This window comes from Arachis hypogaea, chromosome 4, assembly GCF_003086295.3.
Source record: "Arachis hypogaea cultivar Tifrunner chromosome 4, arahy.Tifrunner.gnm2.J5K5, whole genome shotgun sequence".
In the NCBI taxonomy this organism is placed as follows: domain Eukaryota; kingdom Viridiplantae; phylum Streptophyta; class Magnoliopsida; order Fabales; family Fabaceae; genus Arachis; species Arachis hypogaea.
In genome coordinates this window covers 114,887,502-114,959,590 of record NC_092039.1, presented here as the reverse complement: position 1 = coordinate 114,959,590, position 72,089 = coordinate 114,887,502, and the positions used below count along the sequence as shown (strand labels likewise).

At 31.7% G+C, this 72,089-nt stretch overlaps 5 protein-coding genes across 6 annotated transcripts in view; 2 read left to right on the top strand and 3 right to left on the bottom strand.

Moving 5' to 3' along the window:
* LOC112797412 (uncharacterized) overlaps positions 1-1,954 on the top strand; it is a 3,631-nt gene extending 1,677 nt beyond the window's left edge. Inside the window, exon 2 of the mRNA XM_025840325.3 lies at positions 1,243-1,954. Coding sequence (XP_025696110.1) covers positions 1,243-1,466 — 224 coding nt within the window. The 3' untranslated portion in view covers positions 1,467-1,954. The remainder of the gene's footprint in view (positions 1-1,242) is intronic.
* Positions 1,955-14,580: 12,626 nt separating this feature from the next.
* Positions 14,581-17,258, top strand: LOC112797411 (bifunctional protein FolD 4, chloroplastic). The gene is made up of 5 exons (XM_025840324.3): positions 14,581-14,944; positions 15,527-15,852; positions 16,056-16,292; positions 16,443-16,610; positions 16,743-17,258. The coding sequence occupies exons 1-5, from the start codon at positions 14,719-14,721 to the stop codon at positions 16,911-16,913; spliced, it is 1,128 nt and encodes a 375-aa protein (XP_025696109.1). The 5' UTR covers positions 14,581-14,718; the 3' UTR covers positions 16,914-17,258.
* Positions 17,259-17,632: 374 nt separating this feature from the next.
* On the bottom strand, positions 17,633-22,293 carry LOC112797409 (phosphomannomutase). Of its 2 annotated transcripts, XM_072236012.1 has the most exons (13): positions 22,160-22,293; positions 21,759-21,877; positions 21,333-21,426; positions 20,114-20,158; positions 19,928-19,994; positions 19,544-19,620; positions 19,293-19,328; positions 19,142-19,197; positions 18,956-19,055; positions 18,760-18,855; positions 18,583-18,672; positions 18,149-18,200; positions 17,633-17,987 (listed from the first exon to the last, which is right to left on the bottom strand). In XM_072236012.1, the coding sequence occupies exons 3-13, from the start codon at positions 21,399-21,401 to the stop codon at positions 17,932-17,934; spliced, it is 744 nt and encodes a 247-aa protein (XP_072092113.1). In that variant the 5' UTR covers positions 21,402-21,426; positions 21,759-21,877; positions 22,160-22,293; the 3' UTR covers positions 17,633-17,931. The 2 variants fall into 2 exon arrangements, with proteins under 2 accessions (XP_072092113.1, XP_025696107.1); XM_025840322.3 differs by lacking the exon at positions 22,160-22,293 and having other exon boundaries at positions 21,759-22,037.
* A 391-nt stretch (positions 22,294-22,684) lies between these two features.
* Positions 22,685-25,058, bottom strand: LOC112797406 ((+)-neomenthol dehydrogenase). Its single transcript, XM_025840320.3, has 5 exons — positions 24,710-25,058; positions 24,227-24,473; positions 23,755-23,823; positions 23,425-23,604; positions 22,685-23,293 (listed from the first exon to the last, which is right to left on the bottom strand). The coding sequence occupies exons 1-5, from the start codon at positions 24,730-24,732 to the stop codon at positions 22,916-22,918; spliced, it is 897 nt and encodes a 298-aa protein (XP_025696105.1). The 5' UTR covers positions 24,733-25,058; the 3' UTR covers positions 22,685-22,915.
* An 11,189-nt stretch (positions 25,059-36,247) lies between these two features.
* On the bottom strand, positions 36,248-66,505 carry LOC112797405 ((+)-neomenthol dehydrogenase). Its single transcript, XM_025840319.2, has 5 exons — positions 66,304-66,505; positions 65,961-66,207; positions 64,555-64,623; positions 63,968-64,147; positions 36,248-37,122 (listed from the first exon to the last, which is right to left on the bottom strand). The coding sequence occupies exons 1-5, from the start codon at positions 66,333-66,335 to the stop codon at positions 36,742-36,744; spliced, it is 909 nt and encodes a 302-aa protein (XP_025696104.1). The 5' UTR covers positions 66,336-66,505; the 3' UTR covers positions 36,248-36,741.
* Between the last annotated feature and the right edge of the window lie 5,584 nt (positions 66,506-72,089).

Here is a 72,089-nt window from a genome sequence, read left to right as displayed (position 1 = left end):
CATAAAATGATTAACACAATCTTGAGGATAAATTGAAATGAAGCAAGACTTATTTTTGTAACAATTTCTGTTGGCCAAGCTTTGATTTGTATTCTATGGTTTTAATAGGACTTGTGTCAAAGACGACATTGTAATTCTTTTAGCAAATTATTGGCAAGGATTTTTTTTTAATATATACTATTGTCGCATAAAGTGTGTTTACTAACGGAGAAAGCAATGGGGTTCTATGGAGCCAGGCACCCCACTTCCGTCCCTCTTCTCTGTTAAGGAAAATGCTTTATTCCCTCTTTATTTCCGTTGTGAATCCTCATTTATTTGTTCTCTTGAGAAAGGCGAATATCTGGGTATATTAGTAGAAACATTTTAAAAAGAAAAATCTAAGAAAAAATAATAAAAAAAAAGGGCAACCCGGTGCACAAGCGTCCCGCATTTAACGCAGGGTCCGGGAAAGGGCCGCAACCAAGGTTGTAATGTACGCAGCCTAACCTGATAATTATATCAGTGGCTGTTTCCACGGCTTGAACCCGTGACCTTGAGGTCACGTGGAGACAACTCATCCGCTGCTCCGAGGCTCCCCTTCTGTTTAATACAATATAATAAACATAATAAAATTTAATTTAAACATAATCTACTACCTAGGATTTTTGTTTGGGACTTGTTTACTTCTGGAATTACTGGATTTGATGTTGAGGCCAAAAAGTTGAGAACATAGTTCAAATTTCAAGCTTTGTAGGTTATCCAAAGTATTATTGTGAATAATATTTTGGATTTGTGTCAGCATTAGTAAGCATGTCCAATCTAATTGCTAATATCAAATTTTACAATAACTTTGCTACAAAAGTTTGAGGGATGAGATATACCAAAAAACGTGAGCCTTCAGGCATCATTGGCTACCATGTTCTTGATTGAAACTTGTTGAATTCCAATGAGTTTTGAATATTGTCATGCAGTAGGCCAAAGTGCATTTTGAATGGTGTCATGTAGGATGAAGTTAGTGATATTGTGTTTTCTATATTGGTTAATGATATTTTGTAAAATCATATCATATAAAGCATCTTTTGTATTATATGGATGGTTATTGCCATTTAAGTCTTTCCTCTTACCTTTATGTTCTGGAGCTAACTGCTTAAGACAGGTAGTAGTATCACTACTGAGTCTGAGTTCTAGAATTGATTCTTTGCTGATGGCTGAGATTTATTCTATTCTGTGGTATGACAAGTTGAGCTGAACTATATTGTACAGGTGCATTGGACCATAACATTTATCAGAGCGAAGGTTCACCTGCACCAGAAGATCCAGAGACAGCCAAGAAAGTAAAATTGCTGAATGAGAAAATCACACAGAATTGTTCCACCATGCCAGTCATCCTGAAACGGATGAAAGATTGCATTGCAAGAATTGAGAAGTTAGATTCATACAATGCTGCGGTTATACATCCAGCCTTCAAGGCAAAGAAGACTGGTTAAGCATACTGGGTATACATATTTATTTTCCTGAACATTTGAGATTGAAGGTAATCCAGCATTAACCATTTTGGTATTTTGCGCAATGAAGCTGCACACACGCATTCACATGTTCATATTTTGAGAGTATGAAGCAAAGCTTGGTTTAAGATGTTTGGCATTGTTTGGCCATTTGTGACTCTTTCAAGTTGCATCATCCCCTGCCTACAGGAAAAAGAGGGATTGTTAGTGTAATATGGTGAAGACTGAAGAGAAAGATTGGATATTTAATAATCCTTATTCTGCCTTCTAGTGTTTGTTTGGTTGATGATTAATTGTATGTAAGCATCTTTTTTTTCTTTATTGTATGATCATTTTTGTTTGTTTGGTTGATTGCTTGATCATTACTTGTATGTAAGCCATTTTATGTATTGAACTTGATCTTTCCCCTCTAATTCAGGATATTTAACCACACCTTTAACTCCCATGCTAGGGAGATTATTACAAAGTAATCACGATTTATTAGTTGCATTTTAATAATTGGTGACTATTTGATCTTCTTGTGTTCCATTAAATGACTAAATGTTACAACCTCAATTCCCTTCTATCCAGATACAATGATTAGATTAAGGATGTAATGAGAAGTGATAGTAGATAAAAAGCAGGAGCGTAGTGAATAATATAAAAAGGAAGGAATCTGTTAATGACATTGGTGACACCCATTTGTGCTAACACAAAAGAAATGCTCATCGATTCCTAACAAGGTACAACTGTTCTATTGTAGAAGCTTATGAACAAATTGTTGCACAAAAAAAGGTTATAAAGAGGGTGGGGCAATTGGTTCTGTTGAGTTGCAGGTTCTGTTGAACACCCGAAGGTTAAGAGGAACCATGCCTAAAATGATAACTTCAAACTGACCTTAATCATAGGCTTTCCTAGTTGAAAGACATATAAGATGTTTCTTTAAAGTCAATTTTTTTTTCCATGACATAAACTTCGTTGGTAGATAATCTATATACGATAGTAGTTGTCCATGAGTTGAGTAAATTTTGATTTGGCAAGATAAAATTTACGGTTTATACCATCAATTTGGTTTCTTTTGCTTTAGTTGTCAAAAAGAGTTTAATCTTAGTATTAAGTTTTGATATTGAGAATAAACACAAAATAAGTTTATGAATTAATGAAAATTTTTTTTTTTGAGAAAATTACTTAAAGAATCTTTAGGCAAAGTCGATTTTAGCTTTAAAAAAAATCATTTATATAAGATTTAAAGGGTATGACCAAATCTTTTGTACAGACTAATATATTAGATTATTGTTTTTTCATTTATTTTTTTCTTTTAAATGTTTTCTTTTTAATTGACTACTATTACTATATTCAAACATTTACTTATACTGTTATATGATGACAAGTCATTATATACCCATTTTTCAATCTAATTTCACTTGTTTTACTAGTCTTGATGCACTTTCTTGCATCCTAAGTAAGTGATTTAGAATGAAAATGCATAACTTCTTTAAATCAAGCAACTACCATTAAATTGATGCTAACTCATGGGGTTTAAGCTAATTTTAATTGATTTTTAATTGATTTATAAGCCTTGTGAATTTAGTGATACTTTGAGTGGTTGTTTTGGTTTATTGTAGGTGAAGAAAAAAAAGAAAAGAGGAAGCGTGGCTTAAGAAAGCGTGGCCCAAGAGAGAAGAAGTGTGGCACATAAAAGGAGGAAGCAAGCATTGCCCTCCACAAGGGCACACTGCCCTCTAGGAGGGCAACATAAGGAAACAAGCCTTGAGAGGCAACACTGCCCTGCCCACAACAAGGGCAGAGCACAAATTGGTGCCATGGATCAAGGAGAGCAAAAACACTGCCCTGCCCTCCTCAAGGGCAGTATCGGGCTCACCAAAGGAAGAAATTCAAAGAAAAAGCTCATCAATGCTTGCCACAAGAATCGAACACGGCACCATGAGGAAACAAGAAACTAAGCCTTACTTTGGTGCCAAGAAAACCAAGGAAAAGTGTAGCGTGTGCATTGCCTGAGTTTCGAACACGGGGCTTCAACTTTGGAAACATTGCCCTGCCCTCCGCAAGGGCAGGGCAGCATCTTGTGGTGCACGGCCAGCGCACCAGATTGGCGCACCAAGGGAAGTCTCGGCAGCAACAGCAGCACGCACGGGCATCATTCTGGCGCACCAAAAATTTCTGCCCTGCCCTCCACAAGGGCAGGGCAGCATCCTGCAGCAACAACTCGCACACACCAAGGCACCAACGGCCGCACGCATCATTTTCTGCCCTGCCCTCCACAAGGGCAGGGCAGCCTCCTGGAAGCAAATTGTTTTGGGCTAAAAATTGAATTAAAAATCCAATTTAATTCATTTCTTCACCAAATCAAAAGCCCATCCAAATCCCAAGATCCAAGAATAGAAAGTGTATAAATAGGAAATAGTTTGATGTAATTAGGAGACCCTTTTACCTTTTCCTTTACTTTTGAACTTTGAACCTTTCTTTTTGAGCTTTGAATCTTTTCTTTTATTTTGACTTTTGAACCTTCTCTTGGAGACTGGACTGAGAGCTAGGAACTGAGATTTCAGAGAATTGGGGAGGAGAATTGATCTCTCTTCTTCCTCGTTCTTGTGTGGGCATTTTTACTTTTCTTGTTTGAATCTTGGGTGTGAAGAATTGAGGAATTTCTGTCTCAATCTCCATTCAAGATCTCTTTACTTTCTCTTCTGCATAATTGAGTTCAATTACAATTCCTTCACTGCTTCTTCTTCAATTTCTTGTTAATTGCTTTGTGAATTTGGATCTGGGAAGGCAATTGAGATCTAGACTTTGCTATCTAGTCTCTTGAGTCCTGAGATCCCATTTTTCCTTTTGGTTCTTCTGTGAACCTCTGCTACAAGTTAATTCCCATTTCTGTTGGAGAGCTAGTCTATTTCAATTCATCTCTTGTTTAGTTAATTGTTGCACTTTAATTTCCTTTGTTTAAATTCTGAAATCCCAATCCTCAAATCCCTTTTTCATTTAAGCAATTTACATTTCTTGCACTTTAAGTTACTGCAATTTACATTTCTTGCATTTTAAGATTCAGTCATTTAATTTCTTGTTCTTTAAGATTCAGCATCTTTTACCTTCCTGCTCTTTAATTTACTGCAATTCTCCCCTCTCCCTTTACATTCCAAGCAATTTAGCTTCTGTTAAAGATAAACCACTCAACCAATACTTGATTCGCTTGACTAAATCAACCACTAAACTAAAATTGCTCAATCCTTCAATCCCTGTGGGATCGACCTCACTCCCGTGAGTTTTATTACTTGATGCGACCCGTTACACTTGCCGGTGAGTTTTGTGTTGGATCGTTTTCCACACATCAAGTTTTTGGCGCCGTTGCCGAGGATTGAAATAGATTGACAATGATTAAGTGAAGTGGAGATCTAGATCAAGCACTTTTTCTTTTCTGTTTCTTTAATTTTGACTAACACACTAACTGTTTGAATTTTGGCTTAAACTAACTAAAACTTCATTCTAGCAATAGATTGAAGTTTCATTGGTTTTTTGGATCTGTGTGTTTATTGTTGTGTGTTTGTATGTCAGGTACAGGAAGATCTTCCCCTATCCTCTCTGAAATTGACCAAAGAACTCTTCGAAGAATAAGAAGAGCTGAAAGAGGGAAGAACGTTATTGGAGAGGAGGAATCTGAGGAGGAATTCCAAGAAATGGAAGGAGATCCATCAAATCTCAATCAACCAGGAGGAGGGGCCAACAATAACCCACAACAAAGAAGAGTCCTGGCTTCCTACACATTTGCAAATGCTAGACACTGTGGGAGTAGCATTCTTACTCCTAATGTCAATGCAAACAACTTTGAACTAAAGCCACAACTCATCACTTTGGTCCAAAACAACTGCTCTTTTGGAGGAGGGCCATTGGAGGACCCAAATCAACACTTATCTACCTTCTTGAGGATCTGTGACACTGTCAAAACCAATGGTGTGCCTCCTGACAGCTACAAGTTATTGCTCTTTCCATTTTCTCTCAGAGACAAAGCCACTCAATGGCTAGAGACATTTCCAAAGGAGAGCATCAACACTTGGGATGACTTGGTGAGCAAGTTTCTTGCCAAATTTTATCCCCCTCAAAGGATCATAAGATTGAAGACTGAGGTGCAGACATTCACTCAAATGGAGGCTGAAAATTTATATGAAGCATGGGAAAGATATAAAGCACTATTGAGGAAATGTCCACCAGAGATGTTCACTGAGTGGGACAAGCTGCAGAACTTCTATGAGGGACTTACTCTGAAGGCTCAAGAAGCACTTGATCATTCGGCTGGAAGCTCATTACAACTCATGAAAACTCCAGAGGAAGCTCAAAATCTCATTGATATGGTGGCTAACAACTAATATTTCTTTGCTCACCAAAGGCAACACCAACGATCACAAAGGAGAGGAGTAATGGAGTTGGAAGGAGTGGATTCAATCTTAGCTCAAAACAAAATGATGCAGCAGCAAATTCAGCAACAATTTGAGCAAATGGCCAAAAGGATTGATGGCCTGCAAGTTGCATCAGTGAGTGCCACAAGCCAACCATCAACTCCTTGGGGGCAAAATGAAGAAATTCAAGAGGAGCAACAGCAAGAGCAAGTCCAATACATGCACAACCAAAATCCTGGAACTAATGAAGTCTTTGGAGATACTTACAATCCTTCTTGGAAGAACCATCCCAACCTCAGATGGGGAGACAATCACAATCAAATTCAGCAGCCATGGCAAAGGAACTTAACTCAAAACAATTGGAAAAACACAAACCACAACAACTAGCCAACCACTAACCAAAACACATACAGAAAACCACAAAATACATATCCCAACTCTAACCATTATCCACCCAATAACCACCCAACTAATCAAAACACCTATCATCATCCATCAACACCCCAAAACCAACCAATCTCACAAGACTCTCAGAGGATCACTAATCTAGAGATGCTCATGGAAAAGATGATGAAGAACCAAGAATTGACAACAAAGAACCAAGAAGCGTCCATGAAGAACCTAGAGAGGGAGATTGGGAAAATCTCCAAGCAAATTTCTGTTGAAAAACCATCAAGCTCACTACCAAGTGACACCATTCCTAATCCAAAAGAGGAATGCAAGGCAATACAGTTGAGGAGTGGAAAAATCCTGCTGAAAGATGAAGAAGCCACTAAGAAACCCAAGGAAAGTGATAAGAAACAAGTTGAAAAAGAGGCAGCCAATGATGAAGATGCAACAGCAAGCAATCACCCTCAAAATCAACCTCAAGAAAAAGAAGATAAACCACAAAATCTGAAGAAGGGAAAGCAGATCATGGAAGAACCACATTCAAGACAACACCAAGTGGAGCAAAACTTGACACCTCAATTGCCTTATCCCCAAAGATTCCACAAAGAGACAAAGGATCAACATTTCCACAAATTCCTTGAGACTTTCAAGAAGCTGGAAATCAACATACCTTTGGCTGAAGCATTGGAGCAAATGCCTCTGTATGCCAAGTTCTTAAAGGAACTCATCAACAAGAAAAGAGACTGGAATGAAAAGGAGACGGTAATGCTCAGTGAAGAATGTAGCGCTGTGTTACAAAAAGGAATCCCACCAAAGCTTAAAGATCCAGGGAGTTTTGTAGTATCATGCACCATAAGCAATTTAACTTTGGACAAAGCTCTCTGTGATCTTGGAGCTAGCATCAACTTAATGCCCCTGTCCATGATGAGGAAGCTTGCTATAGAAGAACTCAAACCCACCAGGATGTCACTAGTCATGGCCGATAGATCAATCAAGACACCCAATGGAATTGTGGAAAATCTGTTAGTAAAGGTTGGGAAGTTTATCTTTCCTGCGGATTTTGTAATCTTGGACACCGACGAGGAAGGAAACAATTCAATCATCTTGGGAAGATCGTTTCTAGCAACTGCAAGAGCCATTATAGATGTGGAAAAAGGAGAAATGATCTTCAGAGTACACAATGAGCAAATGATCATAAATGTTTTCAAGTCAATGCAACACCTTCCTGAGCAAGAAGATTACTTGAGGGTGGATATGATAGAAAGCCTGGTGGAAGAAATATTAGACATTAATCAGCATGAGCAAGAAGGAGAAATTAATCAAGAGACAGTAGAGGAACACGCAGCTGAGATCTCTATTGACAAGGAGGAGAACCCAAGCAAGAAGAAAGAGGTGCATAAATAAGAACTGAAGCCATTACCTACTCATCTCAAATATGCATTCCTAGGCACATCAGAAAGTTTTCCAGTGATCATCAATTCATCCCTGACAAAAAAGGAAGAAGGAGAGCTTCTTGATGTACTCAGAGCTCACAAGGACGCTTTAGGATGGACCATCGATGATCTGAAAGGCATTAGCCCAACAGTATGTATGCATAAAATTCTCTTGGAGGACAATTTCAAAGCAGTAGTTCAACCTCAGAGAAGGTTAAATCCTGCAATGAAGGAAGTTGTCCAGAAAGACGTAATGAAATTGTGGAATGCAGGGATAATATATCCTATCTCTGGTAGTCCATGGATAAGCCCAGTCCAAGTGGTACCAAAGAAGGGAGGAATGACAGTCATTGTTAATGAGAAGAATGAATTCATTCCAACAAGAACTGTGACAGGATGGAGAATGTGTATTGATTATAGGAGGTTGAATGATGCCACACGCAAAGATCATTTTCCACTTCCTTTCATTGATCAGATGCTTGAAAGATTAGCCGGCCATGCATATTATTGCTTCCTGGATGGCTATTCTGGGTATAATCAGATAGTGGTAGATCCAAAGGACCAAGAAAAGACTTCATTCACTTGTCCATTTGGAGTTTTTGCTTATAGAAGAATGCCATTTGGACTATGCAATGCTCCAGCCACTTTTCAAAGGTGTATGCTCTCCATTTTTTCAGATATGGTCGAAAAGTTTTTAGAGGTTTTCATGGACGACTTTTCTGTTTTTGGTGACAATTTCAACACTTGCCTGAAACATTTAACTCTTGTTTTGAAACGGTGCCAAGAAACTAATTTGGTTTTAAACTGGGAAAAGTGCCATTTCATGGTGCCTGAGGGGATTGTTCTTGGTCACAAAGTTTCAAGAAAAGGGATAGAGGTCGATAAGGCAAATGTAGAGATTATAGAGAAGCTTCCCCCACCAACTAATGTGAAATCTGTTAGACGTTTTTTGGGACATGCAGGATTTTATAGAAGGTTTATCAAGGATTTTTCTAAAATAGCTAAACCTTTGAGTAATCTATTAATGATTGATAATCCTTTTGTTTTTGATGAAAACTGCCGGCATGCTTTTGAAACTTTAAAACATAAACTCACAACAGCACCAATTATCACACCCCCGGATTGGGAATTACCTTTTGAACTCATGTGTGATGCGAGTGATATTGCAATTGGTGCTGTGCTTGGACAAAAAAAGGGAAACTTGCATCATGTCATATATTATGCAAGTAAGGTGTTGAATGAGACTCAAAAAAATTACACCACAACAGAGAAGGAATTGTTAGCTGTAGTTTATGCGTTTGATAAGTTTAGATCATACTTGATAGGATCTAAAATTGTGGTTTATACTGACCATCCTGCCCTCAAGTATTTGATGTCAAAGCAGGATGCTAAACCAAGACTTATCAGGTGGATACTACTTCTACAGGAGTTTGACATTTAGATAAGGGACAAGAAAGGTACTGAGAACCGAGTTACTGACCATTTGTCAAGGTTGCCACAAGAAACAATTCAAGAAGCTTCACAACCTGTGAATGAAAGCTTCCCAGATGAACATCTTCTGCTGATCCAACAAACACCGTGGTTCGCTGATATAGCAAACTACAAAGTGGGGAGGAAGATACCTCGAGAATTCACTAAGCAACAAGTGAAGAAGCTAATCAATGAGGCGAGAAAGTTTTTGTGGGATGAACCTTATCTGTTCAAAAGATGTTCTGATGGGATAATTAGGAGATGTGTCCCTGAGAGTGAAATAAGAGATATATTGTGGCATTGTCATGGCTCAGCTTATGGTGGACATTTTGGTCCAGAAAGAACAGCTGCAAAGATATTGCAAAGTGGTTTCTATTGGCCAACTATCTTCAAAGATGCCAGAGAATTTGTCCACCAATGTAATGAATGCCAGAGAGCAGGAGGATTAACAAGAAGGAATGAGATGCCCCAGAATTTCATTTTGGAATTAGAATTATTTGATCTATGGGGCATTGATTTCATGGGACCCTTCCCCCCTTCCTACTCTTTCAGATATATCTTGGTAGCAGTGGAGTATGTTTCAAAGTGGGTGGAAGCCATAGCCACAACTACCTGTGATGCACAAATTGTCCTTCAATTCCTCAAGAAACACATTTTCACTAAATATGGAGTACCCAAGGGTCTTATCAGTGATGGTAGTGGTCATTTTTGTAACAAACAAATGGAGAAACTTCTTCATAAATATGGAGTTATTCATAAAGTAGCCACGCCATATCACCCTCAGACTAATGGGCAGGCTGAATTAGCAAACAGAGAATTGAAGAAAATCCTAGAAAAAACAGTAGGTAGCACAAGAAAGGATTGGACTAGGAAGTTGGAAGATGCACTCTGGGCGTACAGGACAGCTTTCAAAACTCCCATTGGGAAGTCCCCCTTTCAGCTATTATATGGCAAATCTTGTCATCTCCCTGTAGAGCTTGAACATAAAGCCTTTTGGGCTACTAAACTTCTAAACCTTGATTCTGAAGCAGCAGGGGAGAAAAGGTTGTTGCAGCTAAATGAGCTGGATGAATTTAGGCTAGAAGCCTATGAAAATACCAAAATATACAAGGAAAAAGGCAAGAGGTGGCATGACAGGAAGATTTTGAAGAAAGAATTCAAACCTGGACAACAAGTACTCTTGTACAACTCATGACTCAAGATATTCCCTGGCAAGCTTAAGTCTAAGTGGACTGGTCCATATTTGATAACTAATGTCTTTCCTTATGGGAGTATTGAATTTCTAGATGAAGCAACAAAGAGTCGATTCACAGCAAATGGTCACAGAGCAAAGCCATACCTAGGAGGACAATGGAACAAGGAAAAAGAAGTTCAGAACCTAAATCCTTCTTGAAGTAAAAACAGAAGATGTCAAGCTAGTGACAATAAAAGAGCGCTTTTTGGGAGGCAACCCAACCTGAGGTAGTTTTCTTTTCATAGCTTTTTCAATAAAAATGTTGAATAATTGGTATGGAATGCAAGGAGCTAAGTTTGGTGTTGCACACCAAAACAATTTAAGGGAGAATGAAAGATTCTAAGTTTGGTGTTCCACCAAAAATCTCATTTAAAAACACATTCTCACCTCTTGCATAATGCTAGCTCCAAGCAACCAAACAAATTATTCAACTATTTAACTTCTTTCTAGCTTTAATTCCATAACCTTTAGCAAGGACACAAGGTTTCACATATGGTTAACTTGTTGCATAAGAGGCAGTGGCAAGCAATTAAGTTTGGTGTCCCCAACACCTAAATAAATCCAAGAGCCACACTCAATTTATGCATACTAACCATGTAATTAAGGGCTTGAGAAGCAAGCAACTTTGAGAATTATGCAGGACATGAGTCAACAATTGAAGATATTGTGCATCTTAACTCAAAGAAAACACAACAGAAGGAAGAATCAAAGGGCTGCAACTTCAAAGGTTGTATCTAAACTTAATCCTTGCTGATGTGAATTGTTTTGAACATGGAAACCATTATATATCCTGCTAAAGTGTTTATCTAGTTGCAAGTGAAGTTGTTTGATTAAGTATGCTAAATCTGCATATTGCTTGTCATCCATCACTTAGCTAAATTTTGTTTTGTTTTCCCATAAGCTTGAATAAAAGAGAATTATTTGAATTGAAAAGTAAATATCCAATGTTGCATAAGTTAGAATGGAAGTTAATGGTGGTATATGTGTTTGATTAAATGCATAACTCATGAAATAATTGCTACATAATATCATTTTCATTAAAGTGTGAGATAGCTTGCTGTTATAAAGTTTCTTATCAATAAAGAAAAAGCCCTTGAGAACAAAAATAAAGAAAAGGAAGAAGAAAAAGCCAATGTGGCAAGAAAAACAAAGAATAAAGGTTGGACACCAATAGCTTGGACCCTAGGACATATGCCTGTGGTATTTTTGTACTAAGATATGCTTGGATAAGTAAATTCTAAGGGGTATTTTAAAACCCGGTCACTTAGATCAACTGATTTGGGATGGTCAATTGAAAATCCACAATAAAGAGCAACTTAGATACAGAACATTTAGTTATCTAAAGAGATGCTGTGCATCAATGATCCTAGGAAGAAATAGTGAGCCATGTGTCTGTGGTGGAAAGATGTTGGGAAAAAAATAAAGCCAAAGGCTACTACTGCAACATTAGACACCAAACCTCCAAAAGAATAATAAGCTTGTTAAGCATTATAAGAAAAGAAAAGTTAGCAAGGGAGTAATTAAAAAGTAAGTCTTATAACAGCAAGTTTAGCAAGCCTTTGAGGAAAGATGTATATTATGTAACAGCAACAATAATTGAGTTATCATTGTCTGCATAAAGACTCCATAAATCAAGTTCTGCTATATGCCTAATAAGGATATGTGTTCTTTTCTTGTTCATTTCATTTTCTCTTAGTTTTGATGCTTGCTTGGGGACAAGCAAGATTTAAGTTTGGTGTTGTGATGACAAGTCATCATATACCCATTTTTCAAGCTAATTTCACTTGTTTTACTAGTCTTTATGCACTTTCTTGCATCCTAAGTAAGTGATTTGGAATGAAAATGCATAACTTCTTTAAATCAAGCAACTACCATTAAATTGATGCTAACTCATGGGGTTTAAGCTAATTTTAATTGATTTTTAATTGATTTATAAGCCTTGTGAATTTAGTGATACTTTGAGTGGTTGTTTTGGTTTATTGTACGTGAAGAAAAAAAGAAAAGAGGAAGCGTGGCTTAAGAAAGCGTGGCCCAAGAGAGAAGAAGTGTGGCGCATAAAAGGAAGAAGCAAGCATTGCCCTCCACAAGGGCACACTGCCCTCTAGGAGGGCAACATAAGGAAACAAGCCTTGAGAGGCAACACTACCCTGCCCACAACAAGGGCAGAGCACAAATTGGTGCCATGGATCAAGGAGAGCAAAAACACTGCCCTGCCCTCCTCAAGGGCAATATCGGGCTCACCAAAGGAAGAAATTCAAAGAAAAAGCTCATCAATGCTTGCCACAAGAATCGAACACGGCACCATGAGAAAACAAGAAACTAAGCCTTACTTTGGTGCCAAGAAAACCAAGGAAAAGTGTAGCGTGTGCATTGCCCGAGTTTCGAACACGGGGCTTCAACTTTGGAAACATTGCCCTGCCCTCCGCAAGGGCAGGGCAGCATCTTGTGGTGCACGGCCAGCACACCAGATTGGCGCACCAAGGGAAGTCTCGGCAGCAACAGCAGCACACACGGGCATCATTCTGGCACACCAAAAATTTCTGCCCTGCCCTCCACAAGGGCAGGGCAGCATCCTGCAGCAACAACTCGCACACACCAAGGCACCAACGGCCGCACGCATCATTTTCTGCCCTGCCCTCCACAAGGGCAGGGCAGCCTCCTGGAAGCAAATTGTTTTGGGCTAAAAATTGAATTAAAAATCCAATTTAATTCATTTCTTCACCAAATCAAAAGCCCATCCAAATCCCAAGATCCAAGAATAGAAAGTGTATAAATAGGAAATAGTTTGATGTAATTAGGAGACCCTTTTACCTTTTCCCTTACTTTTGAACTTTGAACCTTTCTTTTTGAGCTTTGAATCTTTTCTTTTATTTTGACTTTTGAACCTTCTCTTGGAGACTGGACTGAGAGCTAGGAACTGAGATTTCAGAGAATTGGGGAGGAGAATTGATCTCTCTTCTTCCTCGTTCTTGTGTGGGCATTTTTACTTTTCTTGTTTGAATCTTGGGTGTGAAGAATTGAGGAATTTCTGTCTCAATCTCCATTCAAGATCTCTTTACTTTCTCTTCTGCATAATTGAGTTCAATTACAATTCCTTCACTGCTTCTTCTTCAATTTCTTGTTAATTGCTTTGTGAATTTGGATCTGGGAAGGCAATTGAGATCTAGACTTTGCTATCTAGTCTCTTGAGTCCTGAGATCCCATTTTTCCTTTTGGTTCTTCTGTGAACCTCTGCTACAAGTTAATTCCCATTTCTGTTGGAGAGCTAGTCTATTTCAATTCATCTCTTGTTTAGTTAATGTTGCACTTTAATTTCCCTTGTTTAAATTCTGAAATCCCAATCCTCAAATCCCTTTTTCATTTAAGCAATTTACATTTCTTGCACTTTAAGTTACTGCAATTTACATTTCTTGCATTTTAAGATTCAGTCATTTAATTTCTTGTTCTTTAAGATTCAGCATCTTTTACCTTCCTGCTCTTTAATTTACTGCAATTCTTCCCTCTCCCTTTACATTCCAAGCAATTTAGCTTCTGTTAAAGATAAACCACTCAACCAATACTTGATTCGCTTGATTAAATCAACCACTAAACTAAAATTGCTCAATCCTTCAATCCCTGTGGGATCGACCTCACTCCCGTGAGTTTTATTACTTGATGCGACCTGATACACTTGCCGGTGAGTTTTGTGTTGGATCGTTTTTCACACATCATTATACACCTTCATTTATAGCAAAAAGAATTGTTATTGCAAGCTATAAATTCATTTATGACCTTCCATATAATAAAATGTCAGCTGATTTATCTTTTTAGTGTTGTCATGTTAATCTTTTGAGATTTTTGCTTATACATTGTTTCGGTTATGCATTTTGGTTATCCTTCAAAGTTCAAACACACTACAAAAAAAAAAAAAAGAGAAAATTGTAATCTAAAGTATATTTATCTGTTCCAAAAAAAAATAAAACTTCTCTTAAATATTATATTTCTTAAGAATTTTAGTACAAAAGATTTTTTAAATAATTAATTTTCTTAATGGTTTTCTAGAATAACTTTTCCAAACATTTTGTTGTATAAAAAAGTTAAAATACTTGACATTTATTTTCAAGAAATAGTTAAATTTTCCTATTAGTAATGAAAATAATACTTTATAAGAAATAAATATATAAACGTAAAACGGAAAGTTAAACAGAATAAAAAAAGATGGAGAATCTTCCTCTAAGAAGTGAGGAAAAAAAAACACACACACACGCACACAAACATTTGAATATTTTGATTACTAAACCTGTGTTGTGTTGTGTTTGAGGAATCAACTAATACGAATGGCTTCTGCTGCTGCTTCTTCATGTTCTTCCATTTCCATGATGTTCCTAACTCATTCTTGTGGTGCTACTTCTTCCACCGCCCACCGCCTTCTCCCACCGGGATGCCTCCGCCACCGCCTCCACTGCCACCCCTTACAGATGGGCCCCACCTATCTCCGATGCCTCACTTTTCACTCTTCCGCAGCAGAACCTCCTTCCCCGCCCCATGTTGTTCTTCCCCATGGTACAAACAAAGCACTCAACTTTTCTGCTGCTTTTTGTCTATTTGAAACCTCTGTTCAGTTTTTAGCTTAATGGGTCAACTGGGGTACCCTTCTTTTGTTATTTTTTAGCTATCTAGTGTAGTTATGGCATTAAAGAAGAAAAAAAAGCAGTCTTTTTTACATTCAACTTGAAATGGTGCTAGTGACTTTCTTTACATCCAATAAGGTTTAGGGTTTAGTTTTTTTTTTTTTTTATTTGGTGGGGGTGGGAGGATTCGAGTTGCTGTTTGGTTGAGATTGCCAGTATTTGTGTCTGCCTGTGTTGATTCAACATAGCCTGCTAGTGACTTTGTTGAATTAGATGCATAAACTTTGGTATTTAGCATGAATTTTACCTCAGTTACCTGCTGATCAGGTTCTAGATGATAATTTGTACAATGAAGAATTTAAAGTCTTATGTCTGATCAAGATATTAGACTTGGATTGTGCATCTGTTTCTCTTACATGCGCGTGACAATGAATCCTTTCTATTGCTATTGTATTAGGAAGGTTTCGCCAAGTTATGTTCATATATATTTTTTTTCATATGATTATGTGTGCAGCTTCCCTGACTACTGAGGCTAATACTAAGGTGATTGATGGAAAAGCGGTAGCAAAGCAGATCAGAGATGAGATAACGGTTGAAGTCTCCAGGATGAAAGAAGCTATTGGTGTGATTCCAGGGTTAGCCGTAATCCTTGTTGGAGATAGAAAGGATTCGGCTACTTACGTGCGTAACAAGAAGAAAGCTTGTGAATCTGTTGGAATCAGTTCTTTGGAAGTACATTTAGCGGAGGATTCCACAGAAGAGGAAGTTTTGAAGCATATTTCAGGCTACAATGATGATCCTTCTGTTCATGGCATTCTTGTTCAGTTACCTTTACCTTCTGTATGCTTCTACATCTCTAACTTTATTTTATATTATGGGAAAAGTTTGCTAAATCATACTAAATTTCCTATATTTTCTTGGAAATACGTCAAGAATTTCATACACAAAAGTTCAATAACTCATAGATGAGTTTGCTGCTCGCTATTGTATAAGTGTGACTCAATCATTGGAAGCTTTATTAATTTTTCTTGGCCTTATGACAGCATATGAATGAGCAAAATGTCCTGAATGCTGTTAGAATTGAGAAAGATGTAGATGGTTTTCATCCATTAAATATTGGTCGTCTTGCCATGCGTGGTAGAGAACCGCTATTTGTTCCCTGTACACCAAAAGGGTGCATAGAGCTACTTCACAGACACGGCATTTCCATTAAAGGAAAGAGGGCCGTTGTAATTGGTCGGAGCAATATCGTAGGAATGCCAGCTGCTCTCCTGCTGCAGGTAAACATCTCATCAGTCAAAAGTTTAAAAATTATAAACAGTTCAAAACTTGTTTTATTTAACTATAATTGTGGATTTGTGGCTCCTTTCTTTTTTACATAAAAAATGTATATTTATACTTGTATATATATTTTTATTTAATTTTCCTAGAGAGAAGATGCTACTGTTACTGTTGTCCATTCAAGAACCAATAATCCTGAAGAGATCACAAAGCAGGCAGATATTATCATTTCTGCTGTTGGGCAACCAAACATGGTTAAGGGAAGCTGGATAAAACCTGGTGCAGTAATTATCGATGTTGGAATCAACCCAGTAGAGGTTCGTAGATTTAATTTAAGTCCTTTATCTTGGTTGTGTTTTTATGAATAATAAAATAAAAAACAATTAAATGGTTAAATTTAGAATCAAGGTTATTTAACCAATTCATGTGTATTTGGGTGTTTGAGACAGGATCCGAGTAGCCCTCGAGGTTATAGACTGGTTGGAGATGTTTGTTATGAAGAAGCCATAGAAGTTGCCTCGGCTATTACTCCTGTTCCTGGAGGAGTTGGTCCAATGACCATAGCAATGCTTCTCCAGAATACACTCATCTCTGCAAAGAGGATGCATAATTTTGAATAAACAAGTGAAAGCATGTAATATCATTTATTCTATCAAGTTTTTGTTTAGGAGATTTTGGATTTTGTCTTACCTTTATGGTTTAGTTGTACATTGAAAAAAAAAAAAGGGGGGGGGGGGGGGAATTAAAGTGTTTCTTAGGATGGTAGCATAAAGCATAATGTGAAGAAAGGGAAATCACCCAGCAATCAATTCATTACTCTCAAGAAACTTGGTTGAAATGTCAAATCTAGTAGTATAGGATACAAGCAGGTGAAAAGAAAGCTCTTGTTTTCATTATGAGTCTTTAACTTCATGAATAAATTATAACTCAGATGAGAATAATTGATCAAGTTTCTTGATTTGGTCCTTCTTCTGCATTTTGGTTATGCATGTGTAGCTTCCTTATCAGTATTTAGATATCGAAATTTTGGATTAAAGAATGAGTACTGATGTTCAGCCAAAATATGAATTGGAAGTACATTTCGTTTGAGAAAAATAATTTCAATTTTTATTTTAATTTTAAAACTAATTGCAATGTTCATTTGTTTTTCTTTTTTCCCCTGAAATTGAGATGTGTTTGGTAATGATATTACCCTTTTTATTTTTGATAATCTTATTTCATACCTTTTTTTTTTTTGCATTATATATTTACATGATTTTGTCAAAAAAAGTTGACATTATCAAAATAATAATAATAATTTCTATTTTCTAAAAAATAAGAAGTAAAAACAAGAAACAAGTTTTAAAAGCAGAGATCTTTAGTTGTTTTGAATATAAAATAAGTTACTCTAGTGGCAGCATCATTGCCATGTTATGAACTCATTGAGTTAGCAGCATCACTCTCACAGATTAATTTAAGACAAAATTTAACTGAATGACATGCTTATTTATCAAATCCAATATATAAAAATGGCAACAAAATTACAACATGGGGGAACCAAAATTACAGTGATTATGTCTGCATCTTCTGATCATATGTAAACGTGTATTTTATACTTCCTCAATGGCGGTTCTCAATGGAAACATTGCTTCAGCAAATTCAATTTTTAAGGAAGAGAGCTGTGCACTGCTTCATGGTATCTTCAGGGCTTGTAACTGAAAAAGGAATGAATACAAATTATAAGCACTGCAGCAACAATTATTTACCTTGGATAATTCGGTCTTAATTTAAAATGGAATTGTTTCAGCATGCCATTGTAACCAAAACTGAGTCATTTTTTTCACATATTATGATTTAAAGTTAGGAAGCAACTAACCTGTGTGACCAATAGTCCTTTCTGATTCATAGATTTCATGGTCATTTCCACCCTGCTCAAAGAAAATTACAAAATAAAGTTATTGTAGGAAATTAATCAATCTTCATCCTTTGATAACACCTAAAGTAGGCATATAGCTTCAATTTTGGGACTGATATACTGTTGCAACATATCATTTCTAAAAGCATGATCATTTTGGTGAATATTTGAAACAAGTTTCAAAATGGAGAAAAAAGGTTCATGCAGTCTCCATAAAACAGACAATTATTTGCTTGTTACAGAAATTGTTTGCCCCAACTCACTTTAAGGATTTTTCATAAAAATGTGTCACATTGATAAATCAAAAGGATCCGGTAGCAACTGGCGTTATAGAATTCAAAAATCTATAATGGTACAGAGTTACAGATATTTGTTTGATACTCTAAAGGACTAACCTTGTAAGTTTTGTCACCAAAGAAGTGAATTTCATTAAAATCTTCGAGGTATCTAAGGCAGTATGTTTTATCCCAACCTTGGGGGAAAACCTGAAGAGAAGATTCAAATTAAGACATGCTCACTTATAACTTGGCCATCAAGAAATTCGCCACATCGGGATGAAGATCATCACTTACATCAAAGCTTATCTGCCCTCCAATGGAAAATGTCAGATTAAAATGAGCAAACTTTTCACGAAGCACCTCAACCATTTTTGGACGAATGTTGTGAATCTGAGAACATGTGTTGCAAACTTTTAAAAGAAATATAGGACCTATCAAATTATAGAGACAGAAAATTCTAATTAATATTCACATGACCAAGATGTCTCACCTTGTCATACTTCTCAAATTCATCTCTTTCTTCTTGGCTACAGTTTCGCCCAATTGGCGACACATTCAGCATTCCACTACGGAACTCTATGAATGTTCCCCTGAAAAGATTATGTCAAAAACAGGATTTATAAGTTTTCTGCAATAAAAATGAACAGTATATGATTAACCTCTGAATATGGCTGACCTCTTAATAGGGATATCCAAGTCAGCAATGTAATGAAGTGTGAAATTAATAAATTCCTACAACAAAATTATCTCTAAATGCAGTTAGGAGGTAATCAGCATGGTTGCCTCAGTCTCAAACAATATGGCTCGAATGGAAATTCGGGGCTTACCTTGAGCTTTTCATCACCAAGGAATGATTTCAAGCTCTGTAAACAGGGAAATTACAACTTGTCATGGTGTATTAGATCAAAATTTTACATTGCTACATTAACAGAAGGCCCGCCGGGAGGTGTTTTACAAGCGACACCATGATGGTACTAGTTTTGTTCTTTCGATAACAAAAGGATCATCACAACTTTTTCAACTTACATCTGATCGTTGTAATTTGATTCTATCAAGGATTGAGGTTTATGAGGTGTACCTGGGTTCCAATGAGGTTTCCTTCCTTATGAGCCACAAGACCATTCTCAGAAAATACATAATCATAGTCATTGGTAACTGCAACAAATAAGGGGTATATTCAAAAAGATAGATCCTTTTGATTTCATTCTAATAGCTTATCAAAGATGCATGATTTGACAAAAGTAGAGAAAAGTAAAAATTGAATTCTCAGCTTATATCAGCAAACATAATTCCCAACTTCAGCCAATAGCAAAGAAGAAACAAAACAAACATGAAAAAGAAACCACATAATAGAATTAATTAGCATTAAGCAATGAGACGGAACACTACAATCAATTTTCTCCAAGTGGTTTCACATAACGAAATTATAGCATCAGAAATCAGAGAGATGCTTGTAGCTAACCTGTGCTGCCAAGTTGCTCAGATATCTTTACAAGGTCAGAACCGCCCACAACTCCAACTGTTACAACCTGTACCAGGAAAAAGGAAAGGACTTTTAAAGCAGGTTCTATGAATTGTCAGGTATGGATTAAGAAAACAAATGCATGTAAACTTTTTTTTTTCCAAAAATAAAATCTGGCTCATTTACCTTCCTTAGATCTTGCATGAACGCCAACATCTCTGGAGTCACCACCTTGAATTCGAGTACGAAACAATAAATAAAGGTGATGCAAGACTAAACAATCATAATAAATCAAAATTTTCTAGTTTTCTTCAGCATTATGGTGTTATAGCATGCTATAATTAGTAGGCTTTGGATTCAGTAGCCTTCTCCAAAGAGAGGCTATTGGTAGCCTCTTCATACTTAATTATAAAATAACCCAATGCATACTTTTTCTCATATTTAAAAAGTACTCATGCTTTGTTTTTTTATTTCTTTTCAGCTATTCACTGTTCAAATAAGAGGAAAAGAAAGTACTGCCACATCTCATTGCTGCCTTATCCTTTCTAAGAACTGCAACACCATTAATAAATTTTGATCCACCTCCATCATGTCCAATATAAACATTGACAATGGTGGTGATTGATGGATGATCTTGGTGAACAATCTGTGGAGTGTTGATTGAGCAACATGGGCTCACTTCTTCCTCTTCCTCTTGTTTCTCTTTTGTCATTATTATTCCTTCTCGTTGCTCTTTAATTATTGAAATATATGATAATTATTGGTGTCTTTATTCATATGAGTATGCTCTTCACATTTTGAATAACCCAGGTTATTCAATCAACTCATTAATTTGTTAAAGATTATCTAGTTTCATAAAGATTGCCACAGTCAAATTCAACATTGATGACCCAATTCCACAGCACATTCAGCTCATTTTAATTAGTTTATGCAGCATTTGTGGCTGTTGGAAGTGAGAATGTTTTTCTTTTTCTTGGTTGAGAGTGGGCACAGTTGGAATATAGAACTTACTTTTATGGACTTCTCATGGAGCTAAAAATTATTCACACAATTCCAAGCCAAACAAATGAAACTACTGAAGAATGTTCATGGAAGTTGCAATAGTGAAGGCAGAAATGAAGCTGCGTTGTATCTCAAGTTTGGGATAATGCGTGTTAAAAAAGAAATAAAATAAAAATAAAGAAGGAATACTTTCAAATATTAAAAGATATGCATGGGGTATATTTTATAATTGAATTTGAAGAGGCTACTAGTAGCTTTCTTTGGAGAGGCTACCGAATCCAAACCCTAATTAGTAACCTTAAACTACCTGTAGACAATAAATCTGACTCAGAACACATCAAATTGCTCCATTAATATATTATTTTGTTATAGTAATGCCATTGGCTCAAGAAGAAAGAAGTACCTTCCTTGGGGCTGTAAGAGTCCCATCAACATCAAACAATGCAATCAAACCAGGTTTCCGGGCAGCCATTTATTCTTATTATTAGCACCAAACCCTGCATAGTGTTGAACCTCTTCATCAAGTTTTAAGCAAATATATTATCCAAAACTTCATTATACCCTTCCGTAGATACATAATTGAACTTGTTTGGTAAACGCTTCTTCATCAATAGTGCAAGATAATTTCTAACCGAAGCTGATAAAGTTCAGAATTTTAAACGGGATTCTAAAACACTCTAGGCCAATACACAATCTTACAAGTTTTGCAAATGCTTCTTCATCAAGTAAAGAATTTCGGAAGAAAAAGAGAAACAGCCAGCTCAGAAATTCAGAATTTCCATGAAATTTTTAAAATAAATAATAAAAGAAAAGAAATTAAAAACGCTACCTTGCACGCAACGCAGCAGCAGGAGTGGAGGTCTGGAGGAGAACGCAGATCGCCGGAGAGAAGCTGGGAGCGTGATACAATGGTGGAAGCAAAGGGGTTGATATAAAACGATTTGAGATCTGTGATTGAGAGGGAATTGGACACAGGAAACTGCTTTCAGTGGGGCCTACCATCAACCAAGGCGCGCATAAAAACTGAAAAACATGTGCATAGTAGTATACTACCGTACAATCTAGTTATACATGAAAACTGGATCTCCCAAAATATAGCACATATTTTGAGTATCTTTTGATTTGTATTTTTTATATTTTAAAATAAAATATTGTATTAAGTGAATTATTATTCTTCACATTATTTTATTGAGACTGCGAGTTAGACGAATCGGATAGGTTCGGTTAAACCTGATCCTATCTGCTGCAGGTCGGGTTGCCAATTTATTCCAATTGAATGGAAGCGAGTTGGATACCTAAATTTAGTAGATGCAAAATTGGTGGAGTAATTCCAAAGCATGAGAGTGATGAGAAGTTACATTTGCACCTTAGCAAGCAATATAATCATTACTTAAAATCCTGGAAGGAAACTACTTAGCATCCTTCGTTGCACTTTCTTGCTTCACACTACATGTCTCTTTAAATTTTGTCCTATTTCCATTACAACAATGAATAACTTTCAACTTTCCTTACTAGAAGCCAAAATGAAAAGGGGGTGAAATTTTTCTGAATTGCTAATCACTTTGAACCAAAATGGTAAGAGGAAAGCATTGTTAAAACTTAAAATGCACTAACAAATCTTTAAAAGGGTCTGGACCCTAATCTCTATTGGATCTAAGAGCTAGGAGTGTGAGAATATAATTTATTTGGTAAGTAAAGAAAAAATTCTACCACTTACAAAATCTCATTCAACACTTGTTTCCAAAGAACAATAAATTTACTTGGCACAACACTCTATCCTAATCATCTTTATAAATTGTTAAAAGCAATTGAAATCTCATGTTACATGCTGAAAGTAAGGTTTCTCATGAATAGGTTCTTCATTTAACATGGTTCCTTTCAACCATAACAAATTTCCCTTTTATGAACCTGGCTTATTATCAACTCTCTTGAATTATGTAAAACAGAACAAATGAACAACAACAAAGACTAATTGGTATCTTCTGATCAAAATGGCGAAACTTCACTTCGGATGAAGAAGAGACCGGACTGACCCCCATTAGATAGCAGAGCCAGCCTTACAGCGCTCTCGGCACCTTCGTCAACACTAAGGTTACCAGTGTTGAAGTTTATATCCGTTTTGACAAAACCAGGACAAACAGAATTGATACAGAAAGATGGATACTTCTTTGCAAGAATTCTTGTGTATGCATTCAAAGCAGCTTTTGAAACTATGTATGCAGAAAAAGCAGAAGGCCATCCTTTGGTTTCAAATGAACCCTCTTTGAAATCACTTAGAAATTGATTCAAAACCTCATCAATCTTTTCTTCTGTTAAGCTTTCATCATCACTTAGAATTCCTTTAGCCCATTCATTTGGTAGGTTCTGTATCAGCATAAGAAACCATATAGCAGCAAATAAATTAGTAGTATTCAAAAGAAAATAAAAACTACATGATTTAGAGAAAATAAAACATGATAATATCTGTATTAAAATAGAAACAAATTATCAAAAACCTTCAACTGTCCCATGGAGGAGGAAACATTGACAATCTTTGGTGAGTCTGACAATTGTAGAAGGGGAATAAGTGCTTCACACATTCCTTTGACACCATAATAGTTAGTTCTAACTCCTGCTTCTGCAGATTCATAATCTTGACATACAATTTTTCTCCAATCAATAGCATCAGCCCTTTCCTACATTCAAAGATTCAAGAATCAATGCTCTAGAATAATCTTTAGAACAAAAGCCAATGTTCTTTATAAATAACCAAAGAAATGTTTATGTAATCATTACCCAAAATGAGTGAAATTATCTAATATGGATTGGTATTGAAAAAGCCATACCCCAGAAGCAAGTAAAGCTTTGAATGCATCGCCATCAACGACTGTCCCAGGGACTCCTGCATTATTCACCTAAACAGAATACAAACATTTCTCAGCAGTGAAGAACAATGAAATTAGATTATGAAAAAAGAACATGCAAAGAGAAGCAAAGTAAAAATCCAAAGGCATTCCCCCCTTAACAAGAAGAATTTAAGACATTTCTCATGGTTTTGTACTTTTGTTATTGATGGAGAGGCGAAAACCAATTAACCAATCAAAAATGATTCCATAAGTAAGAAATATTCACACTCTTATAAGACATGTTTCGTTTCCCTTTTCAAGTGACATGAGACTTTACATAAGCAATACATAGAAACATAATAAATTAGTAAATTAAAGCATAAAGTTCACAAATCAATATACAGTACCTAACTTAACATTACACCACAAAATAAAATGCTATATTTCAAGAACCTAAAGTTTTTAAGCATACCAAGATATCAAGTTTTCCAAATTGGGTTTTGATGAAATTTGCAAGGGCTGCTATGCTGTTAGCATCAGTGACGTCAAGCTGATGATAAACAACATGGCCAGATAGACCTAAATCTTTGAGATTCTGAAGAGCTTCATGACCCCTTTTCTCATCTCTTGCTGTTAAGATCACTGTGATCCCATTAGAAGCCAATTGCTTACATATTCCAAATCCTATCCCTTTGTTTGCTCCTGTCACTACTGCATACCTATAACATGAAAACCAATTATCAAGAATTCGGGATTTGAACTTTTTACAACTACTAGTTTCTATTTTCTTATTCAGTGTTTTCTGTTTTCATGATTTTGTAAAGAAAAAAACAATTGAAAACTGGGGAAAAAAATTATGAAACTAATCAGGCTTCAGTTTTTGTTGCCAATTAAAATTTCTTACAGATGGAGAGAATCATAAGTACATGATGATAATTGAAGAAACTGGTGTTACCTCTTTGAACTTTCTTCTGCCATTGTATCTATCAATAGGTAAATTTTCAGACACACGTTTAAGATAATGAGTTTACTAGATTTTCTTTGCTGTTACATAGTGTTATATAACAAGTTTATCTAGGAACTTCCGATAGAAAATGTGTCTTGACGTTGACATAGTTGTTTACAATGTAACTGAATCCTTAATTATATGATATTAACTAAACGAAGTTAACGATAATTTCTTCCTACATAGAGATCTGCGTTGAGCATGTTACTCTCAAACTATTCGGTTGCTTCCTATTTCCTACCCAGATTTTTTTGTGTTTTTCACTTTTTCTTTGCTATTGGTTAGTCCACTCACAATTCACAAATATAAATAAAGGGGGTAAAATGATATTTTGGGATCACAAGGGTATAATGGTCAATGTCTCAAAAATTCAGGGGCATAACGTTAATTTGGAATGTCAAAGAAAAAAAATAGGAATTAGAAATTTTAAATAAATTCAAATCATTTATTTTTAATTATTCCAAAACAAGAAAAACTATCAAATTTACAATTATATTACATATATATCAAGATCGGTCATTAAAATCAACCACTAGTATATATATTAATGATGGAGCTGACGTGACATGTTTTTGAGAGTGTTTCTCCATTTATTTCTTTTAAATTACTAAATACAAGTTATTATGATAAACTAACTATATCAACTAATTGATTTGATTAAATATTTAAATATCATATAATTTATTATAATTTATATCAATTTGATTTAGTAGTATTTCCTAATTTATTTATTTTAATATTCTATTAGTATTTTTTAATTTATTTCTTTTAATTTATTAAATCAAATTTATTGTGTGTACTAATTAATTAATTTGATTAATTTATTAGTCATTAAAATAATAAATCTATGAATAAAATAGACAATTGAGATATTTCAATTAATAATTAAATCAAATCAAATCAAATCATATATATTGAGCTAAATTCAAATCATGTGCATTAATAACTAAATTAAAATAAAATAATTTCTTACTTATTCAAGTTGAGTGAATAAATACAAATTAATTTTGTTAGATAATCATAGTTGTCTGGTCTACTATATATAGATGGCCACACAAAATTATAAGAATCATGATTTTTATCGCTCTTGCTATTTCAACTTTTTTTTTTATCTTAATGTATAATTTCTTTTATGTATAAATGTACCCAAAATGAAAAAATACAAATGAGTATTTTATTGATTGTTTGTTTGATAAATATATCTCAATTTAGGTCTTCTACTACTGTGGATGAAAGTTGACCTGTAACAATTCAAAGTGGCCAATGTATTTTTTTATAGTATTATATAAAAGAATATTTGTTAAAATGAATATACTCATTGTAATGATTTTTTTTAAATTGTTATATTTTTATGTCAGTTCTGTAAATTTTTTGAAGGCACAAAATAATAAAATAGGTTGACTTTAATATCATTAGAAGCAAAATTTAATAGTTCAAATAAGCACCACTAATTATGCTAAAAAAGTAATTTTGTAATAATAATGTGATTTACATATTAATTTTTTCGAATAAATTCATTTCAAAATGTAGAAATTAGACTCAATTACGTTAAAATTTTAAAGGTAAATATAGAATTTGACAACAAAATTAACATTCATTAAAAAATTAAATTTATTTATGGCTATTTTCTAATTATAAATAATAACAAGACTTATAAAAAATATTAATTTCATCATTCTTATTAATTAAATCATAATATTAGGTAGTTGATAGTTTTTAGGGTAAATTATTAGGTAATTATGTAAAAATTAGCAACGGATAACCAATAAGAATTAAAAAAAATCTATTATATAATACCAATTTCATAATTAAAATATATCACATATCAAATTCTCATATATTCTATTTATTATCTATTCTATTATATAAAAATCAGTTTTCTACACTTAATGATAGAGTTGACATGACATACATATGAGAGTGTTTAGCGAATTATTTTCTTTAACTCATTAAATATAATTTATTATGATAAATTAACTATATCAACTAATTGATTTAATTAGATATTTAAATATCATATAATTTATTATAATTTATATCAATTTAATTTGGTAGTATTTTTTAATTTAAAAATAAATTATTAGAAATTGTTGCAACTCATTAGAAATTTTTAGTTTCACATGTAAAAAACAAAACACTATGATTATTAATAACCAACTTGGGTTGGTCAAGTGGTCAACTCACTCGTCCGCTTAAGTAAGTGTTGGTGGTTCTAATCCCGCCTTGTGCAGAGCTCCGCGATGGATTAATCCTTGACTTGTTTGTAATGTATGATAGGTGTTCTATAATTTTTTGGATTTGATTGTTTCTTTATTATTATATGTTGTTCTGTTTAATTTATGTAAAAAGACTTATGATCATCATCTTATCGTGGTAGTGTAAAAGTTGTCGGTATTATATTTATTTTGTAAGCTCTTAAATCTCATGTCCTTGATCGATATTTGTGACTAAGTAATTATTAAAAGAAATTGGTTTAATATCTATTTTATATTCTATTTAAATTATAATATTGAGTAAATATTTTTTTTCAAAATAAATAATGCGATTTTTTCATAAAAATAACGTTTAAATAATTGTGAAATTAGATTATACCATAAATGATAATAAATATCTTAACATTAGATCTACTATAAAATAAATTTTTAGGAATATTATGTTGTATTATATAATTTAGTTATATTTTTCTTATATTCTATCTATATTATTTAGATTGGCATATTTCTAAAAAGGATTATTTAATTTTTGTTAAAATTATTAAATCAAATTAGTTACAAACTAATTAATTAGGTTGATTAAATATCTAAATATCTTATAATTCAATATAATTTAATTTATATAGATACATGATTTTTACAGTTTATTATTTATCGTAATAAATTTTAGAGATAATTTTTTTAAGTTATAATTTAATTTTTTATTTTCATATTCAATTTTTAAGAACAATTTTTTTTTAATTTTGTATTTATAAATAAATTATTTTCTACTTTAATATATGAAATTTTTTATGAATTTTTTTATTACGCAATTCACTTTAATAAAAATAAATTAATTTATGAAAATTTAAACTTGAGTTCTTGCTATGGTTAAACTTAAACTTTAATTTATTTTGTCATATTATTATATAAATATTAAATTCTTTGATTAAACACTTATTTGATTACAAAATGATATTATATGTTATTTTCATATTGGCAATTAAATTTCAGTTACTACACAAATATTATATTTTAGATAATTGTATATTTTTTTGTTATTTTAAAAATTATTATATAATTTTAAGATCATTTAATTATGTTTATATTTTTAAAAGTCTTTATTTTATTTCAATTTATTCAATACATGTTTATCTTAAATTTTATTTCTTTATTAATTAGTAATTTTTTATACATTTAATTGTCATTAATTTATATAAATTAAAATGTATAACTTAAAAAAATAGATACGTGTCTAAAAATAAAAAAAATATTTTTTTGTTAGTAAAAAATTTGTCACTTTAACTTTTCTGTTAGCATCATATCTTACATTTTTACTATAATTAAAAGTTAGAAATAAATTATTAAATATAAATTTGTAAAGAAAATATAATACTTAATGAATTATCATAATCACATTTAAAGGTATTTAAGTAATTTTCATATAATAAAGTGATATGCTTCAAAAAATATTTGTATATAATTTACTAATAAATATATGAGATATTTATCATAATTTTATTTTTAATAAAAATATCATTATATTAAAGTGACGCCTTTTAAAGATGTATAAATGATATTTCATTAAAAAAAATTATAAGATAGAAAATGTAATTTTATTTTAATTTTATCCTTAACATTTAGTTTAATTTTAATTTTAGAGTTTTAATATTTTCAATTATATCATTAGGGTGAACAACATTAATTATAATTAATCAATTATATTATTTGATTTGACTAAAATTAAATAAATATTAAATTATTTAATAAATAATAAATAAAAAATAAAATAAATAAATTTAATTTAAATTATTCTCTTATTATTTTCTATATCTAAGAATTATAATGTATTTTTATGTATTTTGATTAATAGTTTTTAAAGAAGTTACTATTTTATTTACTAACAATTTAAATTTTTTATAATATTTTCATAAAACTTGATTAATAGGTTCTTTTTCACAATATTTCTTTTGAATTTTTTAACAAAAATATATCTTAATTTTTGTCTTTTATCTTTTATATTCAATAATTATACTAATTTTTTTACAATGTATTTTTATCAATTACATGCATTATTTTTCTGTCTTTTTTTCTTTTCCTTTTAATTATTTTATTATCTTATTTTTAATTATTTATTTTACTTTTACTCATGTGTTTATTGTATTTCACTTCTTGTTAGTTTTAATTTCATAGTTAACTTTCAATTATATAAAATTCAATAGTTTCTTTAAAATATGCTTAAATATATTATCTATTATGTACAATCATTAGGATGAACAAAAACTATAAATTGAATATATAATTTAATTTTAATTTAAACTAAAAACTAAATGAATTGTCAAAAAAATAGCAACTAATTTTGTTTTTGATTTCTCTATAATTTATTTAAAGGTAAAATCTCTCTTTAACCACTAATATCGCCAATAATAAAATTATAAGTCTCTACAAAAATATATATATAAAATAAATAAAATATATATAATTTTAAAGTTGTTCATCATAAACTATGGACAAATTTTTTTTAAAAAAAATCATATGGATCAACATGTAATTTTTTAATATTTTTATTATTATTTTTTAAAATTTTTTAGACTTATCAACATTTAAGTTGTCTATCCATCACTTCTCATAATATTATAATTTCACAAATTATAATATGTGGGATAAATCATCTTTATAAACCATTTGCATACTAATTTTACGTATATCCCTCAAAGTAAAAAAGGCTACATGCATGTCTCAATTTACATATCTATGTAATCAAATTTATTTCGTAGTAAATCGAATCTATAAGATTCGAATTACTTGAATGCTATCTATGCTACTAAATCGAATGAAGGAGATTTGATTTACAATTAGCTGGATTGCTACTAAGTGAGTATAAATCAAACCTTATTGCTTCGATTTAGCATAGACCATATAAATCAAAATTTATAGATTCGATTTAGTAGGGGATGGCATAATTCGAATTCTTTGAATTCAATTTACTTTCGAATCATAATGTCAAGTGATTTAAATTCATTAAATTCGATTTATATAGAAATGTAAATAGAGACAACTAGGTAACGATTTTGGATTTGGGGGATTCAGATAATTTTGGGGTGGCTTTGGTTTATCAATGTAAATTAACCTAATATGTGATATTAGTTATTGTTATATATATGAAAAATGTGACTTATTTATGCATTGTTTGGACTAGAAGAATTGTAGGAAAATAAAATGTTGGAGAAGAAAATAGATGAAAAAATTAATTTTTCATTATTTGGATCAACAAAGAAATTGAATGGAAAACATAAAAATGTATGTGAAGTTCATGTAAATGTTTTCTCTTCAAAGTTGCGAAAAAAACCGATGCAGAAGTGCAAACATAGGTAAAAATACAGAGTTATCATTTGAATTATAATTTATATATAATATATAAAAACAATAATTACTCTATTATAATTTTTTCTCTTCTTACTTTTTCTTCCGTCCAAATAAAAGAAAATTTTTTCTCTAATTTCTTTCCATTCATTTTTTCTTCATCTAAACAACACACACAAAAAATACTTCATTTTCTTTCTATTTTCTTTCCTCTAATTTTCTTTCTTTTCATTTTCTTTCCTCTTATTTTCTATCTTATATCCAAACCATAGCTTAGTATTTATCAATTTATCTACATTTAATGATGGAGCTAACGTGACATGCTTCTGAGAGTGTTTCCCGATTTATTTCTTTTAAATCATTAAATATAAGTTATTACGATAAACTAACTATATCAACTAATTGATTTGATTAAATATTTAAATATCATATAATTTATTATAATTTATATCAATTTGATTTAGTAGTATTTTCTAATTTATTTATTTAATATTCTATTAGTATTTTTTAATTTATTTCTTTTAATTTATTAAACCAAATTTATTGTGTGTACTAATTAATTAATTTGATTAATTTATTAGTCATTAAAATAATAAATCTATGAATAAAATAGGCAACTGAGATATTTGAACTAATAATCAAATCAAATCAAATCAAATCATATATATTGAGCTAAATTCAAATCATGTGCATTAAGGACTAAATTAAAATAATATAATTTCTTACTTATTCAAGTTGAGTGAATAAATACAAATTAATTTTGTTAGATAATCATAGTTATCTGGTCTACTATATATAGATGGCCACACAAAATTATAAGAATCGTGATTTTTATCGCTCTTGTTATTTCAACTCTTCTTTTCTTTTCTTTTTTTTGTCTTTATGTATAATTTCTTTTATGTATAAATGTACCCAAAATAAAAAAGTACAGATGAGTGTTTTATTGACTGTTTATTTGATAAATATATCTCAATTTAGGCCTTCTACTATTATGGATGGAAATTGACCTATAACAATTCAAAGTGGCCAATGTATTTTTTTATAGTATTAAATAGAATAATATTTGTTAAAATGAATATACCCATTGTAATAATTTTTTTAAAATTGTTTTATTTTTATGTCAGTCGTGTAAATTTTTTGAAGGCATAAAATAATAAAATAGGTTGACTTTAATATCATTAGAAGTTAAATTTAATGGTTTAAATAAGCACCAAAAAAGTAATTTTGTAATAATAATGTGATTTATATATTAATTTTTTCGAATAAATTCATTCCAAAATATAGAAATTAGACTCAATTATGCTAAAATTTTAAAGGTAATATAGAATTTGACGACAAAATTAACATTCATTAAGGAAATAAATTTATTTATGACTATTTCCTAATTATAAATAATAACAAAACTTGTAAAAAAATATTAATGTCATCATTTTTATTAATTAAATCATAATTATAAAGACTTTAATATGTGTGAATTTAAAAATTATAATTTTTTATGTTTTTAAAAATTATAAATTTATTGAAAATTTTGTGAAATTATATATATTGTTTAATATTTAATAGTTTATAAAAAAAGGAGGGCCCGCCAACCTGCCAACCTACCATTAGGCGGAGCGAGGGAGAAATTCATGACCGTCTTGACGGGTGGAAAAATGTCAGTTAAGAATTTTTTTAATAAAAACAACGTTGCAAGTACAGTTCTTAACTGATGAAAATTCCACTATTAATTTAAAAGTGTGTCACAATTAAAATTCAATTACTGGGGGTAGAATTCCCAGGTCGTTTCCCAAAGAGTTGACACAAAGTGCAATTTATTGGTCAGGAATTTTCTGAGAATAATTGAGAAGTTTGAAAATGGAAAAATAAATAACTAGCAGATAAGCAAGGAGCAATTAACAAGAGAGGTTGTGTATTTTGAAATAAAAAGCCTTGGTTAGGAGAAGATTAATTGAAGTTTCTATCCTTGTTGGTTTTTCCAAGTATAATAGTAAAGGTTGTTGCTCCCACTTAATTATCCTCTTACAGATGCAAAGGAAGGTTAAGTGAGTAGTACTAACTCTGATTCACAAGTCTTAATCACTTCACAGGGAAGGATTAGAGTTAGTGAAAAGTGAGTTAGCCAGCAATTTTCAATTACAGATTAATACTTGAGTTTTTCAACTCAAGAGTTTCCAATTAATCAACTCCAAAGCCAAGTTGGGAGCTCTACTCTATTAACATGAATGCCATTTTCACAAACATGTAAAGGGAGTAGATAGGAGACATGGTATACTTGAGTTTTCCAACTCAAGGATTTTCAATTAATTAACTCTAAAGCCAAGTTGAAAACTCTACTCTATTAATATGAATGTCATTTTCACAAACATGTAAAGGAAGTAGATAGGAGACATGGTAATTAAAATTAAATTAACAAAAGTAAAATTGGGACTAATAATTAATTAAAAGAAATTAACAAGTAATGGAATTAAATATAAAAAATAGTTCACTGTATTAATAATTTCAACTTAACAAAATTCAAACATGAATTGGAACAACTAAATGGAAAATAAAAGAGTAGAATGATAGAAAGGCAAACTATAACGATGAAGACTTCAATCGAAGGTAGTAGCAACTCTCTCAGGATCCAATCCAAAAACAAAACTAAGAAAAATGCTAGAACCCTAGGAGAAATAGTATTTTTCTCCCTAAAATTCAAAACTAAAACTAAAAAAATCAAGTGAAAAGTAAAAAGAAAGATTGTCCTCAGTCTCAGCTAACCCCTGCCTCTAGTCTGCATTTTTGGGCTTGAAACTGGGTCCAAATCATCTCAGAAATCGTCCCCAGCGAGTTCTGATAGTGCAGCATGACGCTTTATCAAGCGTACGTGTCGTCTGCACGTACGTGTCGCTGGTCGTTTGCGCTTGTCACACATACGCGTCAGTCACCCGTATGCATCGCTGTGAAATGCGCCAATGCGTGCGCACGCGTCAGCCATGCGTGCGCACGCGTCAGCCATGCGTGCGCACGCGTCAGCCATGCGTGCGCGTCGCTGCTCGCTTCCAATCTCCTTAGTTTCTTGTGTTCCTTCCATTATGACATGCCTCCTCTTCATCCTTTAAGCCATTCATGCCCTGTAAACCTAAAAACACTTCACAAACACATCTTGGCATCGAATGGTGATAAAGAAGAATTAAAAATTAACAATTTAAACCCTTAGGAAGCAAGTTTTCAATCATGGAACAAAATTAGGAAGGATTTGTAAAGCCATGCAATTTATATGAATAAGTGTATGAATAATTGATAAAATTCACTCAATTTTGTACAAGATAAACCATAAAATAGTGGTTTATCACGCCTCACTAGGCGGGGCAGGGCGGACCAGCCCACCAGATGGCGGGCTTTTGGCGAGACAAGGCGGACTTTCTCGTTTGCCACCCTAATGAGGACATGGACATAAGTACCTGCCCCATGGAACCTATTAAATATACGCGAATATAAAATTATTAATTTATTCTATTTTATATATACATAAATTCATTTGTTGAATTTAGTAACCCTAATTTCTGCATCCAATTTGAATTCTTCTTTTTTCTTCCAGATTCATTCTCAGCCTTAATCCTCTTTCTAGCTCACTTTCTCTATCTCTCAAGTTCGTCACTACGTTGCTTAGTATCGTCCTAAAAAATTATGTTATGTTATTATGTTGGAATATATTTTTATGTTTTCTCTTTTTAAAATATTATTTTTCATAACGAATATATTGTGTTGAATTATATTGAATTGATTATTTTATGATTATTATATTATGTCAAAAGTTTTCAAAGAATATTCATAGATACTCGAGAAAATCTTTATTCCCTAAGGGGGTAATTAAACATGAACTTGCAATAATGGAAAAGGAATATGGACTTTTTTTTTATAGGAGTCAGGGATAGGATAAGGAAGGGGTTTTTCACGCTCTCCTGAGTACTCATTACCATATCCAACGAGTAACGGAGATCCAATCTGAACCGATTTAATAAGAGGGGACGCGTGGACTTCATCTATATTGGGCCTTTAAGGTAATGAACTGCTAAGTCTGATTTGGAACCTTAACAATGAATTTTAGTTGATCTTTCTTGCATTGAGCCATTGAAGTCTTACTAAGCCTAAATATATCTTAGATTAATATTTTGAGTCATTGTTATAGCAAATACTATACTATTTAATATTATAACACTTAGTATATGTAAAAGTTAGATATATTTACAAGATAATTTTTACTCAAATTAAAAAATTAATTATCTCTTTTTTGTTTTAAATATTATTTTTTAATGTAACGAAAAAGTAAAAATAACAATAATCACTCACATAATTAAAATAGATAATCTTGATATATACATGACACTATATATATCAAGGATTATTATATATGATATATAATTTTTTTTGTAATGACTATTTATATAATTTATTGAACAATTTTTTTATCTTAATATTTAATAAATTTAACATACAAAATATTATTTAACATACAAAATAAGTAACTTAAGTCATCATCTAAGACAATAAATATAATAATACAAATACTTATTTATTTATTATTAATAAAAAAAATATAAATAGTATAAATTGATATTTTTTAGTATAAAAATAATAATAAAGGTTATTGATTAAGTTAATTACATAATTAAAAAATTATGAAGAATTTCTTAAATAATAATAAAAATAAGATCACTATTTTCACATATTACAAAGTTTATAAAAAATATTGGACAATAAATCAATCCTCGATATAGATTATACATTAATTATGTCAAAAATAAATGATCAATACACTGGATATTATTATTTACGTACTAATATAAAATATATTATCGATTATTAAATTTATAATTAATTTTTAACCCATTTTTTTGTAATTAAAATTTAAATGATTGAAATTATTAAATGCTGAATATTTTGCATCTAATTTATTTATTCTATTGAAATTAAAAAAAGGACGAGTTGTTAATCAATTTTAAATTTAAATTTAAATTTGAGTAAGAAAATAAAAAAATATTTTAGATTTTATCTCACTAACCATAACTAATTTTAAGATAAGAAATTACTTTGTACATTATATATATTATAGGATAGTATGGTTATTTGCTATTTTTTAATAGTAAATATTGTCAAATAAAACGAAATAAAATGGTGTAGGAAATTAGAAGAAAATATATTTACAAGTTTAGAAAATATTAATTTATTTTTCAATAGAATAAATTATATATTGAATAACAAAAGTTGTTATTGGTTTCTCTTCACACTAACTAATACTCAACAATGGTGTTTTGGTACACCATGTTATCAAGAAATATTAATCGATCTAATAACTTTTGTAATGATATAAGTTTATGAATTTGAAAATTTAAAAATCATTTCATAAAATGTGAAGTTTTAACAAGTAAACAATGTTGATCATATTATTTTGACTTCAAGAATGAATATGATACTAACAAATAAAATTGTCCCAAGTAAATTTCAACAAAAGACAAAAGTTCATAAGTATTGCTATTAATGAAAAGTTAATCTATTTTAATGACAAATACAATTTGTTTCTATGGATTTCCTAACTCGGCAAATTGAGGACTAATCCACCACATATTGATACTCTATTTATTAAGAGCCTGTCGCTAACTAATGAATTGTTATACACACAATGTGAGATTCAAACTCTAAATACTTGTTTAAGCGGACAAATGAGATGACCATTCAATCAATCCAAATTGATTAAAACAAATATTAATTATTTTTAATATTTTTAAATTATAAAATATTTATAATAATGATTACTATAGATATTTTTTATTTAAATTTTAATAAAAAAATTTATATAATTTTATGTATTACCCCATGTAGAGCACAGGAACATATATTAGTAATAATAATAATTTGAAAAATAAAGTTCTAATATTGTCTAAAAGACAAAATATAGGACTTAACATAAAGTATCCATACATTTATTACATTTCTCCATAAATTACTATCATGGAATGTAAATTTCTGATCCAACTAATTAAATTTATACAAATATTGAGTTGATCAAAATGACGCTTTTTATTTTTATTATGGAGAAGGAATTGGAGTAGGACATGTATATAGAGAGCGTGTGAGCTTTACAACGATGTGGGATTAGGTAAGGACAAATTGGACGGTCCAAAATTTTCATTACAAATCGGACGGTCCGCATTGAAAAAAAAAAACAGAACGGACAGTCCGATTTGCTACATTCAAAATTCGAATTTTTTTCTATACAAATCGGACCATCCGATTTGTCCCTATTATTTTCCTTCTCATGCAATTCGTATGGTCCGTTTTGTGAGTTTAGCATGTTAGAAAATTCTGCCCCACATTGATGTTAAGCACCACCATAGTAACATAACTCAGCACAATACATTCATTACTCCAATATGAAAAAAATGAGCCTCAAAATGGATCAACTTCACTTCTAAAGAGGAAAAGACCAGAAGGACCCCCATTGGGTAGGAGAGCCAACCTAACAGCACTTTGAGCACCTTCATCAACACTAAGGCGACCAGTATTGTTGTTGATATCAGTTTTGACATAGCCAGGACAAACAGCATTGATGCAAAAACATGGATGCTTCTTTGCAAGAATCCTTGTGTATGCATTCACACCAGCTTTTGAGACTATGTATGCAGAATGTGCAAGAGGCCAACATCCTTTGCTTTCTAATAAACCCTCTTCAAAATCCTTTAGATATTCATTCATAACTTCATCTACTTTTTCTTCTGTTAAGCTTTCAGCATCACTTAGAATTTCTTTAGCCCATCCATTTGGTAGGTTCTGTCTTAGTATAAGGCATACACAGAAATGTGCCAAAATAAATTAAGAGAAGTGCTAGGAGGCAGCAACTTTTGTGATTTGTAGTAATCAAATAGTCATCAATGATGATTTCAATGGTGTGAGATTGGTGTGAGATTTCATCCAATGACTCACTTTTTTTTGCTGGTTACATGCTGGACAGAATTTAATAAATTTTTTGGCCTCTAAACTTTTTCATATATTAATAAAAAATAATCAGAATTTATTAATTATTATAATAATTAATAAATATTAAATAAAATAAATTTTAACTATTTTTTTATCTTTTTAATATTACCAAGGCATAAATAAATAATGATAGCAAATAAATTAACATGATTATTGAGTCAAAAAATAAAAGTTTAAGTATTATCTGTAAGTATAAAAATATGTATTTAGTATTTTATAAAAAATTATTATATTATTATAAATAAATTTAATTATTTGTTTATTAAATTTGATTATTTTAGTAATTTGATTATGTAAGCAGAAAATATGTAAATTAATATATATAAATATACGCAAATACATATGCATAATTTAATGCCTGTTTTTGATATATATAATCTAATAATAGTTTAGTATAATTGCAAATTGAGTTTGACAAAAAATGGTCAAATTTTAGAATTTAAGCTTCGTTTGGAAAATTTTAAAAGTTTTTCTTTTTTACTTACAAAAAGTATTTGAAGAAGTTATTAAAATGTTTATGAAAAAATTTAAAAAAATGACTTTTTTTATAATAAATTTTTTTTATCACATTTCTTTTAAAATAAGTATTTTTAAAATTAAAAAACCAAACACAAATTAATTTGTTTAAACCATAAGGTTCAATGAAAAAGATCTATTTTTATTTTTCAATGTGTTTGGCAAATTTCTAACAGTAAAAGTAAAAGTATTAGAAAAACTAAAAAAAAAATTTTGAGAAATTATAATTTATATTTTTCTAGAAGATCTTTTTTCCTTAAAAAATATATTTTTCACATAATAAATAAACAAAAAAATATTTTTATCTTATTTTACTCAAACATATAATTAATAGATAAAAAAAATCAATTTTACATGAGATATCCCAAATATAAAATCACTTTTATTTTTGTAAATTTTTTTTTAAAAAAAAATCATTAATTTTTTTTTAAAATAGCGTCCAAACAAGCTTGGTGTACATGTAGCATAGTAAAAAAAATATACATCTAAAGTGAATGATATTGTTATTTTATTTTTAATAATATTATTTTATACATAATTATATAAATTTATACAAAAAAAAGAAATAATATTTTATCAGAATAATATTTAGGTAGGTCTTTGGTGGCTAAGGTTATAGTGATTAAAAATGGCTAAGTTTTGACTTACCAATGAACACATGACATATGGAGAGTTGGATGAAAGTTGTTAGTTAGAGTGATATGTTTTATTGTTAATGAGTAGTAGGACAAAAGAGTAAATAAACTAACAAAAATGATGTGTATATTATGTGGGCCTTTGTTTTGAAGGAAAAAAATCTGTTAGTATTTTTTGAGTGGATAATTCTAAAATTTTAATGGTTGGGCTTTAGTGTGAAAATTTATTATAATGCTAGATCAATAAAAGGTCATGAACTATTAATAATGAGAGAAATAAAAAAAAAACAAAAATTAAATCATGTAATATTTATGCGAGCTCTTACTATTAATATATTTGTGGCATGAATTATATGAGACTATAAATTTATAAAGTGTTAAAATTTTATAAGAAAATATTTTTATTTTGAATAAAAATAACTATTAAATAGTATTGTTGTAGCAACCCTCAATTTTAAAAATATAAATATAAATAAGTTACAATTTATTTTATAAAATTAGAGTTCCCTATTTTAGAAAATTATTTTTATTATCAATAATTAAACTAATTTTATAATAATTTAAATTTAATTAAATTTATATTATTATTATTATTATTATTATTATTATTATTATTATTATTATTATTATATATACTTACCGTAAGTATTAAATTGCATTATAAGTTGATATATATTATATTCATTGTATTACTATTATTATTACTATTATTACATTTATTGTTATTATTAAATTACCATCATTACTATTGTTAGTATTATTATTACTATTATTAATTATAAATCATAGAAAACAAAAGGTGGTTTATATTTTACATTAGGTTACATATATATTATTATTATTATCATTATGCATTAGGTTACGTGTGTGTATATATATATCATAGAGAAACCCAAGGCGGTTTAGACATAATAATAAAGAAAGTCAAGGCGGTCATATATATATATGTACGTGAATAACGTAAGAGAGAGGGAAGAGCATAACGAAGAGAGAAAGGGAGAAAACGTAAATTTTTCTGAACTTCGGGCTTCGATTTTTTTGAAATTCGTAATTCCAATCAAAAATCTAATCCGGTAAGAGTATTCGTAACCTCCTCCTCTACACGTTAACACTATTTTTGATTAGTGGAAGTTGACAATGACGTAGTTCCTCTTTTCTTTGGATTTGGCCAACGAGAGTTTTAGGAGGTAAAGACGATTCTGGACATTTTCTTCTTCGATAGCTCAGTCAGATAGCTTCTCCGGAGTTTTGAATATTTTGATTTCGTACGAAGGTATGGTTTTGGTTTCTCATAGTTAATGTTTTATGTCACGTGAAAACTTAGGCTAGATGACCTTAAGATAGGAATGAAATGAATGAATATTTGATGGATTGTGTATATGGTATAAAATGTGAGGTTTAGCTGTTGTCAATAATTTGCTGTTGAAGTTGGTCGGTTTGAAAAAAGATTTAATATTGGTATTTGTTTGATTATGAAATAATTTGTTACTGGAAATGATTTGAGTGACTGAGAGGTGTTTGGTTTGATAGTTGGGACCCTTGAAGGGTGGCAGAAATTTGAGTCTTAGAGGAGATATTGCCAAAATTTCTTTAAGAATTGGAGTTTTGATTTGAGGTAATATTTTAAAAGGGAAAGAGATTATTATGTGGCTTGTGTATTTGAGACTATTTGTTGACCCTCTGTCGCAAGATGTGACCGGGCACTTTAACTCCCCGGATTCCCCCATGGGCATGCATATATATATAAATATTGAATATTATATTGAGCTTGGAGTTCGTCTCCATGGAATACTATATTATTGAGCTTGGAGTTTAACTCCATGGAATACTATACTATTGAGCTTGGAGTGTGACTCCATGGAACATTATATTTGAGTTTGGAGTTTGACTCCATGGAATATTATTGAGCTTGGGGATGCGCGCACAGAGGGACTGTCCAATGGTTAACTACCAGGACTTGTCGGGTTGGCTGTATAACCGACAGATGAGACTCATCAGCCATAGGACAGGCATACATCATATGCATTTGTTTGTTTGCTTGAGTGTGCATTGTTTTGGTTTGCTTAACTGTTTAATTCTGCTTATCCGCTACTTGTTCTACTTGCTGTAAATGCTTCTCTACCTGTGCTTTTCTTGCTTGAACTATATGTGTATGTTTTCTGAGAAATCCTTCTTGGCGAAGGTGTGAGGAGAGAGGATTGTTCCACCAATGATTCGGAGGAGTAGAGGAGACAGAACGTGAATTATTAGGTTAAAGTTAGATTCCGAATTAGAATACCTTAGACAACTTACCAAATTTCTGGTTTAGTTGAATTGTTAAGCGGAAATCTGAGTGTCGAAGTTCTAGGAATGCCTCTGGCTTTCCCGAGACCTTTTATATTAACTATGCGGGCACCTTTACCATACTGAGAACCTCCGGTTCTCATCCCATACTATGTTGTTGTTTTTCAGATGCAGGTCGAGAGACACCTCGTTGAGCATTTGGGTATCCTCCTTACGAGCGAAGAACTGTCTTTTGGACTGTCATATTTTGTTTTAGGCTATGTATATATGTTTATAGAATCTCCGTATGTATATTTTGTGTTTTGTCCCTCCTAGAGGTCGACTTGGAGATACAGGGGTTTATTTTGTGGTTTGAGTTTTATTTTGGGTTGTATATAAACATAATTATATACTCTGGTCGGCCTTAGCTTCGCAGGTCGAGTCTGGAGCTTGCTATCTGAGTTTTGGAACTCTGATATGTATATATATGTGTTCAGTTATCTTTCGATTTTACCTGTCCGTTTTACGAATATCCATGCGAGTGTGTCACGATTTTCTGTTTATCAATTTGTTTAGCTTGTTCTTCAAGGCTCCTAGATATGATTTCACCCAACTATATCTATGTAGATATCATTTTCTTTTAGAGGTCGTAATACCTTTCCACCTCTGCTTTACGACTTAAGCGTAAGGCCCTGTGTGGTAGGGTGTTACATTATGGTATCAGAGCAATTCGTTCCTATAGAGCCTGAGGGATGGACTGATTATGCTTCTGGGCATACTCTGGGTGTGTGTATGTGCTATTAGGATATCTGATTGATATATGTGGCATAAACGTTCATGAGCATGCATTTGGAACTTGAAGCATTAGACTTGCGATATTGAGACTGATCAACTTAATATCACTTGTTTGGTGTGTGAAGGACCAGATGTCGACTCACGGACGCGGTCGCGGCCGAGGTAGAGGTAGGATAGGCACTTTTACTCCTGGCCTGGCAGGGAATGATCCAGTAGACTTCATGGCTGCCCTGGGAAATATGGCTGCGGCTATGCAGGCGACAGCCGAGGCACTGGGTAATCAGATAAACCAGGGTAATCATGGAAACAATAATGATGAGGATGGTCCCATGACACTTGCTACATTTCTGAAAGTTCACCCTCCGACCTTTAGGGGAACCTCAAATCCCACAGATGCAGATAATTGGATTCAAGCTATGGAACGGGCACTGCAGGCTCAGCAGGTTCCTGAAGAGCAATGGGTTGAGTTTGGAACTTATCAGCTGCAGGGTGAGGCTCAGCATTGGTGGCAGGGGACACGACGTATCCTGCAGCCAGATGGCGCTGTGATTCCTTGGGAGGTTTTTCGAACAGAGTTCTATAAGAAATACTTTCCTAATTCAGCCAGAAATGCCAAAGAACTTGAATTGATGCAGTTAAAGCAGGGACAGATGACTGTTGCGGAGTATACTAGCAGGTTTGAGGAGTTATGTCGCTTTTCTCGTATTTGTCAAGGTGCGCCTGATGATTTTGCTGAGTGGAAATGTATTAAGTATGAGGGAGGTCTTCGAAGTGATATTCTGAGCTTCGTTGCACCAATGGAGATCAGAGTGTTTTCAGAACTGGTAAATAAAAGTAGAGTTGCTGAGGATTGTCTGAGAAAGGTGACATCAGATAAGAGTGATCAGCGAATTTTTGTTAGGAGAGATCAGGGAAGGAACTTCGCCCCTAGAGGACAAGATTTTAAGCGAGGCGGTTACACCCCACAACCACATTTGGGTCAGAATAACTTCCAGAGATTCAGTAATAATAACAGTCAGGGAAGAGGCAAAGGAAAGCAAGCTCAGACCCCACCGAATGATTTAACTTGTAGGAGGTGTGGAAAGTACCACCCGAATACTCCGTGCAGGGCTGGTTTAGGTGTATGCTATTACTGTGGTGAAGCTGGGCATTTGTCTTGGAATTGTCCAGAAAAGAAAAAGAATCAAGAAGCTGGAAAGGCACAACATCAGGGACGCGTGTTCACTATGACAGCGGATGGTGCTGGAACCGCAGATACTCCGATTAGAGGTAATCACGCACTGATAATCGAAATTTTCGACTGCCTTGCGTAGTAAATAGCACGTAGCATTCATTGTAGTACATTACTGAGTTGTGAGCCTTGTGATTTTCAATTGAGCGATCGACTAAAAACCTCCGAATGGTGAGACAGAACGATAGTTGGTCAGCTTAGAAAAGTGACTAAATTCTTGGAGAATAATAATAAGAGTGGCACAGCAGTAGTGGGTTGAATTATTTTGAGTATACAACTTAAGTTATACATAAAGAACCGGAAATGTTGAGAGTTATGCGGGACAGTTACCTGAAACCCGGAGATGGTAAGTTATGAGGAAGAGACATGACATAGGTTGAACCCGTAATTGATAATCGGTTATGTGTCAAGAGAAAGAGTAAGTTGTGATAGATTTAGTGTCAGAGGCTGAACCAGTTTCGATTGAATTACGAAAGGTGACACCATTAGAATCAGCAGAACCTGGGAGCTAGATGAAGCGAGTATTAGAAGCGATAAACTCGTCGTTCCAATACCAACCTGCCTTATAACCTTTCTGCATCAAGTTTATCTTGTATATTCCACCTTGCGTAGACTTTTAAGCCATAAGAATATCCTGAATTTGCAAACTAAACATGTCAAATCTTTCTATTTTTCTTTGACATGTTTAAGAAGGGAAGTTACTTAGTACGAGTCTCTTCCATTTTATATCAATTTTCGAGGGCGAAAATTTTTATAAGGTGGATAGGATGTAGCAACCCTCAATTTTAAAAATATAAATATAAATAAGTTACAATTTATTTTATAAAATTAGAGTTCCTTATTTTTAGAAAATTATTTTTATTATCAATAATTAAACTAATTTTATAATAATTTAAATTTAATTAAATTTATATTATTATTATTATTATTCTATATACTTACCGTAAGTATTAAATTGCATTATAAGTTGATATATATTATATTCATTGTATTACTATTATTATTACTATTATTACATTTATTGTTATTATTAAATTACCATCATTACTATTGTTAGTATTATTATTACTATTATTAATTATAAATCATAGAAAACAAAAGGTGGTTTATATTTTACATTAGGTTACATATATATTATTATTATTATCATTATGCATTAGGTTACGTGTGTGTATATATATATCATAGAGAAATCCAAGGCGGTTTAGACATAATAATAAAGAAAGTCAAGGCGGTCATATATATATATGTACGTGAATAACGTAAGAGAGAGGGAAGAGCATAACGAAAAGAGAAAGGGAAAAACGTAAATTTTTCTGAACTTCGGGCTTCGATTTTTTTGAAATCCGTAATTCCAATCAAAAATCTAATCCGGTAAGAGTATTCGTAACCTCCTCCTCTGCACGTTAACACTATTTTTGATTAGTGGAAGTTGACAATGACGTAGTTCCTCTTTTCTTTGGATTTGGCCAACGAGAGTTTTAGGAGGTAAAGACGATTCTGGACATTTTCTTCTTCGATAGCTCAGTCAGATAGCTTCTCCGGAGTTTTGAATATTTTGATTTCGTACGAAGGTATGGTTTTGGTTTCTCGTAGTTAATGTTTTATGTCACGTGAAAACTTAGGCTAGATGACCTTAAGATAGGAATGAAATGAATGAATATTTGATGGATTGTGTATATGGTATAAAATGTGAGGTTTAGCTGTTGTCAATAATTTGCTGTTGAAGTTGGTCGGTTTGAAAAAAGATTTAATATTGGTATTTGTTTGATTATGAAATAATTTGTTACTGGAAATGATTTGAGTGACTGAGAGGTGTTTGGTTTGATAGTTGGGACCCTTGAAGGGTGGCAGAAATTTGAGTCTTAGAGGAGATATTGCCAAAATTTCTTTAAGAATTGGAGTTTTGATTTGAGGTAATATTTTAAAAGGGAAAGAGATTATTATGTGGCTTGTGTATTTGAGACTATTTGTTGACCCTCTGTCGCAAGATGTGACCGGGCACTTTAACTCCCCGGATTCCCCCATGGGCATGCATATATATATAAATATTGAATATTATATTGAGCTTGGAGTTCGTCTCCATGGAATACTATATTATTGAGCTTGGAGTTTAACTCCATGGAATACTATACTATTGAGCTTGGAGTGTGACTCCATGGAACATTATATTTGAGTTTGGAGTTTGACTCCATGGAATATTATTGAGCTTGGGGATGCGCGCACAGAGGGACTGTCCAATGGTTAACTACCAGGACTTGTCGGGTTGGCTGTATAACCGACAGATGAGACTCATCAGCCATAGGACAGGCATACATCATATGCATTTGTTTGTTTGCTTGAGTGTGCATTGTTTTGGTTTGCTTAACTGTTTAATTCTGCTTATCCGCTACTTGTTCTACTTGCTGTAAATGATTCTCTACCTGTGCTTTTCTTGCTTGAACTATATGTGTATGTTTTCTGAGAAATCCTTCTTGGCGAAGGTGTGAGGAGAGAGGATTGTTCCACCAATGATTCGGAGGAGTAGAGGAGACAGAACGTGAATTATTAGGTTAAAGTTAGATTCTGAATTAGAATACCTTAGACAACTTACCAAATTTCTGGTTTAGTTGAATTGTTAAGCGGAAATCTGAGTGTCGAAGTTCTAGGAATGCCTCTGGCTTTCCCGAGACCTTTTATATTAACTATGCGGGCACCTTTACCATACTGAGAACCTCCGGTTCTCATCCCATACTATGTTGTTGTTTTTCAGATGCAGGTCGAGAGACACCTCGTTGAGCATTTGGGTATCCTCCTTACGAGCGAAGAACTGTCTTTTGGACTGTCATATTTTGTTTTAGGCTATGTATATATGTTTATAGAATCTCCGTATGTATATTTTGTGTTTTGTCCCTCCTAGAGGTCGACTTGGAGATACAGGGGTTTATTTTGTGGTTTGAGTTTTATTTTGGGTTGTATATAAACATAATTATATACTCTGGTCGGCCTTAGCTTCGCAGGTCGAGTCTGGAGCTTGCTATCTGAGTTTTGGAACTCTGATATGTATATATATGTGTTCAGTTATCTTTCGATTTTACCTGTCCGTTTTACGAATATCCATGCGAGTGTGTCACGATTTTCTGTTTATCAATTTGTTTAGCTTGTTCTTCAAGGCTCCTAGATATGATTTCACCCAACTATATCTATGTAGATATCATTTTCTTTTAGAGGTCGTAATACCTTGCCACCTCTGCTTTACGACTTAAGCGTAAGGCCCTGTGTGGTAGGGTGTTACATTATGGTATCAGAGCAATTCGTTCCTATAGAGCCTGAGGGATGGACTGATTATGCTTCTGGGCATACTCTGGGTGTGTGTATGTGCTATTAGGATATCTGATTGATATATGTGGCATAAACGTTCATGAGCATGCATTTGGAACTTGAAGCATTAGACTTGCGATATTGAGACTGATCAACTTAATATCACTTGTTTGGTGTGTGAAGGACCAGATGTCGACTCACGGACGCGGTCGCGGCCGAGGTAGAGGTAGGATAGGCACTTTTACTCCTGGCCTGGCAGGGAATGATCCAGTAGACTTCATGGCTGCCCTGGGAAATATGGCTGCGGCTATGCAGGCGACAGCCGAGGCACTGGGTAATCAGATAAACCAGGGTAATCATGGAAACAATAATGATGAGGATGGTCCCATGACACTTGCTACATTTCTGAAAGTTCACCCTCCGACCTTTAGGGGAACCTCAAATCCCACAGATGCAGATAATTGGATTCAAGCTATGGAACGGGCACTGCAGGCTCAGCAGGTTCCTGAAGAGCAATGGGTTGAGTTTGGAACTTATCAGCTGCAGGGTGAGGCTCAGCATTGGTGGCAGGGGACACGACGTATCCTGCAGCCAGATGGCGCTGTGATTCCTTGGGAGGTTTTTCGAACAGAGTTCTATAAGAAATACTTTCCTAATTCAGCCAGAAATGCCAAAGAACTTGAATTGATGCAGTTAAAGCAGGGACAGATGACTGTTGCGGAGTATACTAGCAGGTTTGAGGAGTTATGTCGCTTTTCTCGTATTTGTCAAGGTGCGCCTGATGATTTTGCTGAGTGGAAATGTATTAAGTATGAGGGAGGTCTTCGAAGTGATATTCTGAGCTTCGTTGCACCAATGGAGATCAGAGTGTTTTCAGAACTGGTAAATAAAAGTAGAGTTGCTGAGGATTGTCTGAGAAAGGTGACATCAGATAAGAGTGATCAGCGAATTTTTGTTAGGAGAGATCAGGGAAGGAACTTCGCCCCTAGAGGACAAGATTTTAAGCGAGGCGGTTACACCCCACAACCACATTTGGGTCAGAATAACTTCCAGAGATTCAGTAATAATAACAGTCAGGGAAGAGGCAAAGGAAAGCAAGCTCAGACCCCACCGAATGATTTAACTTGTAGGAGGTGTGGAAAGTACCACCCGAATACTCCGTGCAGGGCTGGTTTAGGTGTATGCTATTACTGTGGTGAAGCTGGGCATTTGTCTTGGAATTGTCCAGAAAAGAAAAAGAATCAAGAAGCTGGAAAGGCACAACATCAGGGACGCGTGTTCACTATGACAGCGGATGGTGCTGGAACCGCAGATACTCCGATTAGAGGTAATCACGCACTGATAATCGAAATTTTCGACTGCCTTGCGTAGTAAATAGCACGTAGCATTCATTGTAGTACATTACTGAGTTGTGAGCCTTGTGATTTTCAATTGAGCGATCGACTAAAAACCTCCGAATGGTGAGACAGAACGATAGTTGGTCAGCTTAGAAAAGTGACTAAATTCTTGGAGAATAATAATAAGAGTGGCACAGCAGTAGTGGGTTGAATTATTTTGAGTATACAACTTAAGTTATACATAAAGAACCGGAAATGTTGAGAGTTATGCGGGACAGTTACCTGAAACCCGGAGATGGTAAGTTATGAGGAAGAGACATGACATAGGTTGAACCCGTAATTGATAATCGGTTATGTGTCAAGAGAAAGAGTAAGTTGTGATAGATTTAGTGTCAGAGGCTGAACCAGTTTTGATTGAATTACGAAAGGTGACACCATTAGAATCCGCAGAACCTGGGAGCTAGATGAAGCGAGTATTAGAAGCGATAAACTCGTCGTTCCAATACCAACCTGCCTTATAACCTTTCTGCATCAAGTTTATCTTGTATATTCCACCTTGCGTAGACTTTTAAGCCATAAGAATATCCTGAATTTGCAAACTAAACATGTCAAATCTTTCTATTTTTCTTTGACATGTTTAAGAAGGGAAGTTACTTAGTACGAGTCTCTTCCATTTTATATCAATTTTCGAGGGCGAAAATTTTTATAAGGTGGATAGGATGTAGCAACCCTCAATTTTAAAAATATAAATATAAATAAGTTACAATTTATTTTATAAAATTAGAGTTCCTTATTTTTAGAAAATTATTTTTATTATCAATAATTAAACTAATTTTATAATAATTTAAATTTAATTAAATTTATATTATTATTATTATTATTCTATATACTTACCGTAAGTATTAAATTGCATTATAAGTTGATATATATTATATTCATTGTATTACTATTATTATTACTATTATTACATTTATTGTTATTATTAAATTACCATCATTACTATTGTTAGTATTATTATTACTATTATTAATTATAAATCATAGAAAACAAAAGGTGGTTTATATTTTACATTAGGTTACATATATATTATTATTATTATCATTATGCATTAGGTTACGTGTGTGTATATATATATCATAGAGAAATCCAAGGCGGTTTAGACATAATAATAAAGAAAGTCAAGGCGGTCATATATATATATGTACGTGAATAACGTAAGAGAGAGGGAAGAGCATAACGAAAAGAGAAAGGGAGAAAACGTAAATTTTTCTGAACTTTGGGCTTCGATTTTTTTGAAATCCGTAATTCCAATCAAAAATCTAATCCGGTAAGAGTATTCGTAACCTCCTACTCTACACGTTAACACTATTTTTGATTAGTGGAAGTTGACAATGACGTAGTTCCTCTTTTCTTTGGATTTGGCCAACGAGAGTTTTAGGAGGTAAAGACGATTCTGGACATTTTCTTCTTCGATAGCTCAGTCAGATAGCTTCTCCGGAGTTTTGAATATTTTGATTTCGTACGAAGGTATGGTTTTGGTTTCTCGTAGTTAATGTTTTATGTCACGTGAAAACTTAGGCTAGATGACCTTAAGATAGGAATGAAATGAATGAATATTTGATGGATTGTGTATATGGTATAAAATGTGAGGTTTAGCTGTTGTCAATAATTTGCTGTTGAAGTTGGTCGGTTTGAAAAAAGATTTAATATTGGTATTTGTTTGATTATGAAATAATTTGTTACTGGAAATGATTTGAGTGACTGAGAGGTGTTTGGTTTGATAGTTGGGACCCTTGAAGGGTGGCAGAAATTTGAGTCTTAGAGGAGATATTGCCAAAATTTCTTTAAGAATTGGAGTTTTGATTTGAGGTAATATTTTAAAAGGGAAAGAGATTATTATGTGGCTTGTGTATTTGAGACTATTTGTTGACCCTCTGTCGCAAGATGTGACCGGGCACTTTAACTCCCCGGATTCCCCCATGGGCATGCATATATATATAAATATTGAATATTATATTGAGCTTGGAGTTCGTCTCCATGGAATACTATATTATTGAGCTTGGAGTTTAACTCCATGGAATACTATACTATTGAGCTTGGAGTGTGACTCCATGGAACATTATATTTTTAGTTTGGAGTTTGACTCCATGGAATATTATTGAGCTTGGGGATGCGCGCACAGAGGGACTGTCCAATGGTTAACTACCAGGACTTGTCGGGTTGGCTGTATAACCGACAGATGAGACTCATCAGCCATAGGACAGGCATACATCATATGCATTTGTTTGTTTGCTTGAGTGTGCATTGTTTTGGTTTGCTTAACTGTTTAATTCTGCTTATCCGCTACTTGTTCTACTTGCTGTAAATGCTTCTCTACCTGTGCTTTTCTTGCTTGAACTATATGTGTATGTTTTCTGAGAAATCCTTCTTGGCGAAGGTGTGAGGAGAGAGGATTGTTCCACCAATGATTCGGAGGAGTAGAGGAGACAGAACGTGAATTATTAGGTTAAAGTTAGATTCCGAATTAGAATACCTTAGACAACTTACCAAATTTCTGGTTTAGTTGAATTCTTAAGCGGAAATCTGAGTGTCGAAGTTCTAGGAATGCCTCTGGCTTTCCCGAGACCTTTTATATTAACTATGCGGGCACCTTTACCATACTGAGAACCTCCGGTTCTCATCCCATACTATGTTGTTGTTTTTCAGATGCAGGTCGAGAGACACCTCGTTGAGCATTTGGGTATCCTCCTTACGAGCGAAGAACTGTCTTTTGGACTGTCATATTTTGTTTTAGGCTATGTATATATGTTTATAGAATCTCCGTATGTATATTTTGTGTTTTGTCCCTCCTAGAGGTCGACTTGGAGATACAGGGGTTTATTTTGTGGTTTGAGTTTTATTTTGGGTTGTATATAAACATAATTATATACTCTGGTCGGCCTTAGCTTCGCAGGTCGAGTCTGGAGCTTGCTATCTGAGTTTTGGAACTCTGATATGTATATATATGTGTTCAGTTATCTTTCGATTTTACCTGTCCGTTTTACGAATATCCATGCGAGTGTGTCACGATTTTCTGTTTATCAATTTGTTTAGCTTGTTCTTCAAGGCTCCTAGATATGATTTCACCCAACTATATCTATGTAGATATCATTTTCTTTTAGAGGTCGTAATACCTTGCCACCTCTGCTTTACGACTTAAGCGTAAGGCCCTGTGTGGTAGGGTGTTACATTATGGTATCAGAGCAGTTCGTTCCTATAGAGCCTGAGGGATGGACTGATTATGCTTCTGGGCATACTCTGGGTGTGTGTATGTGCTATTAGGATATCTGATTGATATATGTGGCATAAACGTTCATGAGCATGCATTTGGAACTTGAAGCATTAGACTTGCGATATTGAGACTGATCAACTTAATATCACTTGTTTGGTGTGTGAAGGACCAGATGTCGACTCACGGACGCGGTCGCGGCCGAGGTAGAGGTAGGATAGGCACTTTTACTCCTGGCCTGGCAGGGAATGATCCAGTAGACTTCATGGCTGCCCTGGGAAATATGGCTGCGGCTATGCAGGCGACAGCCGAGGCACTGGGTAATCAGATAAACCAGGGTAATCATGGAAACAATAATGATGAGGATGGTCCCATGACACTTGCTACATTTCTGAAAGTTCACCCTCCGACCTTTAGGGGAACCTCAAATCCCACAGATGCAGATAATTGGATTCAAGCTATGGAACGGGCACTGCAGGCTCAGCAGGTTCCTGAAGAGCAATGGGTTGAGTTTGGAACTTATCAGCTGCAGGGTGAGGCTCAGCATTGGTGGCAGGGGACACGACGTATCCTGCAGCCAGATGGCGCTGTGATTCCTTGGGAGGTTTTTCGAACAGAGTTCTATAAGAAATACTTTCCTAATTCAGCCAGAAATGCCAAAGAACTTGAATTGATGCAGTTAAAGCAGGGACAGATGACTGTTGCGGAGTATACTAGCAGGTTTGAGGAGTTATGTCGCTTTTCTCGTATTTGTCAAGGTGCGCCTGATGATTTTGCTGAGTGGAAATGTATTAAGTATGAGGGAGGTCTTCGAAGTGATATTCTGAGCTTCGTTGCACCAATGGAGATCAGAGTGTTTTCAGAACTGGTAAATAAAAGTAGAGTTGCTGAGGATTGTCTGAGAAAGGTGACATCAGATAAGAGTGATCAGCGAATTTTTGTTAGGAGAGATCAGGGAAGGAACTTCGCCCCTAGAGGACAAGATTTTAAGCGAGGCGGTTACACCCCACAACCACATTTGGGTCAGAATAACTTCCAGAGATTCAGTAATAATAACAGTCAGGGAAGAGGCAAAGGAAAGCAAGCTCAGACCCCACCGAATGATTTAACTTGTAGGAGGTGTGGAAAGTACCACCCGAATACTCCGTGCAGGGCTGGTTTAGGTGTATGCTATTACTGTGATGAAGCTGGGCATTTGTCTTGGAATTGTCCAGAAAAGAAAAAGAATCAAGAAGCTGGAAAGGCACAACATCAGGGACGCGTGTTCACTATGACAGCGGATGGTGCTGGAACCGCAGATACTCCGATTAGAGGTAATCACGCACTGATAATCGAAATTTTCGACTGCCTTGCGTAGTAAATAGCACGTAGCATTCATTGTAGTACATTACTGAGTTGTGAGCCTTGTGATTTTCAATTGAGCGATCGACTAAAAACCTCCGAATGGTGAGACAGAACGATAGTTGGTCAGCTTAGAAAAGTGACTAAATTCTTGGAGAATAATAATAAGAGTGGCACAGCAGTAGTGGGTTGAATTATTTTGAGTATACAACTTAAGTTATACATAAAGAACCGGAAATGTTGAGAGTTATGCGGGACAGTTACCTGAAACCCGGAGATGGTAAGTTATGAGGAAGAGACATGACATAGGTTGAACCCGTAATTGATAATCGGTTATGTGTCAAGAGAAAGAGTAAGTTGTGATAGATTTAGTGTCAGAGGCTGAACCAGTTTCGATTGAATTACGAAAGGTGACACCATTAGAATTAGCAGAACCTGGGAGCTAGATGAAGCGAGTATTAGAAGCGATAAACTCGTCGTTCCAATACCAACCTGCCTTATAACCTTTCTGCATCAAGTTTATCTTGTATATTCCACCTTGCGTAGACTTTTAAGCCATAAGAATATCCTGAATTTGCAAACTAAACATGTCAAATCTTTCTATTTTTCTTTGACATGTTTAAGAAGGGAAGTTACTTAGTACGAGTCTCTTCCATTTTATATCAATTTTCGAGGGCGAAAATTTTTATAAGGTGGATAGGATGTAGCAACCCTCAATTTTAAAAATATAAATATAAATAAGCTACAATTTATTTTATAAAATTAGAGTTCCTTATTTTTAGAAAATTATTTTTATTATCAATAATTAAACTAATTTTATAATAATTTAAATTTAATTAAATTTATATTATTATTATTATTATTATTATTATTATTATTATTATTATTATTCTATATACTTACCGTAAGTATTAAATTGCATTATAAGTTGATATATATTATATTCATTGTATTACTATTATTATTATTACTATTATTACATTTATTGTTATTATTAAATTACCATCATTACTATTGTTAGTATTATTATTACTATTATTAATTATAAATCATAGAAAACAAAAGGTGGTTTATATTTTACATTAGGTTACATATATATTATTATTATTATCATTATGCATTAGGTTACGTGTGTGTATATATATATCATAGAGAAATCCAAGGCGGTTTAGACATAATAATAAAGAAAGTCAAGGCGGTCATATATATATATATGTACGTGAATAACGTAAGAGAGAGGGAAGAGCATAACGAAGAGAGAAAGGGAGAAAACCTAAATTTTTCTGAACTTCGGGCTTCGATTTTTTTGAAATCCGTAATTCCAATCAAAAATCTAATCCGGTAAGAGTATTCGTAACCTCCTCCTCTACACGTTAACACTATTTTTGATTAGTGGAAGTTGACAATGACGTAGTTCCTCTTTTCTTTGGATTTGGCCAACGAGAGTTTTAGGAGGTAAAGACGATTCTGGACATTTTCTTCTTCGATAGCTCAGTCAGATAGCTTCTCCGGAGTTTTGAATATTTTGATTTCGTACGAAGGTATGGTTTTGGTTTCTCGTAGTTAATGTTTTATGTCACGTGAAAACTTAGGCTAGATGACCTTAAGATAGGAATGAAATGAATGAATATTTGATGGATTGTGTATATGGTATAAAATATGAGGTTTAGCTGTTGTCAATAATTTGCTGTTGAAGTTGGTCGGTTTGAAAAAAGATTTAATATTGGTATTTGTTTGATTATGAAATAATTTGTTACTGGAAATGATTTGAGTGACTGAGAGGTGTTTGGTTTGATAGTTGGGACCCTTGAAGGGTGGCAGAAATTTGAGTCTTAGAGGAGATATTGCCAAAATTTCTTTAAGAATTGGAGTTTTGATTTGAGGTAATATTTTAAAAGGGAAAGAGATTATTATGTGGCTTGTGTATTTGAGACTATTTGTTGACCCTCTGTCGCAAGATGTGACCGGGCACTTTAACTCCCCGGATTCCCCCATGGGCATGCATATATATATAAATATTGAATATTATATTGAGCTTGGAGTTCGTCTCCATGGAATACTATATTATTGAGCTTGGAGTTTAACTCCATGGAATACTATACTATTGAGCTTGGAGTGTGACTCCATGGAACATTATATTTGAGCTTGGAGTTTGACTCCATGGAATATTATTGAGCTTGGGGATGCGCGCACAGAGGGACTGTCCAATGGTTAACTACCAGGACTTGTCGGGTTGGCTGTATAACCGACAGATGAGACTCATCAGCCATAGGACAGGCATACATCATATGCATTTGTTTGTTTGCTTGAGTGTGCATTGTTTTGGTTTGCTTAACTGTTTAATTCTGCTTATCCGCTACTTGTTCTACTTGCTGTAAATGCTTCTCTACCTGTGCTTTTCTTGCTTGAACTATATGTGTATGTTTTCTGAGAAATCCTTCTTGGCGAAGGTGTGAGGAGAGAGGATTGTTCCACCAATGATTCGGAGGAGTAGAGGAGACAGAACGTGAATTATTAGGTTAAAGTTAGATTCCGAATTAGAATACCTTAGACAACTTACCAAATTTCTGGTTTAGTTGAATTCTTAAGCGGAAATCTGAGTGTCGAAGTTCTAGGAATGCCTCTGGCTTTCCCGAGACCTTTTATATTAACTATGCGGGCACCTTTACCATACTGAGAACCTCCGGTTCTCATCCCATACTATGTTGTTGTTTTTCAGATGCAGGTCGAGAGACACCTCGTTGAGCATTTGGGTATCCTCCTTACGAGCGAAGAACTGTCTTTTGGACTGTCATATTTTGTTTTAGGCTATGTATATATGTTTATAGAATCTCCGTATGTATATTTTGTGTTTTGTCCCTCCTAGAGGTCGACTTGGAGATACATGGGTTTATTTTGTGGTTTGAGTTTTATTTTGGGTTGTATATAAACATAATTATATACTCTGGTCGGCCTTAGCTTCGCAGGTCGAGTCTGGAGCTTGCTATCTGAGTTTTGGAACTCTGATATGTATATATATGTGTTCAGTTATCTTTCGATTTTACCTGTCCGTTTTACGAATATCCATGCGAGTGTGTCACGATTTTCTGTTTATCAATTTGTTTAGCTTGTTCTTCAAGGCTCCTAGATATGATTTCACCCAACTATATCTATGTAGATATCATTTTCTTTTAGAGGTCGTAATACCTTTCCACCTCTGCTTTACGACTTAAGCGTAAGGCCCTGTGTGGTAGGGTGTTACATTATGGTATCAGAGCAATTCGTTCCTATAGAGCCTGAGGGATGGACTGATTATGCTTCTGGGCATACTCTGGGTGTGTGTATGTGCTATTAGGATATCTGATTGATATATGTGGCATAAACGTTCATGAGCATGCATTTGGAACTTGAAGCATTAGACTTGCGATATTGAGACTGATCAACTTAATATCACTTGTTTGGTGTGTGAAGGACCAGATGTCGACTCACGGACGCGGTCGCGGCCGAGGTAGAGGTAGGATAGGCACTTTTACTCCTGGCCTGGCAGGGAATGATCCAGTAGACTTCATGGCTGCCCTGGGAAATATGGCTGCGGCTATGCAGGCGACAGCCGAGGCACTGGGTAATCAGATAAACCAGGGTAATCATGGAAACAATAATGATGAGGATGGTCCCATGACACTTGCTACATTTCTGAAAGTTCACCCTCCGACCTTTAGGGGAACCTCAAATCCCACAGATGCAGATAATTGGATTCAAGCTATGGAACGGGCACTGCAGGCTCAGCAGGTTCCTGAAGAGCAATGGGTTGAGTTTGGAACTTATCAGCTGCAGGGTGAGGCTCAGCATTGGTGGCAGGGGACACGACGTATCCTGCAGCCAGATGGCGCTGTGATTCCTTGGGAGGTTTTTCGAACAGAGTTCTATAAGAAATACTTTCCTAATTCAGCCAGAAATGCCAAAGAACTTGAATTGATGCAGTTAAAGCAGGGACAGATGACTGTTGCGGAGTATACTAGCAGGTTTGAGGAGTTATGTCGCTTTTCTCGTATTTGTCAAGGTGCGCCTGATGATTTTGCTGAGTGGAAATGTATTAAGTATGAGGGAGGTCTTCAAAGTGATATTCTGAGCTTCGTTGCACCAATGGAGATCAGAGTGTTTTCAGAACTGGTAAATAAAAGTAGAGTTGCTGAGGATTGTCTGAGAAAGGTGACATCAGATAAGAGTGATCAGCGAATTTTTGTTAGGAGAGATCAGGGAAGGAACTTCGCCCCTAGAGGACAAGATTTTAAGCGAGGCGGTTACACCCCACAACCACATTTGGGTCAGAATAACTTCTAGAGATTCAGTAATAATAACAGTCAGGGAAGAGGCAAAGGAAAGCAAGCTCAGACCCCACCGAATGATTTAACTTGTAGGAGGTGTGGAAAGTACCACCCGAATACTCCGTGCAGGGCTGGTTTAGATGTATGCTATTACTGTGGTGAAGCTGGGCATTTGTCTTGGAATTGTCCAGAAAAGAAAAAGAATCAAGAAGCTGGAAAGGCACAACATCAGGGACGCGTGTTCACTATGACAGCGGATGGTGCTGGAACCGCAGATACTCCGATTAGAGGTAATCACGCACTGATAATCGAAATTTCCGACTGCCTTGCGTAGTAAATAGCACGTAGCATTCATTGTAGTACATTACTGAGTTGTGAGCCTTGTGATTTTCAATTGAGCGATCGACTAAAAACCTCCGAATGGTGAGACAAAACGATAGTTGGTCAGCTTAGAAAAGTGACTAAATTCTTGGAGAATAATAATAAGAGTGGCGCAGCAGTAGTGGGTTGAATTATTTTGAGTATACAACTTAAGTTATACATAAAGAACCGGAAATGTTGAGAGTTATGCGGGACAGTTACCTGAAACCCGGAGATGGTAAGTTATGAGGAAGAGACATGACATAGGTTGAACCCGTAATTGATAATCGGTTATATGTCAAGAGAAAGAGTAAGTTGTGATAGATTTAGTGTCAGAGGCTGAACCAGTTTCGATTGAATTACGAAAGGTGACACCATTAGAATCAGCAGAACCTGGGAGCTAGATGAAGCGAGTATTAGAAGCGATAAACTCGTCGTTCCAATACCAACCTGCCTTATAACCTTTCTGCATCAAGTTTATCTTGTATATTCCACCTTGCGTAGACTTTTAAGCCATAAGAATATCCTGAATTTGCAAACTAAACATGTCAAATCTTTCTATTTTTCTTTGACATGTTTAAGAAGGGAAGTTACTTAGTACGAGTCTCTTCCATTTTATATCAATTTTCGAGGGCGAAAATTTTTATAAGGTGGATAGGATGTAGCAACCCTCAATTTTAAAAATATAAATATAAATAAGTTACAATTTATTTTATAAAATTAGAGTTCCTTATTTTTAGAAAATTATTTTTATTATCAATAATTAAACTAATTTTATAATAATTTAAATTTAATTAAATTTATATTATTATTATTATTATTATTATTATTATTATTATTATTATTATTATATATACTTACCGTAAGTATTAAATTGCATTATAAGTTGATATATATTATATTCATTGTATTACTATTATTATTACTATTATTACATTTATTGTTATTATTAAATTACCATCATTACTATTGTTAGTATTATTATTACTATTATTAATTATAAATCATAGAAAACAAAAGGTGGTTTATATTTTACATTAGGTTACATATATATTATTATTATTATCATTATGCATTAGGTTACGTGTGTGTATATATATATCATAGAGAAACCCAAGGCGGTTTAGACATAATAATAAAGAAAGTCAAGGCGGTCATATATATATATATATGTACGTGAATAACGTAAGAGAGAGGGAAGAGCATAACGAAGAGAGAAAGGGAGAAAACCTAAATTTTTCTGAACTTCGGGCTTCGATTTTTTTGAAATCCGTAATTCCAATCAAAAATCTAATCCGGTAAGAGTATTCGTAACCTCCTCCTCTACACGTTAACACTATTTTTGATTGGTGGAAGTTGACAATGACGTAGTTCCTCTTTTCTTTGGATTTGGCCAACGAGAGTTTTAGGAGGTAAAGACGATTCTGGACATTTTCTTCTTCGATAGCTCAGTCAGATAGCTTCTCCGGAGTTTTGAATATTTTGATTTCGTACGAAGGTATGGTTTTGGTTTCTCGTAGTTAATGTTTTATGTCACGTGAAAACTTAGGCTAGATGACCTTAAGATAGGAATGAAATGAATGAATATTTGATGGATTGTGTATATGGTATAAAATGTGAGGTTTAGCTGTTGTCAATAATTTGTTGTTGAAGTTGGTCGGTTTGAAAAAAGATTTAATATTGGTATTTGTTTGATTATGAAATAATTTGTTACTGGAAATGATTTGAGTGACTGAGAGGTGTTTGGTTTGATAGTTGGGACCCTTGAAGGGTGGCAGAAATTTGAGTCTTAGAGGAGATATTGCCAAAATTTCTTTAAGAATTGGAGTTTTGATTTGAGGTAATATTTTAAAAGGGAAAGAGATTATTATGTGGCTTGTGTATTTGAGACTATTTGTTGACCCTCTGTCGCAAGATGTGACCGGGCACTTTAACTCCCCGGATTCCCCCATGGGCATGCATATATATATAAATATTGAATATTATATTGAGCTTGGAGTTCGTCTCCATGGAATACTATATTATTGAGCTTGGAGTTTAACTCCATGGAATACTATACTATTGAGCTTGGAGTGTGACTCCATGGAACATTATATTTGAGCTTGGAGTTTGACTCCATGGAATATTATTGAGCTTGGGGATGCGCGCACAGAGGGACTGTCCAATGGTTAACTACCAGGACTTGTCGGGTTGGCTGTATAACCGACAGATGAGACTCATCAGCCATAGGACAGGCATACATCATATGCATTTGTTTGTTTGCTTGAGTGTGCATTGTTTTGGTTTGCTTAACTGTTTAATTCTGCTTATCCGCTACTTGTTCTACTTGCTGTAAATGCTTCTCTACCTGTGCTTTTCTTGCTTGAACTATATGTGTATGTTTTCTGAGAAATCCTTCTTGGCGAAGGTGTGAGGAGAGAGGATTGTTCCACCAATGATTCGGAGGAGTAGAGGAGACAGAACGTGAATTATTAGGTTAAAGTTAGATTCCGAATTAGAATACCTTAGACAACTTACCAAATTTCTGGTTTAGTTGAATTCTTAAGCGGAAATCTGAGTGTCGAAGTTCTAGGAATGCCTCTGGCTTTCCCGAGACCTTTTATATTAACTATGCGGGCACCTTTACCATACTGAGAACCTCCGGTTCTCATCCCATACTATGTTGTTGTTTTTCAGATGCAGGTCGAGAGACACCTCGTTGAGCATTTGGGTATCCTCCTTACGAGCGAAGAACTGTCTTTTGGACTGTCATATTTTGTTTTAGGCTATGTATATATGTTTATAGAATCTCCGTATGTATATTTTGTGTTTTGTCCCTCCTAGAGGTCGACTTGGAAATACAGGGGTTTATTTTGTGGTTTGAGTTTTATTTTGGGTTGTATATAAACATAATTATATACTCTGGTCGGCCTTAGCTTCGCAGGTCGAGTCTGGAGCTTGCTATCTGAGTTTTGGAACTCTGATATGTATATATATGTGTTCAGTTATCTTTCGATTTTACCTGTTCGTTTTACAAATATCCATGCGAGTGTGTCACGATTTTCTGTTTATCAATTTGTTTAGCTTGTTCTTCAAGGCTCCTAGATATGATTTCACCCAACTATATCTATGTAGATATCATTTTCTTTTAGAGGTCGTAATACCTTGCCACCTCTGCTTTACGACTTAAGCGTAAGGCCCTGTGTGGTAGGGTGTTACAATTGTTGATATTATCATAATTATTATTTTTGTTCTTGTTATTATTATTATTATTATTATTATTATTATTATTATTATTATTATTATTATTATTATTATTATTATTATTAAAAGAGAAATTTTTGAAAATTAGTAATTTTTAGTAGTTTTGTTTATCTTTTGGTGAATATAAATACTAAATTATTTTTAACAGATAAATTTTATTAATTTATGTGTTCAAATTCTAAAAATTTTGAATGCTAATAGTAATGATTCATGTGTACAAAATTTTAATAAATATAGATGTAAATTATATATTTATTGTGTAAACTATATGTTTATTGTTAGTCATATAACATTGTTCTTGTTAAAAATCATCATAATAGTTTTATTAATAAGATTTACTTTTTTACTTTATAAATTCACTAAAACTTTCGTAAATCTTGAATTCATAATGTCATACCTTCTATAATTTACTTAAATAAACTAGTTGAAAATTAATCATACTTTTGTCTTAAAACTAAATTCACTGTTAATTTTTTTTTCTAAATATTTATATAGAGCATGGTCCTTGTATAAATTTTAAAGAAACAAATATAAAATCTGTAAAATCACCACGATTTGTGAAGTAAATTTATTAGTTTTTATCAATGTTTATACTTTTTTAAGATATTAATTTGTTAATTTTTATTTAACTAAAAATTTTTTGTTTTTTAATTTTTATATCAATGATTATACATATTATTTGTTAATTCCATGATATAAGTTTTAAAACAAAAGAAGAAATACGCATTGATAAGCACGAAATGTAAAAATATAAAACAAAAAGAGTCACTTGTATTTTTTTAGGATACTCATGTAAAATTATAGTAAAAAATATTTTAATCATAATAGTGTATAAAATATTTTTGTATTTAGAGATGGATCTAGGATTTTTAATATGAAGTGGTCGAATTGTAGACAAATTTTCTAACTTCGTTTTTAGATTTTTTCGTTACATAAAAGCAATTTAGGAATAATATATAGTTATTGAATTGGTTTTATCCAAATATAAAGAAAAAATCTTATAAATTATTTTTTGTAATATCATTTTTGATATGAGAATTACATAAAAGGGACATTAATATCAATAATATATTATAAAATTATAATGGACCAAAAATTTATAGTGTATTTAATTATAAAAATTATTAATTAAAATTACTTGAAAAAAATTATAAATTATTAATTACTTAAAAAGTATAATACTGTTATCAAATATAAGATACGAATATCAAAATAAAATAATAGCTGGAATTAAATAAGTTAACATAAAAAGAGATTAGGTAAATTTTTTTTGAGAATGTAAAATTAAACAAAAACTGAGTATTTTTTACAAGAAAATAACATCTAAGATACACAATATAATTACCAGAACATAATTCTATAAGTCATTACTAATATTTTATATAATAATATAAATGTTAAATATGTTATTATTAAAAGAACAAACAATTTTTCTTAAAAGTAGATATAGAAATAAATATATAAAAATTAATTTCATAAATACAAAAACTTGAGTGTATGATAATAAATTGGGTAAGTAAAAATTATTAGTGAGCTAAATAAATAAGATATAAATCCATTACATAATAAAAAATTAATACGTATAAAGCTACTAAATTACATAATATTTTTTATTTTCTTAGACATATATCCCATATGTAAACATAGTTCTTTAAAATTTTTAGATGGTCGAGGCTACTAGTGTTTCTTACATATTACAATAAAAGATAAAAACAAAATAAAAATTAATAAAAACTGAAATTCACATTTTGTATTTGACTGAAACTCAAATAAAATTACATATCTACAAACATATAATTTTAAACCATGAATTTTGTTTTAAAAAAATAACCTATATAAAACCTTGTGACGTGACATTTCAGTATAAATTTTTTACATTTTAAATTTTAAAATAACAAATAATTATAATAAACAAATTTATAAAAGTCTAACCAAATTTATACGGTGTGATTTTAAAAATATTTGGACATAGCATTAGTAAAATTATTATTTCTCTTTTAATAATAATAATAATAATATAAATAATAACTAAGAACAAAAATAGTAGTAACTATGATAATATCAACAATACTGTTTAATGGTTATTTTTATTTAAAATAAAAATATTTTTTTATGAAATTTTAACATTTTATAAATTAGGTCTACTACACATCCATATAACCATATAACTAAGTTGGCCCAAACCCAAATTAATTCAAGCACATTAAATGAAGAGTGAGAAATACGCGTCAGACACAAAAATAACCTCTCGTTTTCCATTCGCGCTTCATTATGAAAGAATGTTACATCTTTAACACGAAACCAATACACCAAAACACTCATTCTCTTCGAATCTCTCTGAACATCACTCAAATTTCAATCACATTCTTTGCGGAAACCACTACTACAAAGGAATTGAAAGAAGATTTCGCAAGCAACAATCAGAAACAAACAAAAACAGCAACAAAGACTACAAAAGATATGAGAAAACTACTGTTCATTTAAAATCTTGCAATGTCGTGTTTTGCCTAGTTTCATTTTAGTTTTACTGCTTTGATTTGCTTCATTTAGTAGATTGAACTATTGTCAATGATTTTTACAGTATAACTAGGACTTTAAGATACAGGCTTGTTCTTATTGGTGTGGATAGTTTAACTAGAGCTCTGTTACTATCTTCAGTACTTCTTTTGCATTGGAGAACACTATTCTTGTTGATTGAAAATTGATAATGATTTATTAACCACATGAACGTTTTTCGGTTCAGTGGCCTTTGTGATTTTGGTTATGTGCATGAAGAATTTTTGGTTCGGTGGGTTGTGGCATATTGAAAATCACAAATGCCACCGAATCGAAAAATGTTCATGTGATTAATAAATCATTATCAATTTTCAATCAACAAGAATAGTGTTCTCCAATGTAAAAGAAGTACTGAAGATAGTAACAGAGCTCTATTTAAATTATCCACACCAATAAGAACAAGCTCTTATATTTTAAAGCCCTAGTTATACTATGAAAATCATTGACAATAGTTCAATCTACTAAACGAAGCAAATCAAAGCAGTAAAATTAAAATGAAATTAGGCGAAACGCGACATTGCAAGATTTTAAATGAACAGTAGTTTTCTCATACCTTTTGTAGTCTTTGTTGCTATTTTTGTTTGTTTCTAGTTGTTGCTTACGAAATTTTCTTCCGATTCCTTTGCAGTAGTGGTTTTCGCAAAGAATGTGATTGAAGTTTGAGTGATGTTCAGAGAGATTCGAAGAGAATGAGTGTTTTGGTGTATTGGTTTCGTGTTGAAGATGTAACGTTCTTTTATAATGAAGTGCAAATGGAAAACAAGAGGTTTTTTTGTGTCTAACGCGTGTTTCTCACTCTTCATTTAATGCGCGTGAATCTATTTAGCCTTGGCCAACTTAGTTATATGGTTATATGGATGTGTAGCAGACTTGTAAATTTATACTCTCATATAATTCATGCCACAAATATATTAATAGTAAGAGCTCACATAAATATTACATGATTTAGTTCTTATTTTTTTTAGATTATTCTCATCATTAATAGTTCATGACCTTTTATTGATCCAACATTATAATTAATTTTCATGCTAAAGTCCAACCATTAAAATTTTGGATTTATCCACTCAAAAAGCACTAAAAAAAAAATTTCCTTAAAAAAAAGTTCATATAATATACACATTATTTTGGTCAGTTTATTTACAATTTTGTCCTGCAGTAATCACTAACAATAAAAGTCTATCACTCTAACTAACAACTTTCATCCAATTCTCCACATATCATATGATCATTGATCAGTCAAAATTTAGCCACTCTTAACCATTATAACTTTGACCACCAAAGACCTACCCTAATATCTATGCTTTATATATAATGTTGTTTTAAATTAATCAAATTTAATTCAAATGTTAACCAAAATATTACGTTTTCATGGGCCAAATCAGACTAATTTATTATGAAATAATATTCTTCTGCTTTATCGGAAAGTTCTTTTCAATTAATATAAATCCTTAACAGCTAACAATTATAATTTATAACTCAGATTGACATACCTCCAACTTCCCTAAGGAGGAGGAAACACCAACGATTCTTGGCGAGTCTGACAACTCTAGAAGGGGAATAAGTGCTTCACACATTCCTTTGACTCCATAGTAGTTTGTTCTAATGGCTGCTTCTACTAATTCATAATTTTGAGTTTCATATTTTCTCCAATCAATAGTATCATGAGTCTCCTGCACTCAAAGACGAAACAAAGTTAAACTTTTTAATAATATAATTCTATAAATAAGGGCACGAATTTTTAAATGAGTATATATATATATATATATAACAAAAGAAACACTCCAATATTCTTTTCTCACAATAGCGAGGATTGAATTAAATTATATACATATTCATAAAAGTACAATATATATATATATATATATATATATATATATATATATATATATAGCTAGAAAACTAACCAACTATATCAAGTACTGTACTCATGTTCTTTGACTTTCAACCAAGTAAAATTACTTCAAACCATGCTTATAAAAGTGAAAATATATAATAATAATAATAATAATAATAATAATAATAATAATAATAATAATAATAATAATAATAATAATAATGATAATGAAATAACACATACCACACCACTAAGTAAGACTTCGAAAGCACTGTAGTCAACATCGGCACCGAAAATTCCTGCATTATTCACCTGAAAAACGACAAAAAAGGAAAAAATTATGTAAAATTGAGCTGGCCCCAATTGAGCGACCAACTTGTTTTGAAATTTTTTTTACTTTAATTCAGTCAAATTTTTACTTCGCAAGAAGTTTTTTTTTATCAAAAATAAAATAACTAGAATTCACAACCTCTTAAATGAGTATGAAAAAATTATGTCATTTTACTTCGTAAGAAGCTTATTAAAATTAGTTTTTAAAAAATAATTTTTTAGAATACCCTAGTATTTATATTTGATAACTTAAACTAAAAATAAATTTAAATAAGTACAATCAACGGCAATGTTATTTCATAAAATAGTTTTAAAATTTTAAAATAACTGTAATAGACATAGATAGATAAAAAAATTTGATTGTGAATTAATTTTGACAAAATAATTTAATTGCGAATAAATGTTGAATAATTATTAATATATGTAGTATTATTTTTTAAAATTTTTATGAAAAAATTAACTTTAAAAACCACCAAAATTAGTAAAAGCACTTTAATTTTTCAAAATTATAAAAATATAAACAAATAATCTTTTTGTAGTACTAAATGTAAAATGAAATGCTTATGACCATTTCAAACAAATTATCAAATTAAGCTTTCGCTTGGACTATTGTTCCGTCTAATAAAAAAAGATTAATATTAAATTTGTTTATGATAAAATCACCTATTTTTTAAATTAATTTTCAATTTTTTTAATTATATTAGTTTTTAAAAAATAAAACGTAAATCAAATTAATCATTTCGTTAATTGGATGATGACGTAGCATTAACCTACCACGTCAGTATACTACGTGACACTTAATATAATACATCATTATATATCTTGTAATATATATATATATATATATAGCAAGAAGTTGAAGGTCTGTTTCGGTTGTGGTGTTTATTTTTAATTTTTTAATTTTTAATTTTTAAATTTTTGTGAGAAAAATAATAAAAATATAAAGTGGAATAAAACGTTCTTAATATTCTCTTTTTTTTTTCAAATCTTAAAATAAACAAATTTAAAAAATAAACCAGAACCTAAAAAATTTAAACATACTCGAACATCTATTGATAAAAAGACACCAGATATTTACTGTTTGTGGTTATAAAAATTTTAATTAGTATTTTTCTTTTCAAAAATTAATTATTAAAAATCAAAATTTTTCAAGATTTATTTGTCATTTTATTCTTAAAAATTTATGTTTTAGAATTTTATGAAAAAATAAAAATATACAACAGAATAAAAAATAAGACTTATTATTTTATCATTTTGGCAAAATTTTAAAATAAGAAAAGTTAAAAAAAAAAAACAGATCCTAAAATTTTTAAACATACCAGGATATCAAGTTTTCCGAAGTGGATTTTGATGAAATTTACAAGGGATGCTATGCTGTTAGCATCAGTGACATCAAGCTGATGAAAAAGAATATGGCCAGATAAACCTAAATCTTTGAGATTCTGAAGAGCTTCATGACCCCTTTTTTCATCTCTTGCTGTTAAGATCACTGTGATCCCATTAGAAGCCAATTGCTTACATATCCCAAATCCTATTCCTTTGTTTGCTCCTGTCACCACTGCATACCTATAAACATAAACATAAAGCAGATCAGTTCAATAATATGGTAGTTATACACACGTGAATCATAAATAGATTATGAGAATTGAATAGAGATGCAACCTTGTTGCACTTTCTGTTGTTGTTGATGCCATTGTTATATATAAAAAATCTTTTAAATTCGAATATACAAGTTTCAAGGAGAGAGAGTTTGCTAGCTTCCACTTATTATTAGAGTACTTCGTTCAACATTATCCACTCAAAAAGGAGCAATTTACAAATTGCAGGTCAAACTTGTTCAGCTAGATAGCGTTTGTTTTCGAAGACAGGACACGGAGACATGCACATTCTTAAAAAGTGTTTGGAAGCAAAGATATGAACACTGAATATATTGTCTCTGGGACAGTTTTTTATACTTTTGTGTCCACTTTTTTATGAAGGACAATGATGGACACGAGATTTGGAAGAGGGAGACGGACTGTTTTTATGAATTTTTTTCTTTTTTGTCCATGGTGCTATTTTTTATTATTCCACTGTTACCCTTCTTATTTTTTCTATTTTGCGTTGTTCTCAGAAAATACTTTTTACTCCATGTTCTTTTTCTATCTTTACGTTCTTTTTCTTTCTCTTTTTTTCTCAGGTACTCTCTCCTTTTTATAAAAATTTTTATTGAACTGTATAATTTCTTTTTTCTTATCATTCCTACTTCAACATCATTTTTAACCTTATATTATATTATTTAATTTGTAATAAAAATAATAACAAAAATAATTAGTCTAAAGATTTTTAAAAGATAAATATTATAAAGGTAAAATTGATATTTTAAAATGCTAAAAAATAAATTATAAATTGTAATTGATTTTATATAATTTAAAAAATTAATTTTTTGAAAACAAAAATAAAATTTTAGATAAAAAAAATAATTTTCTAAATAAAAATACATTTTTATGTGCAAAAATTAATTTTTTTCTATTTAAAAATGGATTTTTTTTTAAAACTGATTTTGTATTTAAAATTAATTTGGCTTATTAACCTAAATGAAATTTTTTATTAATCAAACTCATATTTTTTTGTTAATATTAACCATATGTATTCTTACATATTAATAATAAATTTAAAAAAATAATTATATTTATAAATTTTATTTTAATATAAATACTATTATATAATTTTTTATTAAAATTTTTGACTGCTTCAAATATTTTTTTCAAGTTTCTACTGTCTGTACTCCTACGTACTCTCATTATTAATTAAATTAGTTTATACTAAAAAATTTGGAATAACATGGCTATTTTAGTCATTTTATATAATATTTTAGTCTTGTCCATGTGTATCCAAACATAATATTGGACATTACATTAGTGTCCTATCCATCGTATCCAAACACGATACACAAAACATAATTTTTAATGTCTCTATCCTATTGTCTTTGTCTCAGTGTCCTGTTCTGTCGTGTCTCTACAAACAAACACTACCCTACGTGATAGTGATTGCACCGCCATATTTGATGGAGATTATTACTTTATCAGTCACAATCAATTTTCGGGATTTTTATTTTTAATATTGGGGTCAAATTGGTGTAATCTACCAAAATATCTCAAAAATTGTGTTTGACGTATTTGTGAGAATTTTTAATAGTTACAAAAAAACGTCATCACCGTTTTTTCATTTCCGTTACTATTATCTTCAACAAAACTTTATTGACGTTTTGCACAAGATGTTATTGACGTTTTACACAAAATATCATTGACATTATGCACAAAATTTCACTAACATTTTTTTTCATCAATTAACAAAATAAAAAATATATATATATAAAACGTCGTTACCGTTTTATATATAAAAATTTTATAAAATTCTTTTAACACAAACACAACGTCAATGCCGTTTTGTTATTATTTAATTAAAATTTATTATTAAGTGACAAAACGTCATCCACATTTTGTTCTTTTCAAAAAGAATGGATCAAATCCATAGCAGTATAATACACAATGTTATAAAAATATCAATGCATATCACAAGTTTATTTATAATATAGAAACAAATGAGCCTCAATTTTCTTTAGCTCGATTAAGATTTAAGAAGGCCTTGAGAATTTAATTACAATCAATTAGTAGTTATCTTTTGAAGTTACTATGATATTTATATACAAAAAATTTATCATTAAATTAGTCACTTTTATAAAATAAATTTAAATATTATATATTAAAATAAAATAAAAAATATATATTTATATATAAATATATAATAATTAATTTAATAACTTATTTGTAGTGTATAAATAATATTTTTATTTTAAAATATTCCTTTTATTTTCTTTTTTTTTTGGCTAAACAAAAGTGAATTTACATCGGTTATATTAATTATTTTGTTGATCTCTATAATTTTATCAAATTTATAATTAGATTTCTATATATATATATATTTTAATTGGATTCTTAAATTATTTTTAATTTTATAATTATGTCATTTTTATATCAAAAATATTAAAATTAATAAAATATTTTTCCTAAAAACTTTGTGATCAAAGATCTAATCTTAATTATAGATATCTGATTTTCAATTTACGAATAAATATTCAGTTAGTTCTAATTTTTTTATATTATAAAAGATTTAATTATAAAATTAAAAGTAGTGTAAAATTCAATTTAAAAATATAAAAATTTAATTAAAATTTTAATAAAATAATAAAAATTAACAGAATAATTAAATATTAATTATATAGTGTATTATTCACCGCTTTAATGCATCATTCAATATTAGTATCATATAAATATTGATACAATTCATTGATTTTTTATTTTTATTATTATTTATTTTAAACAACTAAAAAATATATTATTTGCTAAGTTATCTTAGCTTATTTTTTTATTGGTCATGTTATTTTTATTATTTTAAAAAATAATATTTTACAATTAGGTCTTTATATATATTCTTTTTAATTGAATTTTTAAACTATTTTTAATTTTGTAATTAGGTTATTTTTATATTAAAAATATTAAAATTAATAGAATATTTCTCCTAAACAACTTGTGATCAAAGATCTAATCTTAATTATAGATATTTAATCTTCAATTTATAAAGAAATATTCAATTAATTTTAATATTTTTTAGGGCAAATCACTATATTAAGCCAAGGAGAGCAAAAAATTACACAAATCCGCCAAATCAAAAATTATTTCATGAATCAACCGATACACATTTCTATATAGTTCGAATTAAGTTGTTTCGAACTTGATTTACATGTAATTCGAATCAACTTGATTCGAATTATACACAAACGCACACACCCACTAATTCGAATCAACTTGATTCGAATTACACACATACAATAATTCGAATCAAGTTGATTCGAATTACACCCTGATTTATTAAAAAAATAAAAAATTTATTAAAAAAATAATAATTTAAAATTAAAAAAATATATTTTATTTCATACATTAAAAAAAGCTAACAAAATATTTAATTACGAGATTTTTTTAAAATATTAATGAGCTATCAATTCGAATTCCATACAATACTCTTTTGTCTATTTTTAATAGTTCATGAATATTTTTTAATAAAAATTTTTAAATTATATGGTGAGATATTACATAATTCGAATTACGCATGGAGGAGTTCAATCACTCTTATTCGAATTATATGGTGAGCAATTCGAATTATATACAATATTCTTCTGCTCATTCTTGATAGCTCATGAATATTTTTTAATAAATTTATTTTAATTATACCACAAAAAAATATTTTATTCTATGCAAAATAATTTAAAAATGGCTTAAAAGATGTTAGGAGTATTATAAACATTTGTAATGACTTAGGACATTAAAGAAATACTCTACATAGTCTATAATAATTTAGAAATTAAAAAAATATATTTTTATTATGTATTTACCTAAATCACTAGAATATTATAAACTTTATAGTACTCATAACATCTTTTAAGCCATTTTTTTAAAATTATTTTGTATAGAATAAAATATATTTTTTAATTATTTTGGATAAAATAAAATATTTTTTTAATTTTTAAATTATTATTGACTATGTAGAGTATTTTATTTAAAATTTGTGTACATGCATGTATTTACCTAAGTCATTAGAACATTACAAATTTTTATAGTACTTCTAATATTTTTAAAGCCAATTTTTAAATTATTTTACATAGAATAAAATATTTTTTTGTGGTATAGTTAAAATAAATTTATTAAAAAATATTCATGAGCTATCAAGAATGGGCAGAAGAGTATTGTATAGAATTTGAATTGCTCGCCATATAATTCGAATCAGAGCGATTCGAACTTCCTCATGTGTAATTTGAATAATGTAATATCTCACCGTATAATTTAAAAAAATTTATTAAAAAATATTCATGAACAGTTAAAAATGGACAAAAGAGTATTGTATGGAATTCGAATTGATAGCTCATTAATATTTTAAAAAAATCTCGTAATTAAATATTTTGTTAGCTTTTTTTAATGTATGAAATAAAATATATTTTTTAATTTTAAATTATTATTTTTTTAATAAATTTTTTATTTTTTTAATAAATCAGGGTGTAATTCGAATCAACTTGATTCGAATTATTGTATGTGTGTAATTCGAATCAAGTTGATTCGAATTAGTGGGTGTGTGCGTTTGTGTATAATTCGAATCAAGTTGATTCGAATTACATGTAAATCAAGTTCGAAACAACTTAATTCGAACTATATAGAAATGTGTATCGGTTGATTCATGAAATAATTTTTGGTTTGGCGGATTTGTGTAAATTTTTGTTCTCCTTGGCTTAATATAGTGATTTGCCCTATTTTTTATATTACAAAAAATTTAATTACAAAATTAAAAATAGTGAATGAATTCAATTAAAAAATAAATATAAGAACTTAATTAAAAATTTAATAAAACTATAAAGATTAACAGAATAATTAAACTTTGATTATATAGGGCATTATTCACTATTTTAATGCATCATTCAATATATTAGTACCATACAAATATTGATACAATTCGCCAAAAAATTATAGCTTAAATAGCATATAATCTCCTCATATTCATCTAAAAGATCATAAATTCGAGTCTTTTTATCTTTGGTAAAAAATATATTCATATAATTAATTAATTTTTTATTTTTATTATTATTTATTTTAAACAATTTAAAAATATTTATTTGCTAAGTTATCTTATTTTTTTATTTGTCATCTTATTTCTATTATTCAAAAAAAAGATATTAAATAATATTTATAAAATAAAACAAATAAACAAAGAAATAAATAGCATTTTTATAAAAAAAATATCTAGAAGTATAATATTTTGTTATTTTTTAATTTTAAAATATTTTATATTTTCATATCTGAGTTGATCTAAAAATTTTTAGATCAAATTTGAATGTAAAAATATATATCTGATTTAATTTAATTTATTTTATTTTTTTAATTGGATCAAAATCTTGACCAAATTTAATTAGTGGTATCTTTGATTTTGAAAGAAGATATAGTGTATTTAATGTGGAGTAAATGGTTAAATTAGTCTCTTAAAGATTATTTGTTCTCTAAATTGGTTTTTGAAAGAATTTTTTAATTAAATTTGTTTTGATTTTACATTAGTCATGTTAGTCCTTCCGTTATTTTATTTGTTGGTGGTGTCAAATTTACTAATATAACACGTTAAGTGACACCTCAACACATAGATAAGAGTCTTAATTGACTATCAACATAATAAATTTATAAAATTAGATCAAATCAAAACCTAATTGTGGGGAGAACTTGAGATATTAGAATCCCTTACTTAGAGTTGATTTGATGTAATTTTATAAACTAATCATGTTAATAGTCAATTAAGACTTTTACGTGTGTGTTGGGGTGTCACTTAACGTGTCACATTAACAAATTTTGACATCATGAATAAACAAAATGACG

Excerpts from the sequence above, each read along its gene's own strand:
- LOC112797411 (XM_025840324.3), top strand. The coding sequence starts at position 14,719 with ATGGCTTCTGCTGCTGCTTCTTCATGTTCTTCCATTTCCATGATGTTC. Across the intron at positions 14,945-15,526 it reads CCATGTTGTTCTTCCCCATG|CTTCCCTGACTACTGAGGCT; the intron begins GTACAAACAAAG and ends TTATGTGTGCAG. Across the intron at positions 16,611-16,742 it reads TTGGAATCAACCCAGTAGAG|GATCCGAGTAGCCCTCGAGG; the intron begins GTTCGTAGATTT and ends TGTTTGAGACAG.
- LOC112797405 (XM_025840319.2), bottom strand. The coding sequence starts at position 66,335 with ATGGCATCAACAACAACAGAAAGTGCAACAAG. Across the intron at positions 66,208-66,303 it reads ACAACAGAAAGTGCAACAAG|GTATGCAGTGGTGACAGGAG; the intron begins GTTGCATCTCTA and ends TTATGTTTATAG. Across the intron at positions 64,148-64,554 it reads AAGTCTTACTTAGTGGTGTG|GAGACTCATGATACTATTGA; the intron begins GTATGTGTTATT and ends CTTTGAGTGCAG.
- LOC112797406 (XM_025840320.3), bottom strand. The coding sequence starts at position 24,732 with ATGGCAGAAGAAAGTTCAAAGAG. Across the intron at positions 24,474-24,709 it reads GCAGAAGAAAGTTCAAAGAG|GTATGCAGTAGTGACAGGAG; the intron begins GTAACACCAGTT and ends TTCATGTTATAG. Across the intron at positions 23,605-23,754 it reads AAGCTTTACTTGCTTCTGGG|GAAAGGGCTGATGCTATTGA; the intron begins GTATGGCTTTTT and ends CTTTGAATGTAG.
- LOC112797409 (XM_072236012.1), bottom strand. The coding sequence starts at position 21,401 with ATGGCTGCCCGGAAACCTGGTTTGATTGCATTGTTTGATGTTGATGGG. Across the intron at positions 19,995-20,113 it reads TCATGCAAGATCTAAGGAAG|GTTGTAACAGTTGGAGTTGT; the intron begins GTAAATGAGCCA and ends TTCCTGGTACAG. Across the intron at positions 19,621-19,927 it reads TGAGCAACTTGGCAGCACAG|TTACCAATGACTATGATTAT; the intron begins GTTAGCTACAAG and ends TATTTGTTGCAG.